General features: G+C 45.8%; 2 protein-coding genes across 4 annotated transcripts in view; both read right to left on the bottom strand.

The window, feature by feature from the left end:
• Window positions 1-23,044: 23,044 nt before the first annotated feature.
• Window positions 23,045-62,403, bottom strand: SPAG6 (sperm associated antigen 6). Of its 3 annotated transcripts, none has more exons than XM_083826212.1 (11): window positions 62,265-62,403; window positions 62,052-62,147; window positions 51,281-51,447; window positions 45,842-46,025; window positions 38,867-39,072; window positions 37,802-37,975; window positions 35,229-35,381; window positions 32,160-32,351; window positions 30,985-31,101; window positions 28,135-28,280; window positions 23,045-25,955 (listed from the first exon to the last, which is right to left on the bottom strand). In XM_083826212.1, the coding sequence occupies exons 1-11, from the start codon at window positions 62,287-62,289 to the stop codon at window positions 25,889-25,891; spliced, it is 1,527 nt and encodes a 508-aa protein (XP_083682338.1). In that variant the 5' UTR covers window positions 62,290-62,403; the 3' UTR covers window positions 23,045-25,888. The 3 variants fall into 3 exon arrangements, with proteins under 3 accessions (XP_083682338.1, XP_083682339.1, XP_083682340.1); XM_083826213.1 differs by lacking the exon at window positions 62,265-62,403 and adding an exon at window positions 51,555-51,676 and having other exon boundaries at window positions 62,052-62,145; XM_083826214.1 differs by lacking the exon at window positions 62,265-62,403 and adding an exon at window positions 56,823-56,937 and having other exon boundaries at window positions 62,052-62,119.
• An 8,761-nt stretch (window positions 62,404-71,164) lies between these two features.
• Window positions 71,165-71,927, bottom strand: part of BMI1 (BMI1 proto-oncogene, polycomb ring finger) — a 16,702-nt gene continuing 15,939 nt past the window's right edge. Inside the window, exon 19 of the mRNA XM_083827028.1 lies at window positions 71,165-71,927. This exon is cut by the window's right edge and continues 1,417 nt beyond it. The gene's annotated coding sequence lies outside the window, so the exon portion shown is untranslated.

The following is a 71,927-nucleotide window of genomic DNA, read 5'->3' as shown; positions in this document are numbered from 1 at the left end:
CACTTTCCAATACATGCTACGAAAAGACAGTGTTTGCAAGTCTGTTCAATGTGATGTTTTTCTTTTACTATGTCACATTTAGTCAAAATAGAAGTAACTCTTTCTGATGAGCTTGTGTATTTTTGTGGGGGACCTGCGAAGTCTATTTGCTCAAAAAGAGGTATGATTGCTAAAATGCAGTCCCAGAAGAACACTTCCAAATGGAAATAGTTAATTAAACAAACCTCAGAGTAGGTGAAAACTGTTAATTTCACTCACCTTCTTATTCCCATATCACATTGCCACCCTAATTAATTTAATCTTCACTGAAAATGAAGTATAAACTCTTGTTTGGGAAGTAATAATCACAGCATGTAACAGTCTGAAATACTGTTCTTAGTCAACACCAGCTGTTTGGCTTGAGGTAGTTTGTGGTGTTGAAAAAGCATTTAAATTATACAGCAGCAGTGGACTTTTAATGGAATATCTGTTTCCACTCAGTAGAAACCTCTCTGTCGAATCTCAATGTGACACAGAGAAGAAGACGCATCTTTTTTTTTTTTTGCTTTTTTTTCCCCTGTCAAATTTCAGCATGAAATGGATGAAAGAATAGGGATGTAGCTATAAAGCCCAATAATCTAAGGAAAAAATAGTATACTTCCTGCACACACAATAAACTGTATCCTGAACACAATTACTGTTTTAAGGTGAGCCACAGACTGAACAGAACTTGGTGGTAGGTTTATGCCCAACAAAGTGGCTGGGCAATTTAGCATGTCTTGCTGTACCATCAGCGTGCAGCACAGAATAGCTCTTTCTGTTTCCTTTCTCCGAAACTATTTTCATCTAAACTCAAGAACTACGGAGTTAATGGAATGGAAAATTCAGACAAGCTCATGCTCCTGATTTATGCATGACAAGAGAAACCGTTCCCGTAGATTTCTATGATAAAATGCTTTCCCTTTATTACAATCAAGTTCTTTCAGTTTGTTTGCTTTTTGCGTGGGCGGATGTTACCCGTCACAATTTAGACAGCACACAAGTGCTTATGAGCTACTACAGAGTTCTGCCAGCATAGGTATGTAGGTCATGATAGCTAATCCCCTAATATAGATGCAGTTTTCCTCGCCTAATTTTGCTTTCTCACCAGGATAGTTTCTGAAAAACAATTCCATAGCTGTGTGGTGCACATTCACAGCCACAGTGCTGTCTTGGCACGTGATACCACGCACACCCCTATTTTGGTAGCATCTTCCGTGTATAGGCATGACAAAAATACCCAGCATAGCACTGCCAGTGTTAAGTGCAAACAGCTTAAGCAGGTATAAGTCAGGCATCATACGAAACTATTTGTACATGCAAACCCTGACCTGCAGTGTGTTATTTGCAGCCCTCCACCAGATATCTACATTTGACCCTTCAATGTCAACAGAAATGTCTGACTAGCAGAACCTGGTTGTCATCTCCTTTCATTATCACAGGATTTTCTTGGGCCTTTTTCTATTCTTCATATTCACAGTGCTAAGCTTCTGTATTAATTAAATGTCAACATTCACTAGTCTGAGACTATGTTATCCAATAAATACCTGCCCAAAGTGAACTACGCAAAGGGTGGAACTTGCATGATTTTTAATACAAATTATTTGTTCACAATGTTTGATCGAATTAATCAGTGACAGAATAAACAGGAGCAGTAAGCATGGCTGAAAAGGATTTGAAAAATATTAATGCTGCTGTTGTAAGTCATCTCCCCACTTTTGCTCTGACAGTCTTTGTTTTGGGGCTCTTAATCTTCAGCTGGGCCAGAGCCTGGGGTGCTTGCCTGTATGCATAACAACATATTTAAAGACAGTAGAGAGCTCTGTACAAATAAAGTCCCGTTGAGATCCCACGGGATTTTTCTCTTCTAGGTGCCTCACATTCAGTTCCCTTCACTTTTATGGGTAGAAAGTCGAAGAAGGGGAATGTTGACGGGAAGCAGAGCCACGTGCGGCCCTCTCCCGCAGCTTTGTTCGGCCGCTCTGGCCCCCGGGGTCCTGAGGGCAGCGGCGATCGCCCAGCTCATGAGGCCATGCAGCTGGCTCGGGCAGGCGAGGAGGGTGTCCCAAGGCCCACCAACGGGGCCCCGAAGCAATGGAAGCACCTTTGGGTGAGCCAGAGAGAGCCCCGGCCCTGCTCGGCCCCGCGGGACACAGCGGGGCCCTGCTTCCGGCCCCGCAGCGCGGCCGTATTCTGCCGAGCACCGAACCCGTCCCCAGCAGAAGAGTTTGCAGCTTTGCTTCGGCGCAGGAGAAATGATATTTTCCCCAACAGTGCTGCAGATGGAGCTCCAAGCAACTGTCAAAGAGCGGGGACTTCCACCTCCTCCTAACTGAAGGCAGATTTAAGCTGGTGACCTACAAGCAGAGGGCTCTGTATCGTTGTACGGAACTCCCGTGCAGCCCGGTCGCCCTGCCAGAAGGTTTTAATCTCAGCAGCCATCCCGCTTGTCACAGGGATCGCGAGCGGCAGGCGTGCTGCGGCGCTGGAGGTTGCCTCTCGCCACCGGGCCCGGTGGGGTCCCTCACCGTCCACGCACGACGTGCCCCCACGTCCATGGACTGCCTCCCTTCTTCCCTGGGGAGTTGTGGGCTGCCGGCGCACGCGGCCACCCAACACACGGGACCTGCCGCTCGCCCGCAGGTCACGGCCCCAAATCTCCTCGCCATCCCAGGGGTGTAGTTGGCTGTGGTTGTCTTTCCGTGGGCACCAGGAAAGGAGGAGGCACCTCACGGACAACTGTCATGTGTTAGTCCAGCTCCCTGTGCGACTCTGCCCGACACCTCCCCGGGTACCATCACCACCCTGCCTCACGGGGGTCTATTCAATTCCTACACTGTAATAAATACCACGGGGGATAAAGCAGGAGAGCAGTAAGGTCTTACAAACGGTGCTTCAAAAGCCCTCGGAAAGGACCGGGGATTTCAATTCAGAATGATGATGCCGCCACCAGTGCCGCAGCATTTTAATTACAATTCCAGTATATCTGTATCACAGAACCTGGCAATTTTAATGACAAAGTACGGCGATTCCACAAAGTATTTTTAGAACTAATAAAACCTCCGCAGAATATTTCCATGGAACATATTAAGATCCAATTCCTGCATTCATTAGTAACATCAAATAGCACAGGGTGAATGGTTATTTGAGAAAAATGTATTCAATGTAAATTGATTTTGTATTATCAGGACTAATGTAGAGAGAAGCTTTCCAGCATCTTCAGGCTTCAGCCATTCCACCGCCTGCCGCAGTTTATGCCCTAATCTTGTGAGATTTACATAGCATTTTAATTTTCAGTCTCAGCCATGTTTGCCAGCTGAGGGACACTTGTTATACTTTACATTAATTCCAAATTCACACCACCACAACAGCAAAAAATAGAGTGCTGACAAAAGCGAGAAGCCAAACATGACTCAATTAAAATAACACATATCACCATTAATCACCTCCGCCTGTCCGTCCACATTCCCATGCCGGTGCCTCCCTCCGCGGCCGCATCCACGGCCAAGGCCAGCTCTCCTCGTGCTTCTCCCCCTCCCTCCGCACCGGGCAGGATCCGGCCTCCCTGGGCAATGGTGAGGGGCAGGGGGGGATGGAAGAAGCCCACAGGACAGCACTGGGGGATGCCCAGGCCCACGAAGAGCTTGCACGTGCTTGCCTGCTCTTTGCACCTCTTGTGGTGGATCCGGCCAGGGGCTCGGCTCGCTGGGGCTCCTGCATGGCCACGGCTGCATTTTCCTTGGATTTGTGCAGAGCTCAGCTGTTTGCTAAAGCTTAACGCTCCCCATTATTATTAACAGTTAATCCACATAAAAATAAGGCAGAACCAATGACAAAGAACAAAAGCGGAGCAGTAATAACCCCTCTCCACAAAGTAACACCCCCTGGGTAAGCTAACCAAAGAGAGAAGGGCTCCTACACAGCTTTTCCACCATCCAGCCATGGGGTTGACAGGAGACTGCCCGGGGTGAGCAGTGGGCTGGGGTCCTGCCGAGCCTCGGCCGGGGCAGCTGCTGGCTGCTGGGGCAGGGGGCAGTGAGATTGGGGACCTTCCCCTCGCGAGCAGAACGACAAGCCCTGCTCACTGGAGAGCCGTGCCTGGTGCCGGCTGCCACAGAGGCCAAGCTAAAAGTGGACTGCCTGGATCCATCCCTCCTCCTTTGTGTGCTTTGTGCCGGTACTTACACACCTGCGAAAGCTGGGAATGAAACGCTGCCTGCTCCGGCCGACAGCAGTCTAATGCCCATGTGCACAGCAAGAGCCCGGCTGCAAGAAAAAGCCCTGCACGCTGCAGGCTTGCTTACGTGTGGTCTTGAAGGTCACAAGGCAAGGCTGGAGCTGAAATGCCTGCCCATGATTTTGTGAAGCTTTTGAAGAACGAACCCACTGCTCTCTGCATCTCCCTAACCGCAGGCGACTTGTCTCACCCCCGAAGTCGCTCAGACACGACCCGGGGAGTTTCTCTGGGAAGGAGCTTTGACGGGTTCCTGACATTAGACAGAAAAAGACAAGCCTGCGTGCACAGGAAGTGATTTCTGTCTTCTGCTCTTCTCTCTCTTTCCAGCTAAGTCCTGTATGTGTCAGCACTACCCAGTGCCTGTAGCGGAGAGCCAGCCGTCGTCGGAAACCACCAGGCAGCTTGGTTCAAAGGAAAGCGAGGAAAAACGTGCAACCAAAGCACACCCATTTGAGCCGTCCTTGCTAGCTGCTCACAAAGTGCCCCGTGCTTGTGGGCTCTGCCTCATTTGAATAAAAGCCCTTTTGGTAGTCATGGAGGAAAAGAAACAACATGCAAGAAGCACTTGCAAGTTTCACAGGAGCAATCAGTCATCTGAAACTGGTAACAAAAAAAAAAATTTGCCCTGTAGCAAAGCGCATCAAACTTCAGCTTGACTAATTCGTGGCTAGTTATCTTTTTGTGAACAGCACGTTGAATCAAACCTGGGGAAAAGTGGGTAATTAATGAATCAGTCGGTAACACCAGCTCATAGGCAAAGCTCAGCATCTTTTTCAGCTTGGGACTGTCATTTGTTGCAAATGATCAAACACCCAGAGAAAGAACATTTTGAGGAAAAAAATGTACTGAGCCAGGCAGACCCAGAAACATTTTTAACAGAGCTGGTCTTGGCCACTTCCCCTTGGCTGTACCACAGCTTTCTGTACTGAAACAGCAACAAGAGATGACAAATCAGGCAGGTTGAGAGCAAAATAAATTTTATTTTCTCTCCATCCCTGTTGCTGAAAATGCTGGGAGAGGCATTTCCGATTTCTTCCTTCAGTAGCAGCTCTGGCCATCATGTAGTTTATCTGACCTTTGGCTATGCCGCCCCATGAAATCAGACACCGGGAGGAGGGGGGCAGAACAAAGCAAGGGGAGATTAATACCAGCATTATTTGCGATGTGGCACAGGGCCATGAGTCACCGTAGAGCCAGGCTGCACTACCTGCTGGCAGCAGGAGCAGCCCAAGCTCTGCATCAGGATTTTTGCTTTAAAACAAAGACTTGTGAGCTTCGCTTCTGTTCTTCTTGCATATACAGTCCTGGTCAGATGAATGAGTGGGAGAGGGAGGAAAAAAATGCACTCAACTGGAGGGCAAGCAAAATATAAAGTTAATATGTGACTTTCATTCAAAAGAGTCTATTCTTTGCATGATTGTTTGGGGCTTTGGGGGATTAACCAATAAAGGAATAAAATTCTGCCTGTTCAGCCTGGTGTTAACGTTGGTGTTGTACTTTCATCAGTGCAAAGTGTAGCTCACATCGCCCTCTGATAGCCCCCACCTTCACAGCTGCCACGTGCTAGGGTGCAAATGCAGCTATCTATGGTCAGTTTGTCACGGTGTGTATGTCAGAGAATGCTAGATTTTGTGCAGGTCAGGTTGAAAGAGCTTGAGGATAAAGAAATATATGTCATTATTATTATTATTACAGTTCTACACCGAGCCCAGATAATAAGGAAAGGAATTAGATTTCTGAGATTCAACTGCATTTGACTGTAAGGTTGGAAATTGGTGGCACCTTGATTAGGAAACAAGAATGACGTGAATCAAGAGATTCAGAATGAGTCGAGGTGATGTGAGTCACCGTGAATCAAACACGAATGATATGAATTGTGCTCGCTGTTAAGGAGCCCCCCAACAGCAAGAAAGCTGCAGCAAGAAAGCTGAGAGCAGGGGAGTCCCTGGGCGAAGAGCAGAGGGACAGTCCCAGTGGAGAGGGGGCTGCCGCTCACAGAGCACCCACCCAGGAGGATCCCATGCACAGGGCTTTCTCGAGACGATGGGCAGAAATCTCCTGATCCTAACGGAGGGTTTCACCCATCCAGGCATGTGCTGGAAGGGAACACAACATGAGCAGGCAATCCAGGGGCCTCTTACACTGTGCTGGTGATCATTTCTTACCGTGAAAGCAGAAGGGGAGAGCCAGGGGTTATGTGCTGGTGACTTGCTGGTGGCAAATGTGGTCACTGTGTCAGGATCTGTCCTAGGAGACCAGAACTGAATCCAGGGTGTAGAAAAAGGCTGGGAAGGTAAGCAACAAAGGCTCTGGACTTCAGGAAAACAAACTGCAGTTTTCTCAGGGACTCGCTAAATACAGTCTCCTGGGATGCAACCATGAAGTGGAAATATGCCCAGAGGATCTGAATGATTTTTAAAGAAAATTTACCAAGAGCTCAGCAAAAAAAAAACAACCCGGTTCTGCGCAAAGATGGAATTGTGGCAGAAGACCTGACTGGCTACATGAGCATCTTCTTGATGGTGCAAAATGCAGAAAGGGAGCATACCAGAGATGGACACATTTAATTTCCTGCAAGAGCTGGTCAGGGTGGTTGTGAGACTGCTGCCTGCTGTCTGTAACAACTGTGGTGACTGGGGAAGTCCCTGATAGCTGAAAAGGTCTAAAACTTCATCTGCCTTTAGAAACACAGGAAAGGAAACTGCGGAACTATTTGCTGATGAGCATCATTTCAGTCACTAGAAGATCATGGAGCATATCCCTCCTGGGATCCACTTCCAAGGCCATAAAGGACAAGAAGGACTTGGGAACAGTAAGTATGGATTTACTGAAGGCAAACTGAACTCAACCAACCCGCGTGCTTTCTAAGAGGAAATGACTGAATGCGTGAAGAAGATGAAAGTTCTGCGTGTCATCTACCCCGACTTCAGTAGGGTTTTGACATCATCTCACCACAACATCGTCATTTGGAAGCTCAGTGTGTGGGCTGTGAGGACAGGCTGTACGAAGGGCTGGAAACTGGCAGAAACACCAGGTTCAAAGGGTGGTGATCAATGGCTCCATGTGTGGTGGTCACCACTGTCCAGAGGATCACCCAAGGGGTCAGTACTGAGATCCGCATTGTTCAATGTCTTCATCGACAACTTCGATGGTGGCACAGTCATATGCGTTGATGACACTCAACTATTTGGACTGACAGGACAAAGGGCAAAGCTTCAGAGCAGGGGCTCCTTGATACACTTGAGATCTGGGCCAACGGACACCTCAAGAGGTTCAAGAAGGAAACCTGCAAACTGTGCACATCAGGCAGAAAGACCCCGTGCATCAGCGACAGGCTGGGAAGCACCTCACTGAAAAGTCATCCTGGTGAAAAGGAGATGAGGCTACACGGAGCATGAGGCTGAGCATGAATCACCAGCATGTCCTCATCTGAGCAGGGCAAACCACAAACTGGGCTACATGAGGGCAGTGGCCAGATCTATTCAGTTTTGCACCCATTTTGGGGGTCCTGCTGTCCAAAAGGGGCGTGGAGAAACTGTAAAGGGTCCAGTCGAAGGTTACTGGGATGGTCAGAGGCATGGACTGAGGGAGACTGAGGGAGCTGTGCTTATTTTGTCTAATCAAGCGAAGGCTAATAGCTGCTGGAACAGCTGCCCGTAGCGTTTTGAAGGGTGGCTATGCAGACAGGAGCCATTCATCTTCTTAGTGCACGGGATGAGCCACTCATCTTCGTAGTGCATGAGGCTGTACGAGGGGATGGTGGCCACAACCTGATGGCTGGACTTGAGAAGAAATGTTCACCTGGAAGGGAGCATAACAGGTCACCCAGAGAGGCCGTGGAACTTCTGCTCCTGGAGATGTTTCAGGATTTAGCTGGACCATGGCTGGCCTCACCCGCTGTTGGTGATAGCCCCCTGCAAGTAGAGTGTTAGACTGGGTGAATTCCAGAGGGCCTTTGATTCAGCGGTTAACTAATTGAAATAAGAACTGTATGAAAATTATAATAAAATATAAATACGATTAAGCAGATTTATATCCAATTTGCAGGAAAAAGTTAACTGTAAATGTTCTAGTTCATATTTTTGCACTGCATTGGAAGAACCTATACAGCTATTCCCGAGCAACATTTTAAAAAATCTCAGAGGTCAGGGGAAGAGTAAATAACCAGAAGGAAAGACTATACACCCAAAGAGTCAACATCAACATTTGCAGGGGCATAGTGAAACCATAACCTTTCCAAGGCAGCTAAAAGCAAGCTCAAATATTTAAAAGTGTTAAAGATTTTCACCAGCAGAGACGCCGTCCTGATCTGTAGAGGTTAGGGTATCAGAGAATCACAAAATGACTGGGGTTGGAAGGCACCTCTGGGTCCATCTGGTCCAACCCCCTGCTCGAGCAGGGCCACCCAGAGCTGGTTGCTCAGGGAAAAGACTTGGAGAGTGCAGTAAATGAATCTGAATTTGCAGAACACGTTGTCGTCACAAAAGGAGATAAAATATAAAGATTGGTGCACACCAGAATGGATAAAAGGAAATGCCGAGTAGGATATGGTAGCTATATCACTTCTGACTTGGCCTCCTTTGGCCCAGGATATAAATGAAGAGAAAAAAGAGTCCTAGAGGATAGAAAATGTCTTATTGTGAGAGAGAATCCCTTCAGCATGTTAGCTTTCCGAAGGTTAACACGATGACCATTCCTTCACTGTTTCCAAGAGAAACAACTCCAAATTTCTCAGCAGCTCAGGGACAAGACCCGAGTTTGCTGCTTCCTCGTTGAAAACCGAAGAGCTTCCAGAGGCACCTCCGTGCCCCTTCCTCCACGTCCCTCGGCAGGCAGCACAGGGAGCCCTGCCGAGCCCTGCCAGCCCTGCTCCTGGCTCTGCCCCGGTGCTGGAGGAGCAACCTCAAAGCAGGGCTGCGGGCACCGGCCCCAGGCTCGTGGTTTTCCCTCCGCAGGTCTATTTTGCTCCTTCCAACAATTTGCGTCTTCCAGCATCTTCCTACCCACCGCAGGCCTTGGTCTCCCCGTGTCGGGACGAGGAACAGAGATCCAACACCTCTTAAAGCTTTTGCAGAGCTTGGGAGTTGAAGCTCCATCAGTTTAAACAGGAAGCAAGGCCCAGTTATGTACACAACGCGAGCTGAACGATGGTGGCTAACTAGTGAAATAAATTACTAGTGACTGGTGAGCGAACGCTGTTAAGTGGGGTGTGTGTTTGGCCTAAACACGGGTGTTTTCTGCGGCTATTAGGCTTGAAACATGAGTTCCTCCGTGCGTGGCGAGGCAGGAGGTCACTCAGACGATCGCGCCGGGTCCTTCCGGCCTTAAATTCTGCTGCTCCCTGGAAATTATGTGTCAGAGGGTTTTTTCTCCTCGTAGCCAGACTGAGAGCTTGAAATGCACATGGTTACTGACAACTCCCAACTGTCAGTAAAGCTGTTCCACGGAAAGTGTTACATGACTGATGTCTCTACAACTGCACTTTTCCAAACAGATGGGGGGAAAAGAGGCACTGGTCTCGAATCAAATTAGTCTTGACAGATTACGCACAAGAAATTTAACACATGCTCCACATTTTGAGCAACTTCTAAATATAACGTCTCTTTTGAAAACAAAGTATACGATGGTGCTAAAAACGTGTAAATATAGAGTTATAAAACTTTCTTCACGTTATAGGCTGAGGACCACTCTTAGGGGCTGGAAAAACGACTTTCCCATGGTGTGGGAGACCCACGTTGGTGTAGCCACACCTTGTTTAACCTCGGAGATAAGCTCGTTTTTGCAAGCTCGCTGTTTGCCTTACAGAGGTTTGTCTATACGGCACACAGGGCAAAGATAAAAATGTTCCCATTGTAGCTGATGTCGTGATTGCATTTAGAAATAAGAAATCCTTGACATTATGGAAAAAAAAATTAAAATAACCCACATGGGAAAAGGTGATATTTATATTCTGTTGCAGCTGGAAACATGCCGTAATAATGAATTAACCACTGTGTCTTGGTCTACAGCCTGCTTTTATTTCATTATAATTAGGCAGGGGTATAATTTTATTTTACCAAGGTGGTTATACTGGTAAAACATTTACTGCACATGCAGTTCCACTCATATCAATGTTTGATGCGTTAGTATGCATGATGCCATCTCCATTTCAAGCAAGAGATGCAGCAATATAGGAACAGCATACTAGCATACATGCGCATCTAGCTAGCAAGTGCACTGCTTTAAACGGAGCCAGGTAGTTAAAGGAACACGGTGTGTATGTTCTTGGAAGGTTGAAGTGGCGTTCTGAAGATAGAAGCCTTTTCCAATTACTTGTGGGAATTAATAACAGTGGAAAAAGCCATCTTCGAGACTGAGATTTAGCAGAACAAAACAGATTTGCATCAAAAAAAAAGGTAGTTTTTTCCTGAATAATTTCAAATTACATAGGTAAAACAGGCTCTGAAGAATATAGCAGATAGGGTCCGTGTAACAGAGGAATTATTTTCTCAAGAAAATTACATTTGAATTTATTTATAGCTGTTTTGGTGCTCTAAGTGCTAAAAAGCAAATCACGTGTTCAGGTTCTTTAATCCATGTGGAACCTGCTTTGGAAGGAAAGTACAACAACAGCTTCCTAATTATTATTTTAAGGTAACTTTAAAATAAAATAATTTTTAAAAGGCTATATAATTGTATATATAATGTCTATGATGCAATATGTATATACATATATATATACACATATGTCTGAGGAGTGGCAGCAAGAAGTCGGACTGTAGCCTCCTACCTGGTACTGGGTAAGGCAGTTTTCTTGGTAGGATTATGTCAGGAAGAAGAGGTGTAAGAACCACCATAGCAGCAGATTTGCTTAAGAACAGTAACACGGGGGACAATTTTGTCCCACCCGCTGATACCAGACCATCTCGCTTGGATCAGTGAAGATGCAAGAAGAACAACGCATGTTTTTCTAGGAGAAACACCAAGAGCATCACTGCTGGGAAAGGCACACGCAGCACTTGCGGCAGTCGGAATTATAACCAGGGGTACTGAAAAAACACCTAAGCATTGCTTTTAATCTGATTCAGCCTGGCTTTGGCAGCAGGACGGGGCCAGCCGCCCCAGCAGGTACTCAGGACATGGTGGGGAGGTGCCTGCAGTGGGAGGCACTGCCGGGGAGAGGCTCTTGTGCGGGCACGTGCTGAGTCGGTGCGCTGCTCTGGCAGCTTGTCCCGGCTGAGCAATCATAGAGGCCGAAGAGGTATGTATAACCATCCTCCTGCAACGGGATTCGTGAAGGAGGATGTTGGTACAGGAGCCGCCATTCTGCTTGCACACGTACACACACGTCCACACACACGGCAGCTGCATCTCTATTTAATGAATAGGGAGCACCCTCCTGACATAACTTTTTTGTTTTGTTTTGTTTTCCCCCAGGAGGTCACACGCACTGGGGGGAAAAAGGACACAGCTCTGACCACAGAAAGCCTGGAGGCCTCCCCACAAATTGTCAGACAGCCCCATGAATTCCTCGGGACCGACAGCACAGGTAAACCTCTGAGCATGCAGACAAGCTCTAATGCTAACGTGGCTCCACTCGCTTTGCCTTGCCCGCACCTTGGACCGCACAAAGCACCTCCTCTCGGCACCGAGTCACCACACTGCGTGGAAACTCGCCTTCCTCTGAGGGGTTCTGGGCTCAGTCCCCCAAAGTTGGCTCCCCAGGGAGCCTCCAGGCGCCCACTCCCCTCCCCGCTGATGGCATCGGGCTCTTGTGCCCACCCGTGATGGGGTTCAGAGCCAGACCTTTGCTTAATTCAACCAGGCACCTACCACGGGTGAAGAACAACCTCCACTGGTGTCTTGCACTCTATAATAGGGGTGAGCTGGGCAAAAAAAAAAAAAATATGAAACAACCTGAAAATGAAATGACAGTAGAGGTAAGGACAGAAATAGTCAGCAGGCGCTCAAGAATATGCAGCTGCTTGTTTATTTTCTGCGCTTTGCAGTTTCAAGGGAGAGAGCTCGGGCTGCCTGTCTGCTGCAAGAAGGCTCTGCAGCAGGAGACACTGCTTCCCTGAGAGAGCTTTGTACGTCTTCCTTCCCTCTCGTTCTCCTGTGCAGAGGGAAAATGTGCATTTCGCTTCCTGCGTGCAGAAAATATAAAGACACCGGCAAGCAGGATGGCATTGTTTACTAACCCGCTCCGCAAGCCAAGGTAGTGGTGAAGGAGGAACAAATGCGAAATCTCCATAAGAGAGAAAACAAAGCCTGTCTCTCCCCCATCTTGAATCTGACGGCCCTGCAAGACAGACATGGTGCTTCGCACATTTAAAGGCGCAAGGCACGTTATGGCAGCTGTACCGCGGGGAGAGGGGATGTGAATGCATGCAGTTCTTAGAAGGCAGCATCCAGAGAAAAGAAATGACAACATAACCCTTCCTCCACTTTTTTTCTGACGTATTTGAATCTGTATTTTACAGACTACCACAGCTGCGGAAGGTGGCAGCACAAAACAGAGACACAACCGATTCCAAAATCGTGATTCAACACCTCTTGCACGTGGCATGGAAATTTGACTAGAGACGTTGTCTTCTGTAAGCGATGGGGCTGGATTAAGAAGCTCTCGTTCCTGGGCAGTATTTATTTTGGCTACAGAAACCCTGGGAGGCTTTGTGGGTTTGGAGCAGCTAGAGGTTTCGTAACGCCAGCGTGACGGCTGCTTCTGGTTCCAGGCAATGCGAGGGATGCACAGCGGCTATCAGAGATACGGTACCAAAGAAACAGCAGAGATGCTGTCCTTCGTGATTGTATTTTTATTCTAAGACTCATGGGCTTTGTTACATTCTCTAAAAAAGAAGCGCCCTCTCCTTAGTGGCGCTACAAATAGCAAGGCCGAGAGCAGACACCAAAATCACGCCCTTCCCCTTTCGTTTTGGCCGGACACGGATGGCACTGGGTCAGGTACGGCAGAGGGGCATTTTAGTCCCACGCCTCTGGAAAAACAACTGTGTCGCATTGCTGCAGTGCCATGTTTCCACTAGGCATTTGCTAAAGGGCCGCGTGCTCGGTTCCTTGCACGCACCGTAGCACTTGCAGCGGATACGCTCCGTGTACGCCTCCAGACCGGGCTGCCCTTTGGACCAAGCCACTTCAGCCACCAGTGGCTTTATCACGAGCCCCTCCAGGTGTGGCCCGGCCTGTCGGGTGGCTGTGTGTTTTACAAACAGTTAATACGCTCTTAACAACAGAATCCTTCACCTGATTGATCTTTTATTTTATTGTCCCGTAATCTTCTATCACGCGCCTTTCCCACAAAGGTTTTTGGCTACCGTAAGAGGCGAGAGGTCACACCTGGAAAGCATCCATCACGCCCCTGCTTTCATCGCGCTGCTGGGCGTTTGTTCTGCAGGTGAGCAGGTAAGGACAGCCCGGCCAGGAGGGCTGCCTGCCCTCAGCGTGGCTCCCCAGGTGACTGTCATCGTTTTAAGGCACTGCAGGTGAGCGCTGCAGCCTTGTGAGACCTGCTGGTCTCCGCACTCTCACGGCAGCAGGTGAACTGGCTGCCTGGCTTTAGCTGCACGGCTGCGGCCCTGAAAATAAACATGGGCGCAGGGATGGAGCCACGTGTGGAGAGCCTGTATTCGTGAGAAGGGTCCCACCAAAAAGCAGAGCCCCTGCTCCTCCCTCGCCTCGCACCCACCTCGTGCAGCGCAGGATGCTGCACGGGGCAGGGACGGGGAGCTGGACATCAGGGCGGGAGGAAGACAGCAAGACACCATCCAGCACTGGGATGTTAACACGAACGGTAAGGGCTGAGAGCAGCAGGGGGTACAGAGAGGGCAGCAACAGCTTGATAAAGGTACGAAGCACTGCAAGGAAGCAAGGAAGGAAAATGGACAGATTAGCCAAATAAATTTTGTGGTGAAAACAGCTGGATGAGCATCTCTGGAGACCGAGGGAAAGCAGAAACAGAATGGGGAGATCATCATCATCTGTCCGTGCTCGTAATGATGACAGATAGGACAGGCCGCCCAAGCCAGGTGCGCTTGTCGTGCTGCAGGACTTTCTCTCCCCAGAACAAAGCTGCCTCTGCGGCCACATCCAGCCCAAGAAAAAAATGAAATCTTTTGCTGCTGCCTCCTGTATTTTTATTTACTGTTCACTGTTATTATTTTTTCTTCTGCCTATTCCTTTCTGGCCATCTTGGTAGTAGGCAAAGAACATTACCTGCAGAACCGTGCTGCGGGCACAGGGGGGGCTCAGCTGCCTCCCAGCCTCCTTGCCCAGCTGGGTCCTCAAGTGTCCTTAGCAGCATCCGTCACTCATCGGATGGCATGTAAGAAATATCCGTGTTTAATAGCTGGGCTAAAAACTTCTCATTGTTATGTTTCTTTAGCCCAAAGGGCCTGTATTTAGCTACGTTCTTCAATTTTGTGCTCATTTCTCCCATTAATCCGTATGATTTCAGCATCGAGTTGCAGTCTGCCTCTCCCCCTTTACCCCAGTGTGCTGTCGATGCAGACATCTCCTCACGCTGCAGGAAATATCCCCATCAATTACCCGCGATGTACAAACAAAGAGCTACGACACATGAGAACTGCGACAGCAGCGATGTTATCGCCTTACCTGTGTACGCACTCCCTGCACTTTGCGGGCTGTGGGACGAGAAGCCGTGCAAAACGCCGCGTCCCCATGGAGAGAAGGGCAGGGGGGAACAACCGCTCACTTCAGAAACTGAGCAAGTGTGTTTTGAAGCAAAACAATGAGCTACCAGCATTTCTCCTGGTGGTGGTTTCCACTCCTGAGTAAAGCCCCACTCACTCCCTGGCTGCTGTTCATCCTCACCCCTCAGCCCTGCCGTCGGTGGGATGAGGAAGGCTGCCCAGCACCACCGCAAGCAGAGGGCTGCCAGGGGGCTGCCAAGCTGCCCTTGCATCTCCAAATCACAAACAGGTTGGCAGAAAGGATCCTGGGAGCTACAGCCCAGGAAGTCTGACGCCCATCCTTGCTAAAGGCAGTAGGGTCTGTAAAAATAAAGCCCCTGGAGCCAGGATATGCTCGATCTGTTGGAAAAGACGCAGCGTGGCTTCTGCAAGGAGAAACCCTGCCTCAGCGACCCACCAGGGTCCTGGCGTGCCCCTGTGAGGGCATGGAGAGGGGATCCAGCAGGCACGGGGCGGTCTGGTTTTGCAAAAGGCTTTGACAGGGTTCCACACCAAGGGTTATCCAGGAAAATAGTTTGCCACAGGATGGGAGGAAAGACACTTAGAGAATGGCAGGCAGCTCACTGAGCAAAAAGTAAGGCTCCACAGTCACTTTTCAGAGTGGAGGACAAGCAGCAGAAAGGTGTCCCTGCTGCGGGGCTGGCGATGGGGCAGCAGGACACGACCGGGTTCCTGTGCTCGCTGTGCCTGCGGTTAGGGTCGTCCTGTTGGGGACAGACCCCGGGCTGGAGGGACCATCGGCCTGACACTGCACTTCACGTCCTCGGTTTTAAATGAACTTCCGCACACCGTCCCAAGACACCTTCTAGTTTCAGCGCACACTCTGGGGGGTGAATTCCCAGGCTGGCACTAAGCTTGAGGCATAAAAACCCACACAGCCCGTCTGCTTCAGTTCCCAAAGCCAGTGCTGCCTGCCTCCATCCACGTCTTGCCAGTAGCTTACCCACCGTCAGGCTGACCTTCTGGGCACATGAAGAAATAACACCCTTCGGGGACCGCAGGACAGTTAGAGAGGAGGAACCAGCCTTTGCAGATGCGCTTTCACACGTGCACGCTCTCACTTCCTCCTCCTCCATCAGCAGCCCCTGAAGAGTCAAGATGTGTACGAAACGATGGCTTGGACATCCCCGCTTCCACCTCCTCACCTTTCCTGGGATTTCCGCGGTGTGCAGAGGGCATCCTTTCAAGGTGCGGGATCACCCGGCTTTCCATTCCTCCTCCAGTCACACAGGCACGTCCATCCCCATGGTGCAGGAAGGTCTTTCACGGGCAGGCTCTGCTGATGCTCGCTCCTGCCTCTCCTCCACCCACAGCCCCCCCAGACCAGCCCTGGAGCCAGCGGCTGGTGGAAGGCAGTGGCTCAGCCTGCCAGATACCCAGCCGTGCTTTTGGTACCCAGAAATGGCCCGATGTGGTTCCAAAGCACAGCCTGACCTCTTCCATGACATCTTAATCCGTGCAGAAGGTTGCTGTCAGAAATATCATTCGTTAAATGAAGCAGGGCCCATGCAGCCAGCAGGACAGGCCCTCAGAAGCCAGGACTATGGGGGGACTGAAATCAAGAGATGGAAGGGGTTTAGCAGCTCTTGTAGTCCATGGCAGCTCCTCAGCCCTGCATGCTGTGTCGTTTCCACAGTGACGGGTAAAAGGTAAATGGGTAAAGTCTGTCCCAGCTGCTCCTGCTTCCCTCTCGGTTTGGGCTGTATCCCAAAGCCCTCCCTGCCTCGTGTCCCCTTTGCCAATGCCCAGCAGCGGACTTGGGAGGCTCCTGGGCTCCTCTGCTGAGGGAGGACGGACGAGGCCAGCCCAAAGAGAGCCCTCTGCTACCGCTGCAGGAGCTGCGTCCCAGGCCCCTTCCCCCTCCCCTCCAGCACCACCCACACAGCCATCCATCAGCATCACCCACGGAGCATCTGGGGGCAACGTGTAATTAGGAGTGATGCTGCCTGCCATTTACAGACACACGGCTGCAGAGAAAAGCTGGGAAAGTAAATCCCCACCGACAGACGTACCTCACGGCCTGCACCGAAGGTAGCGGGGAGGAGTAGTGGAAAGGTGGAGGAGAGAGAAGGAGAGGAGGGAGAAAGGCGAAGGCAGTAGCTGGCTCCACACAGCTTTGAAACAAAGCAGTCATAAAAAAAACACACACAGGGATCCTGATGACATTGTCTGATAAAAGCATATCTGAAGCAATGAATAAATTCTCAAAGTAAGAACACCCTGCCTTGCTGGGGAAGGGGAGCTACATTTGCTCCGTGAATCCTTTACTGGGATGCAAACCAGCAGAGATCTTGCAGGCACCCACATGCAACATTTCCTATGCACAGGGCATCGTGGGACCCAAAATGATTTCCTCTGCTCTTGAAGTCTTTCACTGCAAGAGATTTTCTTCGAGATTTTACATAGAGCTGATTAAATTGTGTGGCCCATCTCAAACATGCATGCTCCTCAGTTTGGGAATGTGGCTTTTCAATAATTTCCTTTATATATATATATATATATTATATATATATATATTATATATATATATGACTTTTTCTTTTTTTTTTTTTAAGGATTTCCAAAAAGTGTTTGTGCTTGTCACTACACTGTTAGCATTTAATATGCAGTTGTATGTGCTTGCTTTCAAGGCACACATCAGCCTATTGTCACAGCAAAAACTGGCTGTTGATGAGAGGCTCTAACTATTCTGCTAAGACTCAGCAACTAACCTTAGAAAAAGCAAGGTCAATTAAAAGGAGCATGAACTATGACAAGCAATACATGGAGTGGTAGTTTAGGAGGGCTAAAGAAAATCTGAAGAGCAATTAGCCAAATAAACAAAAACACAAGGCAAACTATTAAAACGCGTCACAACCTGGAAACATGCAAGAACATTTTCTGAAGAAAGGAACAGAGAGTTCCTTTTTTTTTTCTTCCTGAGGTCTAGAAAAGCATCATGAAGGAGCTAAAGGCGAGAATTCCATCTCTTCCACACATAAAGTCACGTAGTAGATGGATATATCAATGAATTTGAGTTAAAGCAAATTAACTAACTAAAATAATACTATTTAAGAGAAAAAAAAAAAAAAGATGGGAGGCAAGATGGAGGAAATCCAGAACAAAGTGGTGGAACCATCATTTCATTCAGCAGAAGAAAGGGAATGGAGCAAATGGACCAGCTCAGGGCACAACAATATGGCAAGAGAAGACAGCCAAGACCTTACCACTGTGCGTTTGGGGCTATGGAAAATGCTCCTCTAACGAGGAACTTTTCAATTACATTATGGAACAATGGTTTGCTAATGTGCAGCAGTAGACCTGCTGGCAGCTGAACAGGAAGGAATTTATATCAGGCTTCAGAATTGTACTTGCTGCCTACAGTTTCCCTGCAGAACGGCTTCAGATTACATCGTGCCTGCGTGAAGCTGCACAGCTCTGTCATCCAGCCATTCCAGCAGCCCCGAACATCGCGGGAGCCGCGCCGCCCTCATCTGATAGCCATATGCCCGGGAACCTTCCCTTCACAGCACCAAACACCCTCGCAGCAACAAAAGCTTTTCCTGGCTGAGGGCTTGCGGGATCAGCTCCCCATACAAGCAGCATGCAGCACCAGCTAACTCACAGCCATCTTGTGCGGATCCTTCATGTGCCTCTCGCCCCGGGATTCAACCAACAACGAGCAGCACGTTTCAGTCATCTGCCACAGATTGGGGTGAAAATTCAACAGAAATTTAATTAGCTTGGTGTTTTTTGTTTGTTTGTTTGTTTGTTTTTTAATAAGATCCTACTATTGAATTTTTCTAAATTACTTTTTAGTTTTGTGGATTTTTAATTTCCTCCAATAACTACTGCAAGGGTTTTTCACACTGGCCCAGACAGGTGACTTTCCTACATACAAAAGGATCTCCAGCTCTGGTCCTTCGGACTGCTCAGGTTGGGGTGGGGGGAGAACTACATCTCTCCTTCAAGATTCAAATCATTTTTGGTGAGATTACAGAAAACTGCTTGTGGTCTCTGAGGAGCAGGCAAGCTCCAGACTTCAGATTGCTTTTGTGGTTTCGTGTGGTTTCGTGTCCTTGCTTTAGGTGTGCAGTGATGTAGCTCTGTCTATCTGCACACAGAAGGAATCCAGCTGAGAGCCCATTTTATTGTAACTCCAGATGATGTTCAAGAGGATGAAAAACTCTTTTTTTTTCTTAGGTGGTCAGAGAACAAGTCCCGGCGAACTGGCATTCCTTCCTCTCCCAGCTAAATTATGCAGAGGAACTCAAATCGTTTATAAAGCAGTTTCAAAGATGTTTTTAAAAATAAACACATGAAATGCAAAGAGAGAGAGAGAGAGAGAAAAGACAGTCCTGGACTTTTTCACCTTTTCAATTAGTTTTTAATCTCTTAAGAACAGTCATTTAAGTCAGAGTAGTTCAACTGTTATAAAGCAGCTGCTGGAGCACTGTAAATTAAACAGCGAGTTTACCAAACATTCCCATTGCATGACTGCACCAGCATAAACACAAAATCGGGATTTTAAAAACACTTGGGGGGGAAAGGTTAGACCTAAAATAATGATTCATGACCTCATGATAAACTGAGCCAATGGCAAAATTTGAACAGATTTTGTTAATAGTAAATCATGCCTGATATAAAAAGATGTATAAATACGGGGAGATGGTCCAACTGCAGCCCACATCTCAGGGTGAAAGCCAGGTTTCACGCCCTTGCTGTCAGACAGGACGAGGTATGTCAGGCATAGCTGTGTCTTCTGCGATGACAGCTTCTTAAAATACATTTTCATTTTCTCTGCTTTAACCAAGGGAATTACCACAAGAAAATGAATTAAGGTCATCTACACATTAATCACATCAGTAAACAGTAATAACACTTAGCACTCACACCAGTTCTCAACCTCAGAGCACTACTGAAGCCTCCCGCAACACCCTGGGACACCCTGAGGAGGAGGAAATGGAGAGGAAGGAGGAAGAGGAGGAGGAGATAGAGGAGAGGGATCCATACTTCCCCTCATCCCTATGGGTACATGCTGTCAGAACAGACTGATGTATCCTTCAGCTCCATCTCCCTGCCTGTGATGGTATACAAGGAGCACAGGCACGATGCCTTGAACCCTGGAAAGCCTCCCACTGCCAAATGTCACTGCCTCTGGTGTGCTCCAAGCCCTCAGGGGGCCTGCCAGTGAATTCTCCCCCAGCCACTACAGATGCTTTACAGAGGCGAGTCTTGTGAAAGCAAAGACAGAAACCGTAACAATCACATTTCTATTAACTATGCTTGCAAATGTGTATTGTGTGTATATGGGGAGGGGTTACATAAACATCAGAAACAGCCTACAAATGGGAGCTGTTCCTTCCAAATTATATACATTGCTTGAGTCACACAAAATCAACTTCTTTCAACTCTGTAAACTCCCTTTCCTCTTTGCTCTTACTCACTCTGGTATATCCATCATTTTTGATCCTCTACTGATTTCCATTGTTGGGGCTCATTTTCTGTGACTTGAGAACCTGAAATTACACTATATATCTTTGTAGCTCATTGAACTAGCCAGCATTTATTTTAATTTAGTAAGGAAACATTTGGCTGGGTGTGACCAAATAAATATTGTGTCTAAAGCAACACAAATATACTTTGCACAAGGCTATAAACCTGTCTCGGAGCTCTAATGATATTGCAAGTCAATGAAGCTTCAGTGCTCTCATTAACATGATTCCATCAGGCCTCTATGCCGCATATTATTAATTTTTAACAATAGACTGTAATATAACTATAGCACTGTGGGGGTAACAAAAGCCAAATCTTGGTACTAATCCGACCTTTTAGATTGATAATAGCTTTAACACTGACCTAATATTGAAAGGTGAATGTGCACAGCGGACATCGGACCTAATTATAAGACAACAGTGGTAAAACACACCATTAGGCTGCAGCAACAAAGACAAAACTTTCCTCGGGGAGCAAAGGGCACGGATCTTGTCACAAGGTCATGAGGAGTCCTATCACCTATTTTGACACCAAAATAATCAAGAGCTTTGATTTAGAGAATGAGATTAGCATACTTTTCCCCACCCTAAAATGCTGGGTTTGTGTGAGAAGGAATAAAACGTAGAACAACCCAAGCTGAGGCAGGTACCTATCCTTTAACTCAGCTTGGAGACAGGAATTAGCAGGAACAAGTGTATTTTTATGGAGAAAAAGCAAGCTATCAAAATCTCTTGGAAATCCGTTCGGATGATGGCATTAATACATCCGCACTGTTCCTCTCCCCAGCCTGCTGATGCATCACAGGGAACACAACCGGTTTCTACTACACACAACAGGCTAGATGGCCCTCAGCACCGTGCTGAGCACCCAGCCAGCCTCACCATCGGACCTCTGCGGGAGAGGGAACACCAACAGCTAAGAAACGTTTAACCTAAGTAAGTGTAACTTCTTGTGAAAGGTAACACATCGAAATAACTTGGTTTAAAAGGCATTATACTCACCAAATTATGCTTTAGCATTGCCTGTATGTATTTTCTAATTCAGTCTTTTTTGCAGTATCTAGAAATACAGTACAGCGGTAATAATGTAATTAGTATTTTCACTAGCTAAATTATAGAGCTGACTGCAGAATGCAGCACAGTAATATCAATATTAACAGTTAAGTATTATACAAAAATGACATCAACAGTTTTAGTACAGTCATGAGAGACATTGTAATTTCCTCTTTCTCTAAGATTCCTTCAAATTGTGTCAGATGAGGAAACTCACAGAATCCACTGGTTTTTAGTTCAACTCAAATTCTAAAAAATTACCATCTCGAAGATAACTTATGCAAATTTCTGAAGGTTCTTAAACAATATAACTAATAGGTTCAGTAAGGAATAAATCATTTAAGTCCTGCTGCATTGACCTCTTACATGAATATGATATTTCCAGTACTTAGGTAAGCTAATAATGAAGTGAAACAGATTCTCCGCGGAGGAAGACGATGATACACAGGGAGGTGTAATGCTTATCCAAGACCATAAAAGCAGTCCAATACCAGCACAAGAACCGGAATCATTGGCTTTGCAATCTAGTGCTGCTCCTTATTTTTTTTCCTACCCCGGTCACATAATGAGATCTAAAACTCTAGCAACGAAGATACAGCCATTAAGGAAGACACATCGAGGAAGCATACTTTCAGAGATCCCTCACTTGAATGGATTATAGTCAACCACCTCTACGTGCCCAGAAATCAGAGAACTCCAGTTTACACCACGAGCTGTGGACTGCTGCGTGGCATCCTCCATGCCTGTAACTCCCTTCTGGTCAAGCTAATTCACAGCCCCCAACTGAGGATCTACCCACACACCATCAGCTTCCTAATTACAGTAACTTTATGCTTTACTTCACAAAATGGGATTCATTTGTTCTTTCACCGATTCCATTCAGCTCCTTCAACACTTCGTTCATTTGTTTGTTAAGATGCAGATCTCCAGCAGATTGATCACTTCAGATGAGACAAAGCAATGCCTTGGTAAACCCCTCTGGAAATGCAGAACATATTATATGCACAAGAGTTGAACTCCTTGAATTTCCCCCTTTCAGATCCTCTTGGTTTCCAGTCATTCATATAAAGAATGAAGCTTTTGTAGGCCGGTTAATCCATCCACCGAATGAAATATGGTGAAGTTTTACAAATCCACATGTTCTTTCAAGGCTGTAGTTTACATCTGTAGATATAATAATAGATGTAGTAATGTAGACAAAAATCATAGCTTGGGCCCCCAGAGAAAGCCTTTAAAGACTTGGGTTCAAAAGTCCCCATACTGCAGTCAAAGCAACTGGCAAAATGATTTAAGGGCTGTCTCTGCTTACATTCACTTCTGCCAAAGCACTGGCTTAATTTTCTTTGTGTGTCTTAATAAGCCACCTCTGTGAGAAGGATTCTTACTTGAAATCATTGTATGTCTCTAAGCTCAGGAGAAATTCAGGCACTGTTGAGTGGTATGCCGAGACAAACATTCAGAGGTGGTGTCGGGCTCAGCTGCAAAATGAGCCTACTCTTCATCTTCTCTAGCATCACAGTCACGAACTAGCATGAAAACAGCATTTACACAATGAATTAAAATGCAAATCTACATTTTATTCTATGAAATTGAGACAAATGGTACACACTTGAAGCTTGCCAGAGTAGCAATTACAAACATTAATATAGTTTTAGATGACGAGTTAAGTCAAACAAGAGGGCAGAATAGAAACACCATACACTGGAGCCTGTGAAATAATACAGGGAAAAAAAAAAAAAAGCAACTCTTGCCCTAGTAAAGTAAGCTTAAAATACAAATTAGTGATAACTCTGTTGCAAAGGCCTAGATCTGCCTTGTGCAGATGTGCACAACCAGGGAAGCTTCCAGCGACAGGGTGTATGTACAATGCAGGGAAGCAGCCTGCCAGCATAGGAGAGCTGAGGGCTTCTCCAAGTATGTGGGAGAGGACTTTGCACTGCCACAGCCTGATGGGATGTGGCATCATCCAGGAGGGAGACCCGCAACAAGAGGCCAAACAGCTCCACCAGCCTAGGACAGAACTGCGCAACTGGTGTAAAGATGTACTTATGCTAGATCTGATTGAGATTGCATCCTGCAAAATCAAATCACTTTGAAGGTTTGCCTTGTGCAATCATTTCCTTTGTCAGCAATCAGTAAAAGGCTGCAAAAAAAAAACTGTGGACAAATGGTTTAGGCATTGAAATTTAACCCTGTGGAATCACTACAGTGTAGCACCTTTGTCAGGAGACTGAAGCCTCTTTGCTCTCTCCACACAGAACACATACATTAGCACTGTGTGTTGTGGGTGTGCTCCCAAACACAAGACGCAGCTACGGGCACACAGCTAAATGCCTACCTGCCTCCCATGTGGCCTGCAACTGCATTCAGCCCTCTACAGGATTTCTGTTCTATTAGGGAAAATAAGGGCTTCAGATCCTTCAATACTCTCCGGAAGCCCTTGCAGTACATTTTCTCTCAGAGATCGTACAACATTTGATTTTTAAATATCCATAATGCATTTTGCAAATAATGCAAAATCTATTGAGTATTACAATGATTTTCTTAATAGACCTAAAGTTTTTCCACCAGTGTTGTAACATCAATAATGACAAAATACAAAAACCAAAAAGGAAAAGGCACGTGGTTAGTCAATTCTAAGACTTCTCACTCTGGTGTAGGCTAAGGCAAGAACCCAGATGGTGTGGTTTTATACATCAGCATTCATGAGCCCAACATTTTCCATCTCAGCTGTGTGCCATACAGCCAGCTACTGGGCATCCCCTGCTTCTCAGACAAGTCTGAGAGCACCGAGTACCTCAGACCAGCGGCATAGCCCTCTGTAGAACTAAACCTTAGCACAAGATAGCCCATCAATGTTTTTGCGAACTGTTGAAAAATATGCTGACAAGAAGAAAATAGTCATTTGGAATTTGGCAGGGAAAACCCACTCTAAATCATTTCCAACTGCAGTAAGTCTCTGCTCCCTTTTTTACAAGTAATAGAAGAGACTATCCCTGTTTTATAAACTCATTCAGTTAATATGTTTAAGAAAGTAGACAAGTTTCTCCTGCAGGGGTTTTCAAGTATTGTATTCCCTTGTAGCTGCCAGCATTTCAACATCCCATTCCAGAAACGCTGCATATTGCTCTTTGGGAAAAAAAGAAAAAAAAAATAGAAACTGCTGCATACTAAGAAGAGAGAAATGGTTAGAAGAACAAAAAATAGTAAGTGACAATTTCCTATTACTTGATGAATACTAAAGGGTTGTATGATGCTCCCTGCTGCTACAGTACACCAGAAGAGTAAGAAAAATATAAGTCTTTTCACTCTTCATAAGAGGGCACAAATATTTCCTGGATGTTCTACATCTAACAGTTCATACCTCCAATAACCTCCAAGTCGATGTGATCTGTAAGTTTAAGTTCCAAGCGTGTTTCTACTCAATTCTGCAGCAGTTTCATCACTTGAAGAATAAGTACTGAGCCGTCTTAGTGCACCAAATCAGTGGGACTCAAGTATCGTCAGGTTTCCTCTGAATGAGCTCAAAGCTTTGCTAACAGTATTCCCGCAGCCAAGCATTTCTCCTCTCTTCCTGAGTTGCCCAAGCACTGCTGATCCAAATGGGGCAGAACCTCACAGGGTCCTTCTCTCCCTTTGTACCCATGGAAGCTCTGAGTTCACTCTGTCCCTTCCAAGAGGAACGACGACGCATACACCAAACAATGTATTGTTCCACCCCTCCACGTAATCTTGCCTTAATTAGGAGGACTTCTGCAGTAGGTGTACTATCTAGCATGGCAGGACCACCACACTATTATAGCATGCAGAATAGAGCCCTTTTATCGTCATCAGACTTGATTACCTCTTTATTTAGCAGCTATTAGCATGTTTGGGGATGCAAAATCGTATCACTTCACTTTCTGAAAGGTAATGGTAGGAAATATCTCAGTGCAGAATGGATTCCATAATTAGAAAAGACACAAGGGACAACTTTTTCCTCCTGCTCTTAAGCTTGGGAAGCTCTAAACAATATGCAAAGGCAAAAGGGGGAAAAAATCGATAAAGTACTGAGAAGGATAAAATTTGAATGAGATAATAACAAACCTTTCTTGTGGAAGGAAGAGGAAATGACTGACTCTAAAAAGGCTTTGTGATAAATCAACACCCCTGCATGAAATTCCATTGATATATGCTGCAGTATGTGGTAGTAAAGTTAGAGAAAAAAAAACAAATAGGAACAAAAACTTAGCAATAATTTTATAAGAAACAAAATACAGCTTGCTGGAAGTGCTGAGCTCTTTCAGTGGTTCAAACAGTAGAAGGAGATTTCAGAATCTAACAAGAGTTTCAACAGCTGTATTTGTATTACAGTCATAAAAGCATAAATGTGAAATACAGCTCTAATAAAAAATTGAAGTTTATAAAACTGGCTGGTAATTTTCCACCCGTTCCAGAAGTATCTCAGAATATCCAGGGGAATAATACCTGGAAGAGAAACATATTGTTTGTGCATTAGACTACAAAGCATGTTCTGTGCTAAGTAATGAAACTATTCATATTCCTATCGATCAGGAAAAAATCCTAGCATTAAACATTGGTCAACAAACTCTACAGTTATTCTCCTAGAGTGCTGTAAGTCTGCTTTTCAACTTACATTATCATTTATAATTGGAAGTTAGGTTTTCAAAAAAAACGTTGGCTTCTTTTGGGGCAGCGGCAAATTTTTAAGAGAGGTTCAGCAGCCATAAGCATCATCTTTACTGGGAAACGCAGATATTAACTTCTATTGAAATTAGGTTCTTTAATAAAAAGGCATGAGTTTACACTGAATCATAGGCTGCCAGAGAAAAATAGCCTACTGCTGTTTGTGAAACACAAACACACACCCCAAAGCTAATGTGAAGGCTACATCACTGCAAGAGACATTGATTCTGGAACAACAAAAAAATGATCACAGTGACCTTCCGTCTCTAGTGTCAGCTCAATGATGGAGATTATCCAATAGGTTTTCACTAGAGTAGAACTCTATGGTGCCATTATTGTCCTGCTGTCATTCAGTTGGTTTTCCACAATGGACCAACTGCATGCTTCCAATATGCAAGCATCATCAAAGCTGCATTTAGTCCTTGTTTTCCAGGTTAAGAGTATCTGAAAATTATTATCATGCTATTCTAAAAACATACATCACAGTACATTCTTGGTTTTGCAGGCATGGTAAGATATCATCTCTGAATCCTGGAAGTTTTAACTATAAGGAGAGAGGAACGCACTTCTATGTAGCGCATGCCTAAAATGTATTCACGTAAAAATTCCTGATCTTTTCACATTAAAGAAGGATCCATTTACCTTAAAGATTTTCATTTTCTGAATTATTTCTGCATAATAGAACTTTTTAAATTCTTTTAAAAACTCATTAGTTCTCCAATAGTAAAGCTAACTTTTCAATACACTGTTATCATATTCAGTCTGCAAACGGCCTGGAATAACAGTCTCCGAAACAAGCCCAGACCTGGAGTCTAGTATAGCAGCTGTGCCTTGAACAGTAGAAACACCACCAGGCAGTAGCACAAAGAGGCAAGCAGGAGATGCTTGAAGGGGCCCTTCTTTGTTACATCTCAGCCTACATAAGTAGGCTTGTTTCATTTACAGAAAAATAAAATAGATGGAACAGGAAAACATTAATTATATCCAGAGAAGTGTAAACAAAAGTCTTCTTTCCTTTCAAAGTATTGGTATTTGTAGCTGCAGAATAAAGTTTCTTTATGATTTTGCTTTTGCCCATTTGACAGCCAGTGGCTTTTCCTTGTGGAGACACACTGGGCTTCATTTTGCATGACTGTCTGTAGCTGCTATTAGCTAAAGAACTCTGTTGCTATAATTAAAATTGATGATGCAGATTTTCAGAGCCTGTAGAGGGAGTGCATGAGTACAACATCCTTTTGATGTGTCGATGGAGTGAAGGACTGGTAAATGGATATCTAGAATCTAGGAGGGCATTTACCTCCTTATTACAATTTAGGATGGTGACATTTTGACTGTAAGCTATTTAATAGTGTTTCTGTATTCATTAAGGGCAAAGTTCAACTTGGTGCAGACAGCTGGTGCATGGTCCTTTTATATAACACTTAAGCCTCATGATGAGGCTGGGGGAGGAAGGGCAGCTGTGGGCAGAGCAACTGCACCCTCTGTTTATCAGAGGAAGTTTCAAAGGAGCCTCTGAATACACTAGTTCTGACAGGCGCTTAAGGAAGTCAAGGACGTAACCAAAGATTCCCCAATACCTGAGAAATCCACAGATAAGTTACCAAGATAAACTAAGCTTGCTATAGACATTCATAACTATGAGTGGCTGTGCTGAAGCCTCAGGGTTCACCTAGGTAGTGTAGGACTACCTTCTCATCTCAGTTTCCTGCAACAGCCTGATTATTTGGGCTTTATTTACAAACCAAGACATTTATTCCCCAAAACAATCAGAAAATAGAAAGTGTTCAAAAGTATATATCTAAAATTTGTGGTTACCACTGGAGCATTTAACCAAATGTTACACTGATTAAAAACAAAATTCATGTAGAAGTTCAGTATTTTAAATTCTCGCTTTGTATTGCTACTACAAAGAACATCTAAAAGTATGAATTTTTTTAGATTTCATTTTCCCTTTCCCTACCTTACTATTTCCTCTGGAAAGCAATTGTTAATAGTGTTGATATACTCCTGAAGAAGTGACCCGGGTTCTGCTTTTATTTCTTGAACCTTTTTAAGTCCACCAGTTGTTACAAAGAGACGACGTGCTTTACTGTCATGTGGTAACACCTACACACAGAAAAGTACATAAAAAGAATATATTATTCTAAAGGAACCTCTGTGCTACTGGGCTCAAATATTGCTTATCTGTTTTTAATTCAGAGGACAGCTAAAGTGGAACACATCAGAGGTATATCTGTAATGACTACTGTATTTTAACACACAGGTATACAGCAAAAATAATAAACCAGCCCTTTATTGTTATAATGTAATTTAACATGTACTTTAATACATAACATATATAAAAATTCTGATTTGAACATTTATTGCTCCATAAGTAATATTTCTTGAATTATCCCTACAGAGACAATATGATTGTGGAGATTAAACAGATAATAAAAACAGAATACTAACATGGAATAACAACAGCATCTGTTCCACTTAAACCAAGTTATTCAGGTCTTTTATGTCAATTCCCACAGTTTAATTGTAGAGCAGAATTTTATATCATCATAATGATCTAGTATAGATTATTGCGTGAAAACAATACTGAGAATTGTTGCAAGTGAACAATGCAGCCTTGAAGCATTACATGCTACTATTAAATTCCTGGATATTAAAATCCTACAACACACTGTGTAGCCATGGAAGCCTTTTACACACATACACACACAAAGCAAAAATGTTAAGTTTCTGCAGCCAAAGGGGATGAGAAGCAGAAACGATCAGACAATACATTCTGCACTCCCTGAGTGATGCCAATATGCAGTTTTTTCCAGAGGACGAAAGGGAGAGAGGTGGGGGCTGGGCCAGGCAATGGAGAATGACAGCATGTAGTCCATAGGCCCACAGGGCTTCAATAATATTAAAAAAAAAAAAAAAAAAAAGATAATGCAAGATGTCAGCTGCATCTACAACAAAAACAGATGGGTTTAAAGCCAACCCTGAGAGCTACATACTATAGGGCTATGGGGGCAAAAGCATTTTGTAAGCCTTCACCCTGGTTGGACAAATCGAGCCATAAATTTGACTGTGTGTCAGTGTAAAACAAGAGCCTTGAAGGAGGAAGGGATTACCTAAAAGGATGGAGGAAAAGAAGGATGAAATTTCCGTCACGCATATGGGCAAACAGCCTTCATTTCTCTGGTCCCTCTGGGCTGCGCAAAATCAACAGACAGGTAAGGAAAAACAAGGAGAGCACAGAGACTTCTCTCTACTATGTTCCAGAGAAGTGTCGGGAACAACTGTGGTCGTTTCATTCTGGGAACTAAACAGACAGCTGTTTCCACATACCTCCCACAAGAACTGCCAAGGAGGAACTAGCAAGGAGACAGGATATGGCCCTTTCCCTGCCTTCTTCCTCCACACTGTGACTCCCAGGCTGGATAGACAGCAGAAAAGTTTCTTGGAAGAGGCTCTAAAGACAGACAACACCTCTGAGACAGTCTCTCCCCACCCCGAGTCCAAACTGAGACAGCACAGAATTGTTAAGACCCTGGAAAGGGCAATGCTAAAACGAGACAGTCCAGCAGTGAAAACACGTAGCATCCCACCCTGAAGCGCAGCTCAGAAATAAGGCTTTTACTGAGCTATAAATAAGCCAACAAAACTAATACACCTCAGGTTTAAAAATAGGAAATTCCTAAGTTACGCTACAGGACTGAAAAAAAAACCACCTTTTAGTGCAAAGAACTTCATTTTAAATGTATACTTCAGAATAACAAATGCCGGACAAGTAGATTTTAATACAACGTAGAAGAAGAAAAATTAAACAAAATATCAGCTGATATAAAGGGTATAAAGTCACTTCAACAGCAAACAACACTCAAATGTATATACACTGGGTAACCAATTACTACACACTCAACTCTTTAATAGTTCTAGTTAGCACACAAAAGCCAAAGGCACTGCATTCTGAGCAAATCTCCAATCTGCACTACAAACAGCAGTACTTCCAGATCTGTGATAAGAAGAATTGATTACCAATCAAGAGTTTTACTCAGCCATTTCCAGAAAGCACACCTCACCAAGAGAATCTGGTACCCCTGCAAATAGATCGCACTGCATATACTGCATTATACTCCAAGTAGATTAAACTGCACAGAAGAAAAGTCAATAGTTAAGCAGGATTCCCAATTGCTAGTAAGCATAACTAGAAGTCTCCTGTTTAGTTAGGAATTACTTAAATAATTTGAAATATTTTGATTAAACAGTATTGCTCTTTACATTCTGTGCTCAAATCAATAATGTAATGAACAATAAACAGTTAAAATTTTGACAGAAATAAGAAAAGATGTAGAATTTTTTAAGCTTTCTTAATTGAGACTGAAAATTAATAAGGACAGAAACGATGAAGCCTTTGCACTTTAGGTTACTGTAAAACATCCAACTTAAGCAACTCCTGTCCTGTACAGACAGCTTGCACTTTGTCTAAAACAGATATAACTGGGATTTATGTGATGCATTGGCTCAGTGAAAGTATTTGCACATGAGTTAGTATTTCACTTAATCTCAAGAGGCAAAGAAGAAAAGAACCACCTTGCTTATAAGCAATTGTTTTCTCACTGTCTTAGGATGAATTATAGCAGGTTCCAGATAAAACAGTATCCAGTTTCATCAGACAACAAAGCAGGACACTTCAAACTGCTTCTGCGAGGGATGCTTGAGGATCCTGAGAAAACTAAGACTTTTACAGATGCCCCATCTTTGGAACGATAGCTTTCTTGCTAAATGGAAAACAATGCATTAGTTATCAAGCAGAGCCTTTTCTTACCTTGCTAAACTGCCCAACAATGTGTTTCATAATATTGGGAGGGGCATCATGCAGCAATGGTTCAAGTGCTGGAAGATATGTGCATTTCTGAAGTATGTTCTTTAATGCTCTTTTAGTCTATTGAAATGCAAAATAAAATTACTATAGTAAGACATCAATGAAAACAACAAGAATTCATGATACATATCCCTGAAGTCTGACCAAAAAAGCAAATTGATTCTTTATTAGAGTGACCCGATGGACATCATACTTTTTATTCAGAAAATACTCTTACAGAACTCTAATCAATTTTCTACTTAGATTTATTAAACCCCAAACCTACAGTGCATCATATTCTTATTATGCTATCTACAGTCAAAGTAATGGCAATTTTACTTTGGCTACAACAGAACCAGGCATAGACCCTTTAAGTAAATGGAAGTACTGTAATATAATAAGAAAGCTAAATCAAAACACAGTTTAAAAGATTGTATTTTAGAAGTGACTTATTAGGAGAATCTGCTGGTGTGGGATAGCAAGGTGCACTACCATCCAGGCAGAAAGGGAAAGAGAGACAGTAGAACAGTTGTATGTCAGTGCCTGGTTTCTGAAAAGAGACTCAGTGCTGGCTACGAGAAGCAGTAATGACCTCATTGCAGTAATGACCTCACTGTATGTACAGCTAATTTGGCCTTGATATTTTTGTGAGCACTGAAAATTACAATGCAAAATTGTCTTCTTATTTTATAGATCTGGAATTCATTATACTTTGGTGGACTGTAACGAGGCACAGTACAACCTGGGAGACCATATCCTGTCATATAATACTATTCAGTGAGTTCATTTAGTGTCGCTCAAAACTACATTTTACCTAAGTCCAGCCCTATTAGCTGCCACGGAGGAAAGGTCCTACATTACAGCATTTATGGGTGTACACAGCTCTAATCTAAAGTAGGAACAAAATGAGGGACTATACTGCTCTGGCTGTATTAAATGATTTGGCAGGCACCATATGCACACCCATTAAGACCAAGCAGTCCTAAAAAATGCCACATAGCCTTCAGACACCCTCCACACGGGAAATCCACAACTCATTGAATATCAATAAAAGCATTCACCATTTAACAGTTTTTAAGCCCTTATACTTGTTGGTTACAATAAATGTGTCATACTGCAGATACTGTGAATATACTTGCTTTCACTTGAAGATCTTCTGAACTGTGTGTGTCCATATACATAGAAAGCAGCGTGGGTAGGACGTTTGCTACTGCAACAGCACGTGCATGCTCAGGAGTATGTCTTCCAACCTGTCCCAAGGCCCAAGCAGCTGCTGCCTTAATATGATCTTCTTGTTCTTCTACCAAGCAGGTACACAGTGGTGGTATTCCCTGTAGCATTAACCAAAAGCACAACCTTTACAAATCTACACCAAGAAAGGACAACTAAACTGGTAGATTGTTAGAAAATGTTTCTGTTTACACTGTTCTTCTAAAGTAAGCTATAAGAGAACACTTGCTAGTGTTGTCATATTTTGCCATCATCATGACTAGCAAGAATTTTGAAGAAATCTTTACAAATCTAGTTAAACAAAAGGAAACAGATTCAATATTCTAAGTCAGTTGGAGCTAACACACAAACTTTAAGGGATAAAAGGAATACATCACATAATTCAGGCTGTACTAACAGTAAAGGTTTCATTTTGTCAGACTGAAAATAAAAGAGCTGTAGTGCTTATGAATCTATGACAGCAGTTTAAGAGCAGAACGGCTCAATCATTCAGTCTTTTAACTTTCTTTTAGTCACAGCACTACATTTCACCTCATAAACCTCTTCTTGAGTTCAGTAGTTCATGTTTGATGCATCTGATAACTTCCAGAAAGGCTTCAACTCTTGACATGAAGACATCAAGAAATGGAGAATACTTCGCTCGCATCCAGCTGTTACTGAAGTTCTTCTGGTTCAGGGTCACAATCTTTATCCTTTCTCCACAGGATTATGGAGCTACTCAGTAGCCAGTATTTTATGTCCAGGATAGTTCAACAGGTATCATTTCATACTATTTTAGGTGAGGCAAGGCTACTAATCCCTAACTAGATCTTTTTTCCCATTCCCTAGATCATTTTTATTCTTTCCTGTACTCCCTTCATTTTTTTTTCCAAGATCCTTCTCAAATACAGACAACAGGACTATATGCGCTAGGACTAGTGGAAAAAAATGTTAATCTGCAATGTTTTATCTTCCACTCTTTATTACTGCAAAGGACTGAAGTGCCTTTTTTTTTTGACACAGCACTGCAGAAGACCACAATGAAGTGTTTGTCCAGTAACACACAACGTCACTTTTAAAAATTCATCCTTTCCAGGAGACAATAGAGCAGTATGGAACTATAACTTTATGTCACGACATCTTAGATGTGTTATTTTCAAATGGTCCCAGTTTACCAAGCCCTGCCCTCAGCACTATGCACTATGCACTGAGTTTTTGATAAAACTCAGTTTCCCCAAAGCAATTTTTATTTTTTAATGGGCTTTGGGTTTATTCAGGTTTCTTTTGGGGATCATTCATTAAAATATTTCATAAGTTTGTGAAGATTCCTACAAAACCTCTCACTGCGTTCCCATTCAGTTATAGTAGCAATCAAATCATTACTACGCTTCAAAAATTTATCACTTAGGTGCTTCCTCGTGAACTCAAACCTGCATTTGTCACACTTAACTTCAAGCACTTAACAGCAGAAGCATATTTGCTCTAGGTATGACTGACAAGGGTGAGACATGGGCACATACACAGAAGATGGGCCTCCAGAGATGACAAGCCAGAACCATTTGTCTCTTCAGTTTTCAAATGCAAAGGAGAATTTTTTGATCACACCTACCTTCTCTGTGCACTTATTGACGTTATGTTGTAGCAATTTCCATTTTCTAACTTGCATTCCTACTGGAAGACATTTCTGTTCCTCAGTTTTTATTGCTTAGCTGTCTCCATTCATACAGATAATTTTAAATCACAGAATCATAGAATGATTTGGGTTGGAAGGGACTTTAAAGATCATCTAAGTCCAACCCCCCTGCCATGGGCAGGGACACCTCCCACCAGACCAGGCTGCCCAAAGCCCCATCCAGCCTGGCCTTGAGCACCTCCAGGGATGGGGCATCCACAGCTTCTTGGGGCAACCTGTTCCAGTGCTTCACCAACCTCTGAGTAAAGAATTTCTTCCTAATGTCTAATCTAAATCTCCCCTCTTTTAGTTTAAAATGCTCATCCTATCACTACTTCCCCATCTTTTCCGTAGGTCCCCTTTAAGTACTGGAAGGCTGTTATATCGGAGCCTTTTCTTCTCCGGGCTGAACAGCCCCAGCTCTCTCAGCCTGTCTTCGTAGGAGAGGTGCTCCAGCCCTCTGATCGTCCTCATGGCCCTCCTCTGGACCTGCTCTAACAGGTCCATGCCTTCCTCATGCTGGGATCTCCAGAGCTGAACACAGAACTCAAGGTGGGGTCTCACAAGAGTAGAGCAGAGGAGAAGAATCACCTTCCTCAGCCTGCTGCTGTGAAAATGGGCCAACAATACTCAGTGAAATTAACCCCTTCTTCCTAATGTCATTAGTTAGCATTATTCACATCAGAATATTACCTCGGACACTAATTTCAGCTATTGCAGATATTGCAAATGACCCTTCTGCATCTCCCTTCTATCTCACTGCTCAGCAAAATTTATTTAAATCTGAAAATGAATAGCTTATCTCATTTGAAATACCACTTGCACAGCTGAATCAAACCATTCTACATTTCAGAAACTGAGGTGTCTGCAAGTCCGCAGATTTCTGTTGCAAGACTACTCTAGCAGTACTAGCATAGTCATGCTAGTGCAATAAAGAATGTGCCATAAAACATTCTTGTTTCAAAAAGGGTTTTGATGTAGCCACAAATATTCATTTTAAGAGGAAACAGACCATAGAAATTCACTGACTTATTTTTTTTGTACTCGTTCAATTGCAACACAGAAAAATCCTGTAGTGGAATACACTATATGTGACACTATACAGACTAATCCAAGACATTTCATAAAAGGTTCAACTTCATAAGGACCAACTTTGATCAGGTTACCACAATTTCAGACATTGCAAGCCACAATATTACAAGACAGTACATTAATCAACAGCAAGTATATAATTGTCACAAAACACGTGCTCTGCCTATGTTAATTTGTATCTCTTACTCAGAATACCACTGAAGAATTATAGAAAGAAGGCAAAGTGATAGCTAACCTTGGAGACAATCACTGCCATTGACAGGTTCTCGGAATGAGCTGCTACATAACCAAGCATCATGATGCCAGGCAGTCTGACAGTCCCTCTGCAGCTGCCAATACAATCAATCACAGCAGCAACTCCACCTGCATTTACTATAAACTGTGAAAGCTGCAAAGATAAACGGAACAGATTAGATACTGTGAAGTATCAACAGGCATAAAGCACCACATTATAAAAGTCTTTACATGTATTGCTCCTGACTTACAAAATAAAGCTGGAATAAGACTGACATATCATGCTGACTTGTCGAGCACTGAGTGAAGCATGAAGTTCTCAAGAATTAAACTGTTTTGCTACCCTGATTTTGATTGACTTTACTGTAAGGAAATCAGGATTCTGAATTCTTGATGCTGTATAGCAAGGGATGACATATTCTCAGCTCCATTATTATACACCAAAGATTCATCCAAGTGACAACCTAATACACGAATGACCTTAAGACACACCTACTCCAAGCCAACAAATTTCTGTGCAAGAACAGAGGGGAAATCCCACTCTTCCTCTCACTTGCACTTTATAGATAACCTCTGCAGCATAAGAGCCCTTGTGGATTCCCCAGCTTGGGCACAAAGCCAAAGACAACTGTCACGGCTGCACAAAACCAACTTGGACTACACCATTCTGCCATGTTATGGTACTCTAAAGAATGTGTCCAGGGAGCACCCTTAATGGGTGATGGAGTTTGCTCCTGAATGCCAAACTATATAGCCTTGCTTTTAAATGAAAATCATGTGCACGGTCTGTGATGCTTGCAGTGGATATTAAGCTATGAAACAAATTTCTTTCCAAGTGGTATCACTTCTCACATCACTTGAGGGACAGCAGTAGAGTATATATGGTATCAACAGTGCACAGAAATTAACAATTTCATACTATAGTTATTTCCTTCTACATTGTTGGTTATATCACATTTTTTTCCAAAGATTCCAAAGCAAAAGAAATACCTCCTCAGGAGTTGCATTTAAATGAACAAAAATTGGAGGTTATGTGGATTTCCAATCCAATTGGTTTCTATTAACACGAAATCCACTGTTACCTCTGAGCCTTTAAAAGGGGATTGTTTATTCATGAAACAACTACATGGAATTTAAAGCTATTACTTAGGAAAAACTGTTCACATGACTGCCAACTGAAGCCAGCAATGCCCAAGCCCTGTGTCTGGGCACAGCCACGTGCACTTAGATGCACAGAGCTGCTGCACAGATGCACTCCCTGGTGCTGTGATCCCCAGGCCCCACTTCAAGACCCCCATATCCTGGCCTTCACATGAATTTTACAGCCTATACAGATAGAAAGCAGAGATCCAAAAGCCACAATGTTTGCATGACAGACACAGCTGACAACTCTAGAAATAACGTTTGTCAGTCTATCTCTGCTGCAATGTGTTTTGCTTCAAGAGAGTTGCTCAGTGATACAGAGAGCTTTCTAAAGCTTTCTAAAGTTAAACGTCAGTTGCGACTTTCCACTGGGAGTCACTAAGATACCTCCTATGGCTCCTTTACAGTGCAGCTAGAACGGCCAAGCGGCCTTGGATGAAGGATCCTGTGCTAGCAGCTCTTCTACCTTAGCCTGGAGTCCTGTGAGTTTGGCCTCTAACTCCCAACTCCAGTGCCTGCCTTTGATAAAGATAATTTCTTCAATTCTCTGAGAAAGCAAAGTTACATCAGTCATGAGGTGCAGAGGGAAAGTAGGAAATGTAGGAAAACAAGACTGCAACCTTTAATAAACAACAGCTACAACACAAGCAGGCTGAAGAAACAGCAGCACAATATTCATGATAAAACAATTCTCAATTGTTAAGTTAGTATCATGATGGCTGTGTTCAGCACTAGCACACTCCACAAATACATTCCTTATATTTCATTCCACAGTCATATTTTGGAGCCTTTTAACTGATTCTATGATCTGACAAATGAATATAATTGTTTGTTTTTCCTATTCATTCTGCATTTGCTCTGCTAAACCTCCCCATCCTCCTGTATCTATTATTGGCAAAAAGAATGTAAATGGTGACACTCAGATCACAAACACAAGCTAGTATAAGCAATCATTATCAGTTTAATAATAAATACGGGAATTTTTGAACTTCATTGTTATTGGAAAAAATAATTAAAATGTGATACCAGCAACCCCAAAAGATTTTTTTAGAAGGACACACACCATCTATTATTGTTACAACATGTTCTTGTCATTCGTAAGCTGCTATCATGACTTCTCTGAGGCTTTACTCATGATATTTTTAATATCTAATGCTGACAGTACTGTCAGCCTAAAACTGCCTCTTTGTGCTGATATCTTAAGGAATGAAATAGTCAGGTATACTTTATGTGATTCCCAATTTTCTTAAGCCAATTCATATTCAATACACATCTCATAATATCAGCAAGCATTTCCATATTTTTCCAATGAATATGCCAAACAGCCATTTGCCCTCTCTTTCGAAAAGCAAATGACAGAATAATCCTGTATTTTATTTAAAGTGTAAAATCTAATGATATGACCTTGCATTTGCATTTTCAAGGTTTTACCTCAGGCGTATGCTTTGCTATCTCTCTAATTAAAGTTGCACCATTTTTCTTGACATATTCATCTGAGTCCTTCAGGCATGTGAGCACAACTGGGAAAATTTCTGCTTCAACCACCAACTCTGCAAGATCCACTGAATGCTTTGCTATTTGGCTTAGCGCTGACAGCACCTGACGCTAGTAAATAAAAATTGTTATAAAATCAATAGTATACAAACAGCCTGCAACACACACTCCTCCTGCACACAAAAATCTATTGCATCAAGGAAAACAAAGCAAGATAGGGAAAACAATTACAGCTATTTTACAATTCACTGAATCAATTCATGCACGAATATAATGGCAGAGAACATTTGCTGGTTCCTGAATAAAAGTTTCTTCTTTGTTTCATGTCATTCAAACTGCTATGCAATAAAAAAGAAAAAATATACACCATTTAAAACTATAATTTAAAAATCAGTGACATCTACAGAAAGTATTTTTATTTGTATAAGTTTGGTCTGTCAGACCTCAAATAATTTTTATCTATGTTTGAAGTACTGTTTTTAATGTTGTTTCTGTTAGAGTAAAACAGGAAAAATATATTAAGGAAATCTTTTTTCAGTTAAACTTGTGATGAAGTCTTCAACAAGAGCTATTCACATTGGATAGCACATTCTAAAATACAATAATGCATTCAATATTAACTGTTTTATGGTATAATCTTAAGCATGCAAAACCTTTTCTGTAACTGAACTGTGCATTAAAAGTATCTGTCAGACAATGTTAAACTAAAAGGACAGGGTGTCATACATCAGATTGCATTCTTCATATGATGATACATAATTTCCCCTCCCCCCAAAAAAATACCATTCACTTTAAAGATTTGTTTAGCTGATCCTCACTGAGCAGCAGTTTTTTTATCCAGTAGCTAGATCAGTGAACACGTTCAGAACTCCGTCACTATGTAGTTACATTTTAACACCCAAAACGACAGCTTTCTAAATAAATATGCACATCAGTGTCATTGATTCAATATCAAGTAATGACTGGTGAAATGGAGATTAAAAAAATAATTTTTAAATGTACCTTCAGTTTAGCATCAGGGTTCAGGATCATCTGAGCTAAGTGAGCGATAGCTCCTGCATCCACTACTGTCTGTGCTAACTCTGGAGAATGCTTTGAAATATCACTGAGAGTTGAAGCAGCAATCCTTTTCAAAGCAATTTCTGGCTCCTGGATACAGAGCACTAAAAGAGGAACAGCTCCTGCATCCACCACAGCTTGTGACAGTTCTGTAGGTCCAAGGAAAGTAATTAAGTGAGTATGGGTGACTGACCCTTGTGCAAGCCATTTTTCACCCTGACAGATACAGCAAAGGAAAAAGGGGAGGGTGTAGCTCACTGTCTCGACATCTGCATTTCAAATCAGCCCTCCTGGTTTCATAAACCATGTGGACCAATCCAAAACTGAAAAGAATGCAGGTCAATAGATGGACCCCCATTTACATGCACACATTTGAGGTAGATTAGGCTGAAATGGTTTGTTATTCTGTTTTCTTTTTCTTTTTTTTTCCTTTTTTTTTTTTTAAAGTAAGCAGATGTCAGCTGTTTAAACCCTGGCTATTCTACACTGATCAATAGGAAAGCATTTTATGCATGGCTAACAACAACACAGAAAGCCAAAGTACCAAAATTTTACCAACCACCTAATTAGGGAGCATTTTACCCTCTTTAAATGATAAGCAGATACTAGCATAGATCAAATGCCAAAACCAGAAATACAAAAAACATACACAGAAGATTTATCTTACATAAAAGACCGGAAAAACTGAACTCACCTATCAAAATTAGGCTTTGCTACCATACACAGGAAAATACAGAATTTATACTTCAATGACATGAAAATTTTATCACACACAATTAGATAAATTAGAAATATCATCAGTGGGATATTGTGTGTCTGAGATTAGTACAATATCCTTAACTAACTGCACCTTAAATAAAAAGACAAAAAAAAAAAGCTGAGCATATGATTAGCTGACATGAGCAAAAATTACACTATTAGAAATTCATTAGCTCTGTCCATATATGCAGCATTAATCACAGTCCTAAAATAAGAATTATTGGATACCACAAGCAAAATTTATAGTATAACAAAGCTGTGCTGTTTTAAAATAGTGTTGGAAAAGTAGTAAAAATCATGGGGAATTCAATAATCTATTAGGTCTTGGTTGAGTTTTGCTACACCTTATTATGCATATCCATTATTATCTTTAACATTTATCTTGACTTACAGTACCATGGCAACATATAGCTGTCGTATTTCAAGACTCTAACTTAGCTTTTGATTTATAGGCCATCCATAAAGAGATTTTCATACTAAGAAAAATATAGCATACTTCATTAAATATACATAGACTAATACAGTTTTTCATGAAATCTGTAAGTCACGTTATCATTAGGTTGTTAGCATCCAAATAATTTTTCTGACCAGATTTGTTTTCAATTAGTGAATTATAGTCACACACTCCAATACATGTGATCATTCAAATATTTACACTGTATGCTATTTTACATGATATAGAATTTTAAGCAAAGGATAAAAATATTACTTCAAAAATTATATGTAATGCAGTGATTTTTAAATAAACTAATACAAAAATTAACCATTCAAATGACTATTTGGCTGAAAGTGTGCAGTGTGTACCCTGCAAATAGACATCACACAATTTGAACAAAATCTTGCCAAATGGTCAATCTGCAATTTTACAGAACTGAAATGAAATGTACCTGAAGTACATATAAAAACAAACCAGAAAACAAGCTAAACAATGTAAGTGGTATAAAAAAGCTTCTCACTAAAAATAAATAAATAAATTCTTCAAATTCTTCCTTCTTTGATTTCTTCTGGACACTGACCAAGAGAAATACATCATGAACTACCGACCAAAGGTCTTGATTAATCTGACCATGCCTCAGTTACTGACCCAATGTCTCAGAAGCAACTTCAGAGCAACCATCTCATTTGTCTACACTCTGCTGAGAAGATACTAATATCATGAAAATAATGCCAAGAGGTACAGGATAGTACTAGAAGAAGGTGTTTCTTTGATGCCTTATGAGCTGAAATTATGAAGTTCAAGTAGGGAGGAAAAGAGCAATACTTTAAGGTCAAAGCAATGCCCAGGCATGTAAAAGTAGAAATAAAAGTTCTTTTAAAAGAGCAAACTAAATCTGATTCAATTTAGATCAGCTCTTGCTGTTAGAAGCCTGATATTTAAATACTGATGGTTACTGTTGGTCATGGTTAATTAAACGGTTGTTCTTCCACTGGTGTTTATAAGGTTCATGGCTAATAACTTACCACATGTAGGGCTGTACCATGTGTCAGAAGACAGTCAAGTAGTAAACAGACTGTCAGAAATCCAGGAATGCCGAGGCAAGGACAAAAGAAATTATGCATCCTCCCATCACTTCTCCCCCACAGTCTCTGCCCAAAACTACGATTCTAAGTAGTAATGATTGTATAATAATTGCAATTATTTCTCTCGAAACAAATCTTAATTAACCTTCCCACTTGGTAGAACAACTTTAATTCAGACTATGTATCTGTTATTATTTACAAAATTTTGCTATCTAATTACAGAACACAGAGAGATGTGAAAAGAAAAGAATGCTGAGAAAGAGTTAAAGGAGAAATACAGACACTTTTAAAAACAAGTATTCAGCCAAAGAAATTAAATGAGATGGAACAGAATCACCAAAAATACAAAAAGACTTTTCTTAACAATGTTCCAGGACACCATTACCAGATTACAGACAAGACCGAGAGTTGATAAGAAGGGAAAAGACATCAGAAAAAAAAAAAAAAAAGAAAAAAAGAAAGATTTATGAACATCATCTGAACCCACAGAAAGTGGACTCAAACCCAGAGCTTGAAACTGCAGTTTAGAGCATGGACCAAAAGACCCATCTAACTACATGGTGATAAAGTTGGACATCTCCCTACATGAGGGAAAGTAGGAACTGTGATTTCACATACACTCAGAGACAAGAGAATTTGGTCTGAAAACCCACCATAGATAAGCTGCTTCTGTCCAGAACTATGAGGAGAATTTTAGCAGAGGAAGATACGGCAGACAGGAAGACAGGCTGACATGGAGGTTATAAGGAAGACTTATACAGAAAGACATTGGAATTTAAGAAGTCACCATTTCACCTAAAAGTGGTACTAGGGTTGTACTGATTTGTCTTAATACAAAAGTGGTCAGCAGGGACTAAGAAATTAATTCAAAGTAAGTTGAGGCCTAGTCACGAGCTTATGTGATCAGGAAGAGCTGAAAGTGAATAAAGAGGAGTCAATAAGCTCCTGACTACATACCCTCTGAAATCAATGGAAAGTCTTACAGGATTGATCTGGGGAAAAAAAAAAAAAAATCCATACTCACATTAACAAGCTAGCAATAATAGTATGGATTAAAAAAAGATGAGGCAGAGAAATGAATATGAGGAAGTGAATATGCAAGGTAGTCCCCAGGGCAGGCAAACCAGCCAGGTACAAATGCCATATCCACATAGTGGAAGACAGCAGCAAAACCTTCTTTGCTTGGAAACAAAGGCATGTTTCAATGTAGAGCAGTGTTCTCAAACAGACCGTGTTGTGGTGGCACGTGTAGCCACGGGAAATAACGGGTTTTGACTAAAACAACCACTAATACTGCATTTTTCCGAAGACCATGTGATTGTGTGATGGCCACACAGGAAGAGTAAGTCCACAAGCAGCCAAAAGGCTGCACTTCAGGGTCACTGATTTATGCAGACCATTACAACCACAGCAGTGACGATTCCACTGAGAATGGTGGGAAAAATTCAAATCAGATGGATGGTGGTCACAAACTACAGGGCAAACCTAGATCCTGGAATATAAACAAAATTACTACCAAAGGCACATCACTGAAGATGCGAGCAACTTAGTAGCTGACCCTGCTTTAGGCAGCAAGCTTGACTAGAGCCTTCCCAAACGTCCCTTCCAAGCGAACTACCCTGCAATCCTGTGGGCACCACAGCACTTCAAAAAATGCATTTAACTCCTCTCTCAGCAATATGCTTGAGCATAAATAGCGTTGTTTGGTTTTGTTTTCCTATCAGTTTACCAAATGCTGCAGCAGGTAAGAGAACATTAATAAATTATGTTTCTTACACTTTTATGTCAGCAAAGCAAATAGAAAGTTAAGTGATACGCATTTCTCTCAAACAGAAGAATCTTGCATTTTCAATCTAACTGCATATGGTATAAGTAAAAATTTACAACATGCTTTTCATGGACTTGATAGTATTTTGATGGTATTTGAAACACTTCTCTTCTTTCCAAACACAAGTATACAGTAGAAATACCAACTGGCAAGATTAGAGCACAGCAAAAATAGAGCACACTGATCCCTATACCTTGGAGTAAAATCAGCATCGGAAATTCAGCTCAAGGGGATCTTCAAGAAAAAGCAGAACTGCAAGAGCCGTTGCTAAGTTTTGGAAACTGATCCAGCAGGATTTCTAGTGTCTTGGAATCTCATGAGATATCTGTCTTGACCTAAAATCTAACACGCCTTCTGGAGACATCTGTTTACAGAAGAACTGTATTTTAAGTGATAGATAGTAAGATAGAAAGGAACTTGCCAACCAGGAAGAAAATCACCATAGAAGAAAAGAGTACTGATTTCTCAAAATCTTTTCACGGGAACATACACTGCAGTTCCTAGAGAGCAGCTTTACCAGGTCATGGACTAGAATTTCTGATAAAAAACTGAGAATCCCTCCCACAGCAGAGCAGTTATCACCTAATGCTGAGAGCATTTGCTTGCACTCAGGGAGACAGAGGTTCACATCCTGCCTAAGACAGGTCAGGACTTTAATCCATCTCCCACATCCCAGACATATGCCCTAATCATGGAACTATTCTTTCTGAGGGGCAAATAAGCCTCCCTCCTCCACGGTCTTTTCAGGAGGTTAAACAAAAAAAAAAAAAAAAATGTCTTATCTTAATGTTATCCCCACGGGAATAGAAACGATTTATGAAACTGAAATACTACTTGTGGGTGGGGAAAACCATTTATCAGTCTGCTCTATTTTTAGAGTTTAAGCCGTAATATGTGTCCACAGTTAATGACAGAAAATCATAACTGCCAAACTTTATCAACATAAGCGTGTGAGTCTAATCCAGAGTTTCTTAACAGTAAACAGCAGATGTTGGTAAGACCAGGTCCATCTATCGTTGTATCCCATCTCCAACAATATTCTTTTGCAAAGGAATGCTTGTAGCAATATAAGAGCCATACCATGCACAGAATGATCTTAGAATCATAGAATCATTTAAGGTTGAAAAAGACCTCTAAGATCATCTAGTTCAACCTTTCACCTAACACTGACAAGTCAATAACTCCTCTACTTTCAGTAATCATTATTTTACAGACTTCTTGCAATTTTGTTATAGAGGAAGGTAAATCCCCCAGTTGGCTGCAGAGAATTTTTATTTTTTTTTAACTGATTATATCAAACAATCTGTCCTTGTCCTTATGCTTGAGGTTGGTAGCACTTGCAATTTCAACCTAATTTCTGAAAATGCTGTTCTTAATCCTGGCATAAATTGACATGGGACATACATTAATTCATTGTCAGTGAATAAGTAATTCATAACTATGGAATAAAAAAATGTATAAGAAGTTTGTTCTATTCAATGCCTCTACACCATCTCCATCTTTGCAGACAATGCCATCACAGAGTGAACGGGATCACCCTGAAGATCAGCCAGCATTCATGCAATGAACAGCACAAAGGGCAATTGAGGTGAGTCAATATTGATTTACTGACATAACAAAACTACAGAAATGTTTACGTTAAGAGTAACACAGACACACACTCCGACTACATACATTTATACAAAGGAACACTTCCAAATGACACTTAAGAAGATATGTTTCAGATGAAAGCAACACTTATTTTCAGGGATTCAGGCCCAATAACCAAAAGATAAAAGCTCCATAGCACACAGAGGTGCACCAAGAATGAATTTGTTCCCTGATAAAAAGCAGCCCATTTGCGAGATGCTGATAACTTTGGAGTCTGACCCAGAAAGTTAACCATCTCTCTAAATGGGAAGAGGAAATCTCCCCTACCTTCTGCAGTCCAGCACTCCACACCGATTAAAAAAGAAAAAAATTAAAAAAGAAAGAAAGAAAAGAATAACTTCCAAATTCAGTGTACGTACCTTTTAGAACCAAAACAACACATAAGTTAATGTTGTTATCCTACAATTATTTTAACTTTAAGCAATATGAACACAAGCCGTTTCTTCCATCCTTTCCATGCAGCAGTTTCTTCTCTCAGTTCTTTGATTCATAGTTCAAAACTTTTACTTGAACTATATAAATAGCTGGTAAAAGAATTATTGACCACGTGGATCAGCTTTTAAATAGGAACATGACACTGCCAGTGAGTTATATAACTGCTTGCAAGACAGCAGTGAACTGCTCAGTATCAGATTCCTAGGATCTATTCCTGACTCTCAAAGAAGAGTGTGGTCTACTGGCTAAGGATAATATATATAGTCACTGCAATGAATTTAGCACATTTATCCTGCAGGCAGTGCTGTCCGATGAATGAAACTTGGTTCTGCCTAGGCTTCTCCCTTCTATTATGTATATAAAATAAGAATTAATGGTGAGCAAAATAATCTTTGTTCCATAGTAACAGTTATATAATATGCATAAGTTTTGAAATTTCTTCACAAAGGAGAATAAAGCAGAACACTACTTTATGGTCACAAATCCAATCCATCTCTTCTCAGATCACCTCTCACGTACTGGGGCATTGTGGATGTCAGATATGCCAGCTTCCCACGTAAGGTAGCATTGACAGATTTTTAACGTTAGAGCAGGTCTTTATTCCAAATTTAAAATTTTATAACAGTAAAGAAGAAGCATCTTGTTCTAATTTATGAACATCACAATAATACAATTTATTACAACTCTCACATGAGATGAAAGATAACACACGTGTAACCTGTTACCTGAATTGTGTCGGGCAATATACCCGAGTGCCCAAGCTGCAGCTTCTTTGACTCCAGGGTCAAAATCTTCCAGGCAAATTGCAAGTGTTTCCAGTGCTCCACACTGAACTACTGCCTGAGCTAGCTGTGGAGAATGTTTACCAACTGCTCTTAGCACAAATGCAGCTGCTTTCTTGTAAAAACGCTATACAAATAAGAAAAAAAAAAAAAAGAAATGCTTTTAATAAAATTAAGTAGTTTATAGCATAACAGAGCACCTATGTGCATAAATTAGACTTTTTTAATTGCAGCAGTATCTCACACAGATCCAAATCAGGACCACCAGACATCATACAAACAATGAACATACAGTCCTTCTTTGAGTCAGCTTATGATCTAAAATTTGCAGTAAGTGTATAAACAAACAGAAAAAATGAGAGGGCTAAGAGGATATGGAGAAAAGATAATAGCCTAGATAAGTCTGTTTATTTAAGTGAGTAGTGAGTGATAAGACCTGCAAAAACAATAGCTCTTAACATATTTAGCCAGCTTATATAGGTTATGTAGGGCAAGCTTCTAAAATAATTCTACCCATCTGCAACATTCACAAGGCTTCACAATTCGTGATGTATATTGTACCCTCATAACATCGCTATGAAAAAAGATTGTTTACATTCACAAATGGGAAACAGACACAGAGAATAAGATCCAGCAAAAAGGTTTAGGACCCAAATCCCCAAATGCCTAAATACTGCCTCAATCCATAGCTAAGATCCCAAAAAGTCAGCCTAGCAGACACCTAGCCCTGGATGACTCAGTTTTGACCAGCAAGCTGCAGTTCTACCGCACGTGTCCAGAACTGACTCACTTTCAACAGGACTAAGCAGCTTGGTGACTCTGTAACGAGTTCAAGCAAAATCCAAGCAATTGTCTCAGTCCTTCTACCCATCTGCCTCAGTGCTGGAGCAGGTACTTGTTTTGAGCATCTTTATAATGTATGATGCTGCACACATCATGGGGTTCCATGTAAACTGCATATTCCCCCAGAAGTCATATTTCACAGTCTCCTTCCACAGTTTCATAGCTATCATCGGGATGTGGAAGCTGAAGGTTACATTTCTTCCCCTCCTTTCAGTTTGAAAATTCAGAGCCCAGTTAAATCACTCCTGCCAGAAACAACTGACTACTGAGGATAAGGAAAAGGCTGAGGTTCTTAATGCCTTCTTTACATCTGTCTTTACTAGTCAGACCACTTATCCTCGGGGTACTCATCCTCCCGACCTGGAAGTCTGGGATGGGGAGCAGAAGAAACCCCCCACAGTTCAGGCGGAGACCTGCTGCTCCACCTGGACTGTCACAAGTCCATGGAGCAAGATGGGATCCACCCAAGAGTGCTGAGGGAGTTGGCTGATGTGATTGCTGGGCCACTTTCCCTCATCTATTAGCTGTCATGGTCATCTGGAGAGATCCCTGATGACTGGAGACTTGCTAACGTGCCACCCATCTATAAGAAGCATCGTAAGGAGGACCTGGGGAGCTACAGGCCTGTCAGCCTGACCTCAGTGCCAGGAAAGGTGATGGAACAGCTCATCTTGAGTGCAATCACGCAATGTATGCAGGACCACCAGGGGATCAGGCCCAGTCAGCGTGGATTCATGAAAGGCAAGTCCTGCCTGACCAACCTCAACTGCTTCTATGACTGGGTGACCCGCCTGGTGGATGAGGGGAAGCCTGTTGACGTAGTCTACCTAGACTTCAGCAAGGCTTTTGACATGGTCTCCCACAGTATTCCCCTGGAGAAGCTGGCAGCCCATGGCTTGGACAGGTACACGCTTTGCTGTGTTAAAAACTGGCTGGATGGTTGGGCCCAGAGAGGGGTGGTGAACGGAGTGAAATCCAGCTGGTGACCGGTCACCAGTAGCGCTCCCCAGGGGTCGGTGTTGGGGCCCATCCTCTTTAATATCTTTGTTGCTGACTTGGATGAGGGAATTGAGTGTACCCTCGGTAAGTTTGCAGGTGACACCAAGTCGGGGGGGAAGTGTCGATCTGCCGGAGGGTAGGAAGGCCCTGCAGAGGGACCTGGACAGGATGGGTCAATGGGCAGAGGCCAGTGGGATGAGGTTCAGCACAGCTAAATGCTGGGTCCTGCACTTTGGCCACAACAACCCCATGCAGTGCTACAGGCTTGGGGCAGAGCAGCTGGAAAGCTGTGCAGAGGAAATGGATCCAGGGGCACTGGTCAATGCTCGCCTGAACATGAGCCAGCAGTGTGCCCAGGTGGCCAAGGCGGCCAGCAGCATCCTGGCCTATATCAGGAATAGTATAGCCAGCAGGACCAGGGAGGTGATTGTTCCCCTGTACGCTGCTCTGCTGAGGCCGCACCTCGAGTACTGTGTTCAGCTTTGGGCCCCTCAGTATGAGAAGGACATCAAGGCCCTGGAGCGTGTCCAGAGAAGGGCTACGAAGCTGGTGAAGGGCCTGGAGCACAAGTCCTGTGAGGAGCGGCTGAGGGAGCTGGGGTTGTTTAGTCTGGAGAGAGGAGGCTCAGGGGAGACCTCATTGCTCTCTACAACTGCCTGAAAGGAAGGTGTGGGGAGCTGGGGGTCGGCCTCTTCTCACCGGTAACTAGTGATAGGACTAGAGGGAACAGCCTTAAGCTGTGCCAGGAGAGGTTCAGGTTGGAAATGAGGAGACATTTCTTCTCAGAAAGAGCAGTCAGGCACTGGAACGGGTTGCCCAGGGAAGTAGTGGCATCACTGTCCCTGGGGGTGTTTAAGGAAAGGTTGGACATGGTGCTTAGGGAAACAGTTTAGTGGGTGACATTGGTGGTAGGGGGATGGCTGGACCAGATGATCTTGGAGGTCTTTTCCAGCCTTAATGATTCTATGAACTGCACCAGGAGAAAGTTCATCTCCCTCTTGAAGTCACCATGCAGCAATGAGCACAAGATTCACTGGGACACAAATAACCTACTGCCACATCCACATGCCGAGAGTGTGCTCTGTGGCCTGACAGTTGGTATACCAACACCACGACTAGCTCTAGAGGGCTCCTTCTCCATCCATCAGCTTGGTTTTAATCTCCTTCCAAGCTGCTTTTCTCCCTCCTGCTCTGTACGAGGAGCCTGGGCAGGTAACTGCTGGATTCCTACTGTCAAGGTACCCAGAACTTAAAACAGTGCAAACCCCACATCCCTTTTGAATGAAGTTCATAGAAACAAAGAGCCAGGTGAATGGCTTTTTTGCATCTTGCAAGGTGTCCAAGCACCTTTGAAAAATCTCACCCTGAAGCACTAAGGTATGGCAGTAGAGGACTACCTGCAACAGGTATCTGCGTATAAGTAAAATGGACCCATGCCCATTCCTTGGCCCTGAAGGAAAGCAACATCGCATAACAGGTACACACACCTAAATTTCTCTTTCCTCAAAGCACAATGGCCCCATCCACACAACTGAGAACTGTCTCTGTCCTGCGCTACCCCCTAAACCATATCCAGGCACTGCCGAGCAGTTTGATGGTTAGCATTGGCCAAAACCCCATCACGTTAGCATTTAGGGAGCACCGTCATCTTCCAGTGTTCAAGTGCATGCCCTGGTCCTGCTCAGTTTACCAGTACCAACATAATCCTTTAATGCCAAAAATCCAGACTTCTAAGGCCTACAAGCAGATACCAATGAACATAATTTAGGAGCAAGACGTTAAACATCACTTAGGGGAACAGAGGTTAAGGGAAACTGTACAGATACAAGTGGACAATTCCCTAGCTAGTTTGTTACCGTAAGTTCTGGTGAACTCAACGGAACTATAATAATTTACGCCAGTCTATGTCTGTGCAAATATGGGTATGTTATTTCTGTTAAGTAATTACACTTCTGGCAAAGGAAAACACTTATTTGTTTCCATTGTTATTCAAAACACATTTATTTACAAACAAACCGTACTCACAAGCCCAGTTAGAACATACTGTAAAACCATTTTGCTCAGTTTAATTGACAAAACATCGAGCGGGGATGTAATCCTGTAACTGTTCTCCATAAATCAGTAGAATTAGTATTTATTGTGTGCTCAGAGAATCTGCTCCTTAAATATAGATGTTGATACACAAAGAGTGAGTGGAATGGAAATGTATCTTTTTTTTTTTTTTGCCTATGGGAAGTACAAACTGCATGCATTGCTAAACTCTGCATGAACTGGATAATGAGTTTCCTTCACTTGCCCTCAGTCACCAAGGCATAGTAGGCTTTCCATGACCTCACACTAATCTTGTTGCTGCCCCAAGTGATTCTGAATTACAGCCATCTCACAGATGTAGGGACAGCACTGGCAGTAACATGGAAGAGATAAATCAGGGTACTCAAGCTAATTTAGTGAGTGCTTTGAATTGTAACAGGGGGGTGGTTTCCAAATTAAAAAAAAAAGAGGATAAGGAGTTCTGTTCCCTTCCTTCCCTTAAAAAAATAAAAATAAATTAACCAAAGTGGTTATAAATTTGTCTACTTAAGACCTTAATTTTCTTTCCATACTATACCAGTATCTTGACATCAAGGTTTCTCTTTTTAATTTTTTTTTGATTAATTGTATAGGCAGTGACCAGATATGCAAAAAAAAAATGCAATGAGTATTTACATTTACATTTTCCTCAAAAGACTGAAAAAAAGAAATATATATATATAGTTTTCCCAACTATATTTCCATTGAAATCCTAATTCTCCTAAATCTAACAAAACAATATTGCAACTTAAGTGTGGCTGTGGTATCAATGCACTTCACTCTCAGCTGTCTCTTCCTTTTTCCAGTCATTAGAAACTGTATACAAAACTATATTTTTATTACTATTATTGATTTAGGTTAGGAATAAAAAATGGAATATATGCAAGAACTGAAGAAAAATGGCAAGAACAGAGGAAGAGAGACCGTGAGATCTGTAATAGTTGCTACACTTTTTTTTTGTTTTTAATAACGATAAAGACCAAAACCTTTAGTGTGTTCTCCTGTATCAGTGGTTTGATATTTCTCACGCTACAGATTTCCAAATGGCGGTGTTTGGAGATACAAACTGAACTTCTATAATGAAATATTTAGTATGTATTTCACAAGTGTTTAGTATTATTGACAAATCCTAGTCAATTATCACTACAGCTTTCAAATTGTCTCCTTTTTGAAGGGGGACCTTTAATGAAATATCACTCAACATTTAAAAACCATACCAATGCCGTGAGTGTATATCTCGTAAAGCACTAGGAGGTAAGATGATATTTTAAAGTCAAACTTATTTAAAGTCAAATTTATGTATACAATACACATGGATCTCTCAGGAGTTCAAACATGCATGCTGTCTCCGACTTCCATTCATTTATTGCTATATTAGGAATAACAGCAGATAGCTGATACAGAAAGATTTCTCTTTCCCTGTGCAACAGTTAAAAAAAATGATTACTTAAGAAAACAATGATGCCTTACATTCTGCTCAGACAATGAACACACGAGCTGTGGAAGAATGTCTCCCTTCACGACTGCCTCTGCCAGGTCATCGTTATAATTGGCAAGTCTCCCGAGAGCCAAAGCAGCCGTCTGTTGAATAGTTGGGACCACATCCAGCAAAAGAGGTCTCAGCAAAGACATTACACCTGAGTTACAACAGGAAGAGAAAAGCCCATTCGGTAAGCAGATTGTCTTCTAAACATTTATTCTAAGCTTTAACTAAACTTTATTCATAAAAAAACTATTAAATTACTCTTCCAGGTAAAAAGAACTTGTAGGAAATTCAGGTGTTCCACTGAAATGAAGTTGGCACTTGGATAGCACTGCTGATGCATAGCAATGTTTCTGCCCGTTTTTCATAGGTACAAAACTCCTCTGAAATATAAAAAGATTTACACGTAGAAATAAGGTATATTCAAACATAAATAAAATACATGTTAAAATATGCACAGGAAAATAAGGTACATTCAAATATATATAAAATACAAGTATTAATGAAGTCTGCATAGGAAAATCCACCTGGAGGTGAGCTACCACTGGTATGTCACTCGTTCAGCCTGCCAGCAGAACCCCCACGTCGACTTACACCAAATTACATTCCATCTACACAAGCTATGACTGAGCTGGGGACCAATTGCCATAATATAGTAGACTCCAGATAGAAGAGTTAAGAGGTTGTTGGTTTGGTGTTTGTTTTTGTTTTTTAAATCACGTTACTATTTATGATGTGTTTTTACTGCAGTCCGCAGTGTATCAGCGAAATATGAAGGAATCTGGAAGTCCATTCTCTAAGGGCATATTCCAGTATCTACACATTCTGTTGAAATTATAGGTGAGGTAAGCAGCAATGTGTTAGCAGTCATAGCCCAAGAAAGTGCTTACATGAATAAACATTTGACTAAAAATAGGAAATGGCAGCAGTAAACTTTCCATTCCTGCAATAGGAGGGAGGAGGTCACAGTGCAGGTCCTGCAGGAGTCAGTGCGGGGACGTGTGCCTTTCAGTGCTCCTCTGTGATCTGGGAGAGGGCATGAACAGGGAGGTGAGAATGTACGCTGGTAAACCAAAGCTATTCAAGGTAGTAGCAATGAGGAAAACTATGATACTAGGGACCGGATGACTGGACAATAAAACGCCAAGTTAAATCAAACTCATATGGGAAAGCCAACCCCAATGTCCCATACATACAAACAGATCGCTACCGCTCAGGAGAAAGATGTCACTGCTAGAACAGACAGATCCATGGAGATATTGGCTCACTGCTCGGTAGCAAGAAAAAAAAAAAAGGTATATATATACATACAGAAGTACATAGGGTATTCAGTATTATATAGAAATGAAGAGATACCAAAACAGAGCCCATCACTATGCTACTGCATAAATCCATTCTGCATTTAATTCCCTTCCCTAGAGGAGAACTGGAAAAGGTTGAACAGAAAGCAACAAGGATGACCAAAGATGAGCACTTCGTACATGAAGTTATTCCTACAGTTAAACCAAGACTCTTAGTAGGGATATAAGCAAGATACATGTGGTTACATAAAGATTATCATTTGTAAGGTGACAAATGATAAAGGGAACATTGCTTGTATTGCAGTTCTGTAAAAGCAGGGTCCCTCTAACAGCCAGCTGCATGAATTCATACTTCTGAGCTTCACAGTTAACCAGAAAGCAATGTTCTCTGGGGCTGTGAAAGTGCTACACCAGGACACCAACACCAGAGCCACAATTAAAAATCTCCATATCAGCTGCCTCCGTTCTTTGCTCTTTCCACTACATTTGTTTCCGTCAGATAAAGATGTAGCTGGCTGAGCATGGAAGAAAGCAAGACTTCCCTTCTCGAGGGCCAAACAAAGATCTTTTGGTGCAACAATCCCACAACAGTAGGATCACTGCCTAATGGCAGATGACTCTAAGATGTTGAACTGACACACCAAGACGGGGAAAAACCGAGGGGTGTAGAGCAAGGAATAGTCTAAAGGATGGAAGTTATTAAATAAGGTATACCCAGAGCAAACTTCTGTACAGAAGAGCACCCTAAAAAAAGACCCAAAAAAGTAATTGAGCAGCAGGGCAATTCTCACAGGGAACATTCATGTTAAGTTATAACCAAATTACTCCCAGCACGAAGAAAACCTAAGAATCCACTGCTGGCTCTAAAAAAGAGGTAGGGAGGACAGGAGAGACAAGTAACCATGGAGGCCACGCTGACCCTTGATGAGTTTGTTCTGGGAAGATCAGCACCGCAACCAGAAGCTGCCCAGCCATGGTGGGTGCAGCCTCCCAGGATGTTCACAAGACAAAACACCACAGGTCTTATGGGGACACACAAGAAAAGGGAAATGAAATTGTGATGTCTTAATAATACTACAAGAACACCAAAAATAGTCCTGCTGTGATTAATTGAACATGTACACATAGAGACTACGGAAATAGGTCTGTGGTATCACTGGTGCCTGCTCACATTCCTGTCAAAGCCAGGGGAGCTGAAAGAGGCCTCCTGGGCAGCAGTAGACGAAGGTAGCTCCTCCAGTGTGATTTCATTCAGCACTTGGCAGGAAGCACTATTTAAGGACGTGGTCGTTGTGCTGGTATCTTCTCACAAACTCTTCCAAATGGCAGGTAAGGTCTCAATAGAAAGCTATACTTCATATTAAAATGGACTAAGAACCTCGTAGGACAAATTAAAAATGAAAAAAAAAACAGAAAGGCGTGCAAATTAGCACCAACACCATATATCATCTACAGTGAGTTAATCTTCTAAAAGTCACCTGTGTCCTGTACAGGAAAGCATTTTCTTGTCCTTCCCTCTAACATGAGCTGCATGGTCAAACACCTGCTGAAATTCCTGCGGGACCTCATGCTGTTCCAGCTCTTTGCGCTGTTCCTGCTTTACTGGAATGCCCCCAGTTCGGACACTTGTACTGACATTTGCATTTATATTACATTTGAACCCTTAAGGTGAGATGATACAAAAACAAGATTTACTTTTTGATATCAATAAAGCTTGATTTAAAAAAAAAAAAAAAGAGACTGTTAAAAGTGGTTGGGAAAGAAGGGACACCTCAGCATGTAGTGAGTGTTCTGCCCCTAAAAAAGCCAAGGTGGCACACCAAGGCAGTCTCAAAAGTCAGTGAAATTTAAACAGACCGGAATGAATGTACAGCAGGGGAACCCATGAGCTAGCTCCGGATGACATGACGTGTTTCTAGCCTGCATGGCATACCTAGGCACTGCAAAATGCAAAACCACACGCAGGAAAGTTTACATGTACATGAGCTTTGAGTTGTCCCAAATAGGAGATTTCTTCGATTTGTATTTTCAAGAGGAGCTGATTCAGACTTTGCTTTTAGAACATGCTAAAAAGCCTTGAGCCTGAAAACGCTTCCAAGCAGCGTCGCCTCACCATGACCAGCACTGATCGTTTCATTGTGGTACAAAGCACGTAAAGCTTGATGATGACATTTAAGACGACAAACTATTTTAGCTGATGCAACTGAAGGTGAGGGAAGAGATGAAAAGTGAAACGGGAGTTACTGCTGGAAGAAAAGACATAAAATGCTAAAGCAAGGCTGATAGAACAGTGAACGGATGAAAAAGATTTAGAAAGAAATAGAAACTGTACTGATTCTCAAGGAGAACATATTTTCCCAAAGTGATGTCTGAATGAAAGAAAAGACAGTGAACAAATAATCGTCATGACAGGAGCTTTGGTGGAACAAGACAAAGAAAAATCAATTCTTGTTGCTGTACAAGCCATATGTTGACATCAAATTGACTGAGAATTTAGAGAATCATATAGACCTAGATTATGCCTGTGCATTGAACATAATTAAAAGCTTCTACCTCCACTTCTCACATTCTCTGCAACCAATTCCTTTCTCTGCATCATGATGATATCCATCATCTCAATCTGACTCCGCAGCAAGACAGACTGCTTGAGAAGTTTTCATTTTATTCATGATTTCCATTTATTTCATTTTCATATTTACATCCTCAGTAAAGAGTATTTCTCCCAACAGCACTTCGAAGAAGTGCTAATTCCAAGAGATGTGGTCTCCATTTAAACACCTACAGGAAAGCAAAGACGACCTTTCCTTCTACAACTTTTGAAGACAGCGCTGGAAAGAACCAACGTGCCCGACAGAAGGAAGCCTTCCTGCCCCGGGCCCAACCAGCTGCTCTCACCTGAGACAGCCGCTGCATTTGGTGAGCTCCTCTAGTCAACCTCTTCCTTTCTTTTGACTGCCTGGTCTAGAGCAAAGTCTAACTTTCTTCTCCAAAGAAGTCCAAGCCATCATTCCTGTCAGCATTTTCAGGTAACATAGGTAAGAAACATCCAACAGCTTCCTCTGATGTAGGGCCATACAGAGCAGGGATAGCAGCATATTGCTGCCCAAAATTTTAGGAGAACTCTTTGGCCATCTTCTAAACGAGCCTCTTGTGACAGAGGTAGGAAATTCATTAAGTCTAATTCAAAGGCAGCAACACAAAGTAAACTACAAAATAAGGCATTTAGACCATTAGACTAGATCTGTTTTGGAAGGGTTCCCACAAGCAACTCAGAAACAGGGTAACAAAGAATTACTGCCAAATATTCTCTCTTGCATCACACAACCTTGACTGACCTCAGGCAAGGACCGATTCCCCTTTCTATCCTCAGTTTCCCACTCAGAATTGTTTCAAAGAATGACACACTTAGCAGCTGAATCACCCTTAGCACACTTCTCAAGTGGAGCTGTTGTGCCCAGGCCTGATGCACTTTCTTTTAGCAAGCAAGCACTGCTGCCGCCTCTCTGGAGGAGACACAAAAAAAAAAAAAAAAAAAAAGGCATGCTCGAGGCAGCGGCAGATCCCAAGTTTTTTCATTCCAAGTTTCTGTAGCCAAACAAACAGTCATCGCTCTGGAAATAGCAGACTTCATTTGGTTATTTTGGCTTTTTTGTGGGGGGGAAAAACCACCTGAAAGTCAGGCAGAAAAGTCAGGCAGAATCCACCTACTCTCTTTCCCTACCTCCTGCAAAGCCCGCATGAAACTTGAAGTTAGGGACTTCAGAAACATGGAACAAGTCAGAGTAACATCACTCTGGGTTTCAAATTCTCTCAATTTTTGCACCTGAAGATGGCCGCCTCTACCCCACTCTCCTTCCTCAAAACAGTATTGCCATTTTTAAATGCAAACATGAAAAAACATAATTCTACACTACTATTGTCTCCTGACATACTCTTATCTTTGGATCAAATACAATGTTGTCCTCTTATTTCTGTACGCCAGCTGTTATACCGCGAACAGCCTCTGATCTAACACTAATGCTCCTACACTCGTTGTATCACCTTGATTTTTCAGGACTCCTGATGCCCATCCAATTCAGATGATTCGACAAGGAAATGAAATGCAAGCTTATTTCTGTCTCACCCCAGCACCCTACCTTCAACAGTCCCTTCCTAGAAATAGTGAGGTTTAAGTCAGGGACTTGAAACAAAGCTTCCCAGAACGGTGAGAAAGAGCTTTCATACTCACTCATCTTGGCACAGTCCCTTCCATGGCCCATGCACGACGCACATCTCAAGTACCAACTCCTCCAGCATGACTCGCCCTGAGAAAGGACCCGTCTTTGCACAACACAACCGCAGTCCTTCAGATATCAAAGGGAACACAAATACAGTTCGGTAACAGAGACTCCGGGTAACCAAGTAATTCGTCAAGCAGTTGCCAGATGGTGTGGAACGTGACGCAGGCTGGGTGCAGCAGCAGGGCTGCAGAACTCTGAAGAAACAAGCAGCAGTAAGTCTCCCCTCCTTAAAAGCCAATTTGGCTGTTCCGGCATTGATGGACCAGAACTAATCCTGTTTCAAGAGGGCTGAGTTGCTGAAAATACTGCTCAAAGAGCTAGTAAGTGGTCACCACACAGCTCTTCATGGCCACACCAAAACCAAGGCGGTCGCAAGGAGCTGCTGCTTCTTAATTGCCATCCGTGCAGAAGCTGCCAACAAATTCTACCTCTGAATTTCCTACCTGCAAGTCTCCTCTGAACAGGCCAGGAGGCAGAGGTGGGGGGGGAATCCCGCAGCAGTTGAGCTTTTAGTTGACTGACTTACAGCAAAAGGCAGTCCTCCAGCCTCGGATACGTTTACTTTCTCCTCTTTTGTCATCTCTCTGGTACTTTCCCTCACCAGGCACAACCCCACCGCCAGGCTTTGGGGAACGCCACTCTCCTCACTTGGCCCGTTACAACCCCAAAGCTAGCCGCCTGCCTTCCTCCCCACGCTGCGTGCTTCTATTTCCCCATCCGCTTCTCCTCTCGCTAAAGCTCAAGAAGCTTTTACCCAAAAATTACAACAAGGAGGATAAGTCCATCCTTCGCAGCAGAGGGTGCTTAAGCCCAAACGTTGGAGCTGGCTGCGTGAGGGCACTGGAGCCTACCCGTGCACGTCCACTTGTGAGATCCAGGCAGGGCAGGAACACAGCTGCTGTAAGGGAGCGGCCCTTCTGCGCACAGCTAACTTGGCAGCCAACCTCCTGTACATGCCATCCTCCCAGCAGGCTTTTTACAAGGCACTGTGCTCTCAGGGCAGATACCTTCATATTCTTGAAAAACCCACTGTTCAAATATATACACTAGAAGTTGAAAGAAGTACAGGCAAAAAGACTCCATGTAATTGGATGAGGGAAGTATATCTGAACAGCATTTTTGTAAAAATAAAGACTCCTAAAACAACTCCGAGGCTTGGGGAACACAGCACTTAAAACCTGGGACCAGTGGAGGAGCTCTGGGGCTGGGCAAGAACTAACCTGCACGGCATTGCCCTTCAGCTGCAAAGGGACAAGACCACGAAGAAGGAAGCCTGCCGTGCCACAAGGGTTTGAGACGGTGTCCTCCCTCACACTGACATTCTGGAACTTGGCTCGCTGAGCTCTGAAGACTGGCCAGCAAGTAGGTAAGGCCAAGGAACAGAAAACTGGAAGAAATCTGCTCAAGGCATTAAAACAAAACCCTGGCAGAAACGAGAAGCACTCACAGGTGTGCAGGATGCCAGCACACGCAGTCCCGGGACAACAACACCCAGGCTGCTAGACCACACGGCTTCTAGTTTCTTTGTCCATATCCCAAACCTGCTTCTCTCTATTCCTTCCACAGCTGTTATGCTGAGGAGTGTGATCAGCCCCAAGAAAGGCTGACTTCGAACTACCTTTAGAGTCGAACTCAAAGTGGCTGAACTAAAACTGTTTCTTAATCCCAATCGCATCCTTAAACACAAACATTAAAAGCAATGACCCCGTCACCACCAGCTGTAACACAAAAATGAATAAATAAATATTTAATTCTTACTATGGGAGAACACAAAAAATGAATATCCAGAAGTCATGCAAGTCTTATTTCGATGCATTTATTAATACTGAATCATAAATGCCTAAAAAAAAAAGTATCTACTTCTAAGGGGCGATTTACAGAGTGCTGCACTTCCCAAGACAGATGAAGGAAGCAGACGCAGACCCTCAGTGACTACCAGTTGCAGAAACATACCAGAACCAGCTCAGATTTTCTCCTAAATTTTCTTTAAAAAAAAAAAAAAAATGCTGCCTGAATCTCAGTGCAAGAGGGCTCAAGCTCACCTGCTGTTGTAAGTAAAAACAGTTGGTTTCTAGTAGAGGATACGGGGCTTGATGACGCATAACAGTACCAAACATCATGAGCTGTAGCTGCCAGAGGGATAGATTTGCTTCTAAAGAATATGTTTACAGCTGTTACTGTCATAGCAGCTTCTCCCATCAGTCAGGTGTCCTCCAGAAATGAGATTTGATGAATGAAGCATCTGTCGTTGTTCCGAGCTTACATTTACCAAACAGAAGAGGTTTAGGAGTTTGGGATTTTTTTTTCCACGTATCCGTTAATTAAGCATTCAAAAGAAAAATCTTGCAGTCATTATTCATAGTGGTATTTAATCATAAGGAACAACCTTAACAAAACCATAGCAGCACGAACCGAGAGCTGTTGGAAAACAAACAGGAATGAGTCCTGAAAAAGGAATTTCTCTGATCATTCCTTGCATTTCCCCGTCACAAGAAAGCCGCTGAGCTCCCAGGAACAAAACCCCCTGGACATTCTTGTACACGCAGAGCCAGTGCGTTGGAAATGTGCCAGGGAGCCCAGGGCCAGCTTGCGGTTCCCTGGTTACAGCCACCTCTGGGGTTTGAGTGCAAAGGCAGCTCCAGAGCTTGGTTAGACAGAGCAGCCTCAGAAGAGAGAGGCACTGGAAAGAGGTGGTTTTCCACTTGGCTCCCTCCCCACTGGCATCCCCCGCAGATTACACAGAGGGCACACCACAGGAATGGTACCGTAACATTTCTCAACTGCCAAACCAGTAGAAGAAACTTTCACCCCGACCCTGGCCACTTGCTCCCTCTGATGCTGCAGTCTCCTGCTGCCACCTCCTCACCTGCAACAACAGCACCGTGCCTGCTGTAACGCCACGAAAGCTGGGCTTGCAGTGCAGTGCGAGCTGTTTTTTAAACACGCTTCCATCTTGCACAATATTAGCTTCATGTCCAAAGAAATCTCTGAGCAGAACAAGATGATCTCAAACTACTACTTAGTTTTTATAAGATACTTAGCATTTACCAAAACTACTTCTCAAATGGAACCAAATGCTTTATTCCTTGGGCACTGGTATTTCACAGTCACCAGCCTGAACTTTGGATACCCGAGAATATAAACCAAGGCCGATTTCACAAGAATACATTTCAGCACATTTTGAGGGCTTAATTTGGTTCAAATTCGAGTCAGTGCAATCTTGCCTTCTGCTTCAGCTGGGAAAAGACCGAACCCCAACAGCCTTTGAGATCCAACAGGAGAACCCCGCCAAGCGCCCCTGACTCCTGAAGCTAATGGAAAATGACAGCAGGCAAAGACTTTCTGCATCTTCTTAAAACCGCCATCTCCCTAAGGAATAATTAACTTTCTTTGCCAGAATACAAAATCAGCCCCCCAGTCCTATTATGTATGGATTTATACAGAGGTGCATGTGTAGACAGACATCTTTCCTTCTCAAGCCACTGCTACAGAGCTCGCTGGACCAAGACCACAAAATGCATGCCAGTTATCCTGCTAGACATAGCAATGCCTCTAAATATTTGTGTTAGTCATTTTTAAAGCACTTAATCACGCTTCATTTAGAGGGAGGTTTTGAAACCTGTTTCTAGCACATCCTGAAAAGGTCAAAACTAACAGTTATTATTTTAATTATATCATCATAAATAAGTTTAAAAGCTAAGATTGGGGGAACAAGGTAAAATATTTGTGGGCCTCAGCCACTCGAATAAATTGCAATAGGAAACACTACATTTGCAGACTTTCCCCTCTTTTCTACCATCTGAAAATCTATTCAAAACCCATAGAGAAGCAGCTCAGCACCAGAATGCTGCTTGCCATCCTTCTTGGCTCACAAAGGCACCTTTCCACATCGTGACCCCAGAGCCTGATCCTTGTAAAGTGAACTCTCAGACCAACACTGGCTGGGCACGGAACGGTTTCAGGCCTCCAACTGCTTATTCCCTCTACACGAGCAACAAATCGGTTCTAAAGAAAAGCTACGCACCAGACTACATCAGACAATTATTTTAAGATCATGAAATACAATGTAAGTAAAATTAGCTTGACACTTTGATTGCTTTCTTAAAATAGAAGTTTTCTGCAGTTTTTAAAACACCGAACTGTAAGAACCATGCCTGAATGGGATCTCTGTCTGCAAACAGACAAAACCCAGAACTGTAAATGGCCACAGAGGGACCTCTTCTTACAAATAAGACGCAATCTGTTCCTACGGCCAAGATGTCGCTTTGGTAAATGCAGATAATTTGTATAAATTAAAGCAGTGGCATTATCTCACTGAAAGATTACAACAAAACCGGGAAGCACCGCAAGGCAATACAAAAGGCCTGGCGTCAGCGTGTCACTCACATAATCCAAGCAAACGCTTCCTTAACAAGGATGCAAGCGAGCGATTTTCAGCAGAACTATTTTACCAGAGAGCTGCAATCACAACAACCGAAACCTGAAAGCATTTACGCGATTGCTTTTCTTTTTTTTGTTTGTTTGTCCCCACTGTATCCCAGGCTGCACTGAGAGCTTTACAAGATCCGGGGAACAAGCACTGAAAACAAAATCGGGACGAAGCAAAACACAATCAATTCGTGCGTACCATATGGTAAAGCGACTACAGATTTACAGCGCTCTGCCCTGCTGCCTTCCAGGTAATTAAGTTCGGAGCGCTTCTTTGTCCCCGCTCAAGCTCAGGAACCTGGGGCGGGCGTTGCGGGGCTGCCCGACGGCAGCAGCAGGGCACAGCCGCTCCCAGCGCTCCCTCAGCACCCCCAGCTCGGTTCGGGCGGTGTGGCAGAAGCCAGTCCCCTGCCGAGCCGAGCCGACCCGCCGCCAAGAAGCACCGAGGAACTGTCGAACGACTTCCAGAGGCGGCACGGAAACAGCTGCTTCTGGGGCACGCCGGCCTCCGCGAGCCGGCGCCGGCTTCACCGGCAGCGCGGCGCGTAAAACACCACGGAAACTCCTCCGAAGGTCGCGCCGGGAGCCTTCCCTCGGAGTAAAGGGGAACCTGGGGGGCCGCAGCCCGTGCCCCGAGCCGGAGGAGAAGCGGGGCTGCGGGCAGCGGGCGCGCCCGGGGCTCCGGCGGGGCGCTCGGGGACGGATCCCGGGGGTCAGCCCCTCACGGCCCGTCACGGCCCCCCACGTACCTGCGCTCCTCAGGGTCTCGGCGTTCTGCGGCCTGGCGGACAGCTCGGCCACCGCCTGCACGAACTGCGTCCGGGCGCGCTGGTACTGCTCGAACACTGCGGGGGGACAGCGGCGGGTGAGCGGCTGGGGGCCGGGTCCCCGTCCGTCCGTCCCCCGCCGCCCCGGTCCCGGCCCCCCGGTCCCGGCCCCGTCCCGTCCCGTCCCGGCCGTACCTTGCAGCACCTGCCGCTGGCTCATGGCGGAGGCCCCGCGGCCGCGCAGGGCCGCGCTGTGTACCCGTCTCCATGGCAACCGGGCGGAAGCCGCGCGGCAGAGGGAGGGGGCGTGGCCTCGCCGCCGCCCGTGACGTCAGCGCGCCCGCCCCGCCCCGCTCCGCTCCTGGCGGGGGGGGGGGGCTGAGAGAGGAGGGAGCCCCGTGGGGGGGCGGGGTAGGGTTTGGGGTGGGGTGGGAGGGGGATGGGGATGGGATGGGGATCGGATGGGGGTGGGATGGGATGGGGGTGGGATAGGGTTTGGGATAGGAGTGGGATGGGATGGGGATGGGGGTGGGATAGGGGTAGGAGTGGGATGAGGGCGGGATGGGGACGGGGATAGGATGGGGATGGGGTGGGGTGGGGTGGGATGGGGTTTGGGATGGGGTGGGGACGGAGATGGGATGGGGATGGGTTGAGATGGGATGGGGATGGGGTAGGGTTTGGGATGGCATGGGGATAGGATGGGGTCGGGGACGGGATGGGATGGGGGTGGGGGTGGGATAGGGTTTGGGATGGGGATAGGATGGGGGTGGGAACAGGAATGGGATGGGGATAGGGTGGGATGGGGACGGGGATGGGGTGGGATAGGGTTTGGGATGGGGATGGGATGGGGATGGGATAAGGTTCGGGATGGGGATAGGATGAGAGTGGGATAGGGATAGGAATGGGATGGGGATAGGGTTTGGGATAGGGATAGGATTGGGATGGGGATGGGGATGGGGATGGAATGGGTATGGGATGGGATGAGGGTGGGGATGGGATGGGGATGGGGACGGGGGTAGGATGGGGATGGAACGGATGAGATGGGGATGGGATGGGGACAGGGTCAGTGTGGGATCAGACGGGACAGGATGAGGATGGGGAAGGGCAGCCCCCCGTGGGACCCCATCTCCCTCCTGCTGCCCCGAGACGCCCCCCCCGGGGAACAAAAAAGTAAAAAAGGGGCTGAAAGGAGGGGGCACCGCCGCGCTGCGCAGCTCCCCGCCGCCCCTCCGCGCTCCTTGCGGGGTCCCTCCGTCCCCCTTTCTTTTTTATTCCCCCCCCCCCCGCCGCCGCTGCGGTTCCCCGGGGGATCCCCGCTGCCGCTCCGGCCCACGCGTGATTCGGGGCCCCGCGTGGGGCCGCGCAGCCCCCGCACCCCCCACCCCCGTGGGCTGCTCGTCGGGCTGTGCGGGGGGGCTGCGGGACGGGAAGGGCTCGATCCCCGCGCCCACCCACGCCGAGGAGCCTGCGGGACCCTGGGGGCCTCGGGGACACGCGTGGGCACCGCCCGACCCCGCGGGGGGAGCCCTCCGCCGGGCACAGGCGCTGCTTGCGGGAATGCCCACCTCGGCAGCGCTTTGATTTTTATTTTCTTTTTATATTTTTGGGGGGGGGGGCTCAAAGGCGGCTCGCTCCGCTCCGGCGCCCAGACACAGGCTCCCACTTCCCGCACGCCGGTGCCGGTTCCCCACCGAGTACCAGCCCGGCGGGCAGAGCACGGGCACAGCTCCGGGCGGATTTAACCCCGGGGCTCCTCCGAGCAACTGACGGGGACGGCGAGGCGGAAAAATGAGATGCCGGCTCTGGGCAGGAGGACGGGGCCAGGCTCCGCACCCGCTCCGCTCTCTTTTGCGGGCGATCCCAGGGCGCGGGGTGCTCGTGAGCCAAGTCCCCGCTGAGCCCCGCTACCGAGCCGGCTGCTCCGAGGGGAGCCGAGAGGCAGGGCTCGAAGAAAAATGTCCCTTTCTGTGCCCACGCCCTGCCTGACAGCGTCCTCCTGATTTCACGGGCTGGAATTTGGTTGCGCGGAGCCGCGAACCGAGCGAACCTGGCGCCTCGCCCTGCGCGAACGCACGGTTTGGTCGGCAGGGCGAAGTCTGGGCTTAAACTTGAAAGGGGGTCGCTACTTCAGCCGCATCTAAAAACTTTGCAAAAGTCTGAGAGATCGGTCCAGTTTGCGCAAATAATCCCCGTTTTTGCTCAGCTGAAAAGAAAAAAAAAAAAAAAAAAGAGGAGTGAAGAAGGTTGTACACCGAAATGAGCCACGTGTTTCCAGGAGGATTTAATGCGAAAAAAAATCGCTCTTTGAGCAAACAAACAAAAGAGGCGATGCGGTGCTCTTCGGAAATAAATGGGACAAATTAAATCAGATCGGGGAGAAGGTCGTTTGTCACAGAAAATATTTTGGGAAATTATCGCCATGTGTACTTGAGAGGGGAACAGCTGTTAAACACATTTCTTTATACTTATTTCTGTTCTTAAGTTAAATAAAAAAATAAAATAAAATAAATAAACAAACGGTGATGAATTGCTTCCAGAGGTTTGTTTGGTTTTTTTTTAAAAAAAAAAAAAGCAGATGTGTCGATTTCAGATAAATTGATTTATCTGCCTAATGAAGTCTGATGCTCGGGTAAGCGGAGCAAGCACACGCACCCAGAGCACCTCCAAAACTCGCTGCGACATTTCGTTGCTTGATACCGGGAGGCTGCTCGCGTGGTTAATAACAATAATGAGGGATAAACACCATGCAAATGCGGTCTACGGAAATGTCACCGCTTCTCGCAAAAAAAAGTACCGGGGACGGAAAATCATTGATGGAAATGACGTAGTGGGGAGAGCGCACTGCACGCCGCTGGGGTGCTCAGCAGCAGCAAGCCCGTACCCTTCGGCGGGTCGTGTTCCTCCACACGTCGGCTTGAAAAACAACCTGGAGGGCAGGGGACCGGGGAACAACTATCCAAATAAACGTGTGCTCGCTCGCTGCTGGGCGCGCTTTGATCCCAGCCTCTGGTTCACTGGGAAATGCGGCCAGTATTTCCAAACGCGAGGAAATATCCTTTTCCCAAAGTCGGGGAAGGGCAGAGCAATTCACGGGGGCTTGGGGGGCTGAGGGGTGCCCGGGGTCTCCCCAAGGGCTTGCCGAGCCGCGAAGCAACAAGTGTCTGGGCCCCACTCGTGGGAGCGGCCGGCACCCACGCGAGTCTGCCGGGGCGCTGCGGGGCACGTCGGGGGCTGGATCCGCGCCCGCCGCCCCCCGACGGCCCGTTTATCTCCCGAAAAGCGGGACTTCACCGCTTTTCCACCGCGAGGGCGTGAAGGGGAAGGCTTGACACGGAGGGGCGAGGGGTCCCCGACCCTCCCCTGGCTCACCCCACGTCCCGGCGGCTGCGGGACGCCCCCGGCCCGCCCTGCCCCGACGGGGCGTCCGCCGGCCGCCGCTCGGTGAACGCCGGGCGAACCGTTTGGGCGTGCTGCTGCTGCTGCTGGAGGCTCTCAGCACGGGGCCGGGGGGCTGTAAAAGTGAGGGTTTCAGCCCCCGCTCGCCCGCCCGGGCGTGCTCGGTGGGAAGGGCAGAGCGCCCGCCCCTCGGGATTCCCCCGAGGCACCGAGGTCGGAGCGCTGGGCTTTCGGAAAGCGGGGGGGCGAGGGGTTACGCGTGGAAAGGTTCGCGAGTGGAGGGGAGGTAGGACGCTCAAGTGCTCCCACGAAGGCGTGCTGAGCTCGGGGTGTCGTCCTAAGCACCTGCGGACAACAGGGGTAGACCCTAGTGTGAGATACAAAGGTAAATAAATATTCGAGCCGCTGGGCTGGATGGCTTCGTTTGCCGGCTCAGGGCTGGCTTTGCCATCGCTTGGCTTTAGCGTGGCCGCGGAGTCCCCTCCCTGCTCCCTGCACGATGCCTTCGGGTCCCGCGGTGCTGCGGGGACCCCGCTGCGGGCTTCGGGCAGCGGCGTTCATTTGCGGGACCTTCCCACCGAGCAAACTAGTTCTGGGGGGGGCAAGGCAGAGACGTCGGGGCGCTTCAAACCCGCTAGAGAAGGGAATTCTCCTTTTTATTCACCGAAGAGGACGACGCTGGCACTGGAGCAGGCATTTGTCCCGGCGCGGGTTTGGCTGGTGGGGATCAGCGCGTCGCCACCGCGCTGGGCGAAGGCAGGAGAAAAATCGTAAAGGGAGAAATAAACCGGGAAAGGACAAAAATATTTCGGGTTGGCTTGCAGGATGGGACCAGGAAATATCAGCTGGTTGGGGCTGAGCCTTTTTTTACCACACGCAGATGGTTGCACCTCTGGTTTCCTGCGGAACCGCCGGCGCTTGTGCAGTACCATTAAAAAAAAAAAAAAAAAAAAAAAAAAGAGAGAGAGAAATAATAACAAATATTTTTGGGACTGTCCAAAACTGAAAGCCGGGGCTTAATTTATTCTGGGCAGCTGAAAGGATCGAGGTCTTCCTTTGTGTCTGTTGCTCCGGGGGAGGGTGCGCTCCGGCTCGGCGCTGGGCGCTGCCCGCATCTCCATAGGCAGCGAGGCGAGCGCTGCACCCACCCGTGCCGCTGGCAGCTCCCAACAATGCGCCCAGACAATGCGAGCCGAGCCGAGCCGAGCCGAAGGCGGGGGGGGGGAAGAGGCTGGATTTGGCAAACCCCAATTCGCCCGCCCCGTCCTCCTCGCCCCGTCCTCGCCCGGGAGGGAGCGCGGAGCCTCCCGGCTGCATCCCGAGCCGCGGCCGGAGGTGTAAGGAGAGGCACCGGCAGCAGGAAAGGCTGCGAATCGCTGTCGTGTGGTTGCTATTAGCAACAAATCAGCTGAACAGCCTGCAAACCCCGAGCACCTAGCGCCGAGGTGGCGACGGGAGGCTGCGGCCGGGGAGGCCGGCGGGGCCGGGGAGGACGGCGAGGCCCGGAGCCTCCCCGCGGGGAGCGGCGGGGCCGGGGGGGGGACGGGGGGATGGCTCCGCCGGGGCGCAGAGCCCCGGGTCTCCGGCGGAGGGGAAAGGCAACCCGCTAAAAAGAGACAAAATGGCAGCCTCGTAGCCATCCCTCTCGGCGCCAGCCTCGCCTCTGCCGGCCCTCGCCGCTGCCAGCGAGGCCTCGGGGCGCGGCGTTCCCCGGGGCTCCGGCCGCGGCCGCTCTCCCTCCGCCCCGGCGCGGCCAGCCGCGGTGCCCCGCCGCCGTCCCGCACCGGGGGAGGCGCCCCCGCCGCTCTGCGGTGCCCGCTCCGCGCCCCGCGCAGCCCGGCTGCGGCCCGACGGCTGCCGGAGGCGCAGGACGCGCGCAGGTTCCGCGCCCCCGCACCCTGCCCGTGCCGAGGCAGCGCCTCGCAGCACCCTTCTGGCTTAATTCTTATTTTTATTTGTTATTTTTTTTGCCCCGCATTTCCTAGACGAGTTTTTGGGCTTGAGTACGCGGGGCTGTCCGGGGTGTTTCCTTTTCTTGTCGTGTCTTATTTTCTTTTCCTATTTTTCTTTTATATTATTATCATTTTTATTTTTTCCATTTTTATTTTTTCCATTTCTGTTTTTCCCATCTCTATTTTTTCAATTCTTATTTGTTCCATTCTTTTTTTTTTCCATTTTTATTTTTTTTTCCCTACGTCCACCCCTTTCCGGCAGCCTCCAGCAGCCTCGGGACCTTCCGCACGCCGTCGTCTCCCCCCCCCCCCCCACTCCTAGCTCCTCGTCGAGGCGGCACCGCTGGAGCATCCCCGGCACATGCCGAGGGAGGAGCGAGAGACGCCCGTGCGGGCAGAGCCGCCCGGGAGCTCCGCGTTCAGCCCCGGCTGCCGGGGCGGCGCCTCCCGGCCTCGACCTCCCTCGCCGGGGGGGCGGCCGTCGGGGGTCCCCGTTAGCCGGGAAGCGTCCCCCCGCCGCCGGGGAGGCCCGGCCCGGCCGCTCCCGGTGCTCATCCCCCGCCGCACCGGCGCTGGGCTGAAGCATCCAGCCCTTTGTCTCCGCGACGCCGAGCTGCGCGCCGTGAGGATGCCAGCGCCAAATGGCCGCCGAGCCCCCCCCCCGGGAAGCCCCCGGAGCCCCGCGGCTCCCGGAGGAGGGCTGGCACCGGCCGGCCTCGGGGCGACGCGGGGCAGGACGGCGGCACGGGACCTGCAAAGCCCGTCCGGGGCGCCCCGCCCGGCGGCACGGCCCCGGCCCCGGGAGCCGCGGGGGTCCCGGGGGGGTCCCGGGGGGGTCCCGGCGCCGCTCCCGTCCGAACCGGGCGGCGGGCGGGGAAGTTCCGCGGGCTCCAGGCGGGAGCTGCGCAGGCGCAAGATGGCCTCTGCCCGGGCGGCGGCGCGGGGGGCGGCCGGGGGGGGCCGGGGGGCCCGATCCGCGGCGGGGCGGAGCGGCTGGGGGGGGTCCCCGGTGAGCTCCCCCCGGCCCGGGCAGCCTCGTCCCGGCGGGGCGCGCCGCGGTCGCTCGGCGGCTTCGCGCGCAAGTTGCGCGGCCGCGGGGCTCGGCGGCGGCGCGCAGCCCCCGGGAGGTGCCCGCAGCGTCCTGCCCCGGGGCTGCGGGGCCGCGCTGGGGCTTCCCGGGGACTGCGCGTCCTTCCCGTGTGGCTGCTCCTTCTGTAATTACCGCGGGTTAATTAACGCCGATATCCCGTCCCCGAAGGCGGAGGGGCCGAGGGTCGCCCCGCTCTCCGAGGGTTTTGCTTTTTGTCCCGGCGGGGATCCGGGAGCGGGGCTCGGGGCTCGGGGAGCTCCCCGCAGGCACAAAGCCGGCCGCGGAGCAGGGCAGCGGCTCGGGGCCGGGGAGCCCAAAGGCGCTCTCATCCTAGGAGGTAGGCAGAAAAGATGAAAAAAAAAAAAAAAGAAAGAAAAAAAAGAAAGAAACAGTTTAGAGTAAAATAAAGGAAATCCGTTTCGAGGACCCAGAGGAGAAGCGAGAACGTTAAAAATTAACAGCGGAAACAGGAAACACTTAGCTGGGTAAACAGAGGCTCCCAATTTCGCCGTATTAAAGCCGGGAGGGCGCAAGGTGCTCGCCGGCACCGCGGCCGCCCGCGCCCCGCCGCGGTACCTGCCTGCGGCCTCCCGCCGGGGCCGGGCCGGGAAGCGGGGCCGAGGCGGGGAGAGCCCCGGTCCTCGCGAACCGCTGCGGTGGCAAAGATCGGAACTGCAGGAGCTGCCGAGCGCCGGGAGCCCAGCCGTCCGCCGGAGATGCGGAGAAGGGAATAGCAGAGCTCCCCGCCGGCGGGGAGACGGGACGGGAGAGCCGGGGGCGAGGTGAAGGCGAAAGGAGGCTCGGGGAGGGTCGGGGGGAAGGACGGGGTCCTCGTCCCGGTGTCAGCCCCCGATCCCCGGCAGGACCCGTTTCGGCAGCGCTTCGGCCATCCCGTGCGGAGCGGGCGATGTCCTGGGCGGAGGAGGGCGGCCAGCGGCACGGCCTCGACGGCTGCGGGGGAAAGGGGAGGAAAACGGTTTTCCGCCTGGAAGGACGCCTGCCGCTTTCTTTGTCCCTTCCCTCGGGCTTCCGAGCCCCCATTCATTAGCAAAGAAAAAAAAAGGAAAAAAAAAAAAAAAAAAGAAAAAAGAAACGGGGGAGGACTTCTCAGGGCGAGGTTGCCCGCAGCTCCCCCGGGGCCGGCCGGGCCCCCCGACAGCAGGGCAGGAGCAGCCCCCCCACCGCCCGCATCTTCGGGCACATCAGCCCGGTACCGGCCTGCTCCGTACAGGTCTCTCCGAGCCACGACTTGGTGCTCCGGGGCTAACGGCTCGGCGGAGCGAGCTCCTCATGCTCCTCCTCTTTCTGTCTTGCAGAATTTTGTGTGCCTCCCTCCCGTTCCTGCCCGTCTTCTGCTAAAGCCTGGGAGCTCCTTGCGCTCCTTCTCCCTCTCCTTCCCGGGGCAGCACCGCCGGGAGCGGTGCCCCCGATCCGGCCGGGCACAAGAGCACGGCTCGGGGCTGCAGGCAGCTGGAGCCGGGCGGAAATTTTGGACGGGCGACCACGGAAAAACCTCGCTTTGCAGCGGGCACGCAGGGCGCCTGCCCCTGCCTTTCTCCAGCCGGACTGTGGAACAGGCTCCCGAAAACGCAGCACACTTCGGCTTCCATCCCGAGTCCCAGCAAACGCAATGTCGGGTGGCGAAAAGATCCCTCTTGCACGCGGATAGCCGGGATTTCTTTCCAAACAGCGGGGACTGACATGCGTTTCTTAAAAACCCCGTTCCCTGTACGGCTGCGAAGGGAAAGCCGGTGGAAGCGGGGAGGCTGGTGCCGCCGCTCCGCCAGCGGAGCATCCCCAGCCCGCCGGGCATCGCCCTCCCGGACCCGCTCGGCACCGCACTGCCAGCTGCCCAGGGCCGGCAGCTCACCAAAAGTTACTTTCACAGGCTGCCCCAAGCATCCTCGGCGGCTTCAGCAGCCCGGCAGGGAGATACCGGCGACGTTTGTTCTTTTTCCAGGCGAACCGGGAGAAGCCAGACGCGCTGCGAGAGCCTAATAAACCTCGCAGGGAACCATCCACCTCCTGCTTCAGCGCCTTGTGCTGCGCGGACACTTCGCAAAGAGCAGGAGAAGCTCCGTTTAAGGGCTCCGAGGGTTGGTTATCAGCTCCTTCCAGCGCAGATCCGAGCAGCGTGCGAACGCGCAGCCCTTCGGGTTGGGCTCGGTGTCGGTCTCGGTGCGAATTAAGTCAAAGAGCACGGAGGAATTAACTCCTGGGGTTGGGGAATCACGCCAAGACACACACCCGGTGGCACGGAGAGGAACCTTCGCATTGAAACGTCTTTGGCTGCAGGGTGTTTCGAGAAGGAAGGCAGAGCAGTACGGGCAGAGCATGGGGTTCGCCAGCACAGAAATTACGGGGAAAACGCCCTCTGAGCTTCGACATGGGCTAAACTCGGACACAGAGGACGCGAAACTGGCTGGGAAAGGGGGAATACCCCCTTTGCTGATCGCCAAGAATAATCCGAGGTCAAATAAAGAGCAGCAAATGTTTCCTAGGTCGGCACCCAAAACAAAGCGTGGCAATTTCTAGGCAATTTTGTTGCTGTTATTTTAGTACCGGGCTGTTCTGTTCATTAAAAATCTTTTTATGCCCCCAGAAAAAGTGGAACTGAGAACGTTTCCCCTTTAATACCACATTATCAACACAGCTCATTTGCTATTTTTCAATGAATTATCCCTTTTATTTGTTTATTTCTTTGATCAACTATAAATGAAAGTTATTCGTGTATATAAAACTGAAGTTTTTACTGTTGAAATTGAACTGTACATGTTTACTACAGGAAAAAATATCAACTCTTGTTTAACAAGACATTATACATCAATAAGCAATAACCTTGTGGAGGATTTGCAATCACCTGGTCTATAAAAACAAGCAGGACAAATAACAGCAATTTATATGCAAAAGTAATGATTTAATGACTATAAGCAAGACAAAGCAATAGAATTGTGCTTCTTTTGCAGACTGGAGACAATGAAATGTTTAACTACAATTTTCCCCGTACAAACATGAAACAATATCCATATAGAATAAACACCCTCACAAATGTATAACTGATGGGTGATGAACACACACGAAGTTCGACCAAAGCAAAGCACAAACTGAAAAGTGTTCTGGGCTGTTCATATTTTATGTCGGAAAAGTTCCTTCTACTGAAAAAAATAATACCCTTAGAAGCCTCTAATAAAATGCACCTATTTGCAGGCCATTAAAGAGGAGGCATTCTCCACAATTTATTGGAAATATTAAAGTACCTGTTAAATTTTAATGAAGTTAGTACTGTACCATATACATATATATTAAAACAAATTTAGACAAAATGCCTTCATCCAGCAAATTGCTGGTTCCTTAAAATTTATACCAAATAGTTTATGGCTTCTATAATGATTCCATGTGCTTTTAAAAACACAGTCCCAC

Source organism: Anser anser, assembly GCF_964211835.1.
Source record: "Anser anser genome assembly, chromosome: 2".
In the NCBI taxonomy this organism is placed as follows: Eukaryota; Metazoa; Chordata; class Aves; order Anseriformes; family Anatidae; genus Anser; species Anser anser.
The sequence above is the reverse complement of the archived record's forward strand: the minus strand, read 5'-3'. Positions and strand labels throughout refer to the sequence as shown.

What these genes read in the sequence shown, in the direction of transcription:
- SPAG6 (XM_083826212.1), bottom strand. Translation starts at nt 62,289, where the DNA reads ATGAGCCAGCGGCAGGTGCTGCAAG. An exon ending in TATTGCCCGACACAATTCAG is followed by an intron (nt 39,073 to 45,841) that starts GTAACAGGTTAC and finishes TTGGACCTACAG; the next exon opens with AACTGTCACAAGCTGTGGTG. An exon ending in TTGTTGGGCAGTTTAGCAAG is followed by an intron (nt 28,281 to 30,984) that starts GTAAGAAAAGGC and finishes TTCTGTGTGTAG; the next exon opens with GTGTTACCACATGACAGTAA.